The sequence below is a fragment of the Brachypodium distachyon genome, chromosome 2, assembly GCF_000005505.3.
Source record: "Brachypodium distachyon strain Bd21 chromosome 2, Brachypodium_distachyon_v3.0, whole genome shotgun sequence".
Taxonomy (NCBI): domain Eukaryota; kingdom Viridiplantae; phylum Streptophyta; class Magnoliopsida; order Poales; family Poaceae; genus Brachypodium; species Brachypodium distachyon.
In genome coordinates, this window is record NC_016132.3 from 15,567,818 (window position 1) to 15,635,805 (window position 67,988).

Sequence of the window (67,988 nt, forward strand, 5' to 3'; positions counted from 1 at the left end):
TGGTGTGCCACACCCGGCCGGCAGTGGGGGAAGCTAGCTAGCCAGCCATCCGTGTCGCTTTCAGAGATTCAGGTACACCGACACCGGCCTGGTAGAATCGCTAGGTCCTCCTGCACCTGCCTGCAAGTGGTCTGCTGCAAATCTGGCTCACGCTGGGCTCTTTGCCTCAAATGCAGATCTGCTGTTTTTTCGCTACAGGCAAAATGTATTAGTAGAAGCAATCGTATATATGAACAATCTGAAGAACATTCATGCTAGAGAAATTTTGAACTGAAGAATGTGTATTTTTCTTTCAGTCAGCCAGTCACCTCGCTAGCTGCTGCCTGAATTAAACTTGCACCGAGCCATTTCAATGCGGTCTCCACAGCCCCGCGGTCCGTGGACAGTGTTGTTGTTATTATCTCATCCTTTGACAAGCATCGCCCGTGGTTCTCTCAATGCCACGCAAGCAAGCAATGATTCGCAGGCTTTGTAATCCAACAGCCAAGGCATCTTGATGACTCGATTCCCGTCCGCCCAAGCAGCAGACGATGACATGGACGGAGTCACGAATTTTTTTTCTTTTTTTTTTGGATCGGGAACGAATCATGGGCAGCTGCTGGGAAGGGATCAGGGAACGCATGCCCAACAGTTTCTTCTCCATGTACTACACGTGTGGCTGCATGTGGCCCCTAGGGCCCTGTTTGGTACGGGAGTATTTTTGGGGTTTTTGAGTTTTAATGGTTTGGATGAAAACACTTGTTTCATCCAAAACACTTGTTTTTCTGAAAACACTGGGTTTTGTGGAAAACACTTGTTTGGTTAAAACACTAGTTGCATTTGGCACAAGGGACTAAAAAACTAGTTACACTTGTTTGAGTAAAAATCTGGTTTTCATTGTACAAACGTTGCAACAGATGACACAAATGTGACAGAACTGGTACCATTTTCATCTAAAAAAATATATAGAGCAGTAAGAAATAACAAGTAGCAATGCAAGGCCTTGTGTTCATAAAGAACAGTTAGGCATCACATAAAACAAGTGAGCTATAGTATCCGGCCAGAATGCAAAGGCAATAAAAATCAGATTTTACATAATCTTTTCTAGCGAAACAGCACTACGATACGAGAATAAAACAAGAACTTCTCCGGTTTTGATGATTTTGCTTCTCAAAAACAACGAACAATAGACTTGTCCCAATCTTTCTCTTATGCCCACCTTGTCGCCCTTGGAGTTAAGCCTTGCAAAGTTGTATAGGACCATAAGATTGTCAATATCAAGAATAGGTAACCTTACAGAGATATCGACATCATCTACAAGTTTAATATTAGTTCCATCTTTAAATTATCTATTACTATCTATTAAATTGGAATTGGTGGTGATGGTACGGTCGCCACCGTAGGTTAACTTCGTTAAAATTACAACCAATATGCCACTGCCCGTTATTTTCACGATTTCTCCTATTCCGTCTTACAACCGACGCCACCACACCCGCATGCCAACCTAACGGCGCCATGAGTTGCCTACACAGAAAATAAAAATAAATAGTTTGTGATTTTGTTGACCCGTAGCAATGCGTGGGCACACCTGCTAGTGCACTAATAAATACCAGTTTTGAAAACAGTAAAAACAACATGGAAAACATTTGAAAACAGCAGCTTGGTTTTTCTGCTCTAGATCTCAGACCGATCATCGGAATTGCGCAAATGATATATCATTGGAAAGGTAACGACATCATCTACAAGTTTCCTATTACTTACATCTTCAAATTCTGCACTATAAATACCAGTTTTGAAAACAGTAGGAAACTACATGGAAAACATTTGAAAACACCAGATTGGGTTTTCTGCTCTAGATCTCAGACCGATCATCGGAATTACGCAAATGATATATCGTTAGAAAGGTATCTACATCATCTACAAGTTTCCTATTACTTACATCTTCAAATTCTGCACTATAAATACCAGTTTTGAAAACAGTAGGAAACTACATGGAAAACATTTGAAAACACCAGATTGGGTTTTCTGCTCTAGATCTCAGACGGATCATCGGAATTACGCAAATGATATATCGTTAGAAAGGTATCTACATCATCTACAAATTTCCTATTACTTCCATCTTCAAATTCTGCACTAATAAATACCGGTTTTGAAAACAGTAGAAAACAACATGGATACCATTTCTTACCTCATGCTATCTTAGATATGCCTTCTAATCCATAGAAGAGCAGTGCCATCCTTATCAGCAACCAAATTGACAAACATTTCCCTATTATCAGCAATTTTGAACAACTTCAACGCCATCAGCTTCTCATCAGGAGTTATCTCTTGCAATGTTCTCAACTCAGCCATGCACCTTGTGATTGAGAACTCATTTCCATCCTCCTTGGTGGCTTCCTTCTCTTTTATGTCAACGAATCTATGCATCACACCCACTAAAGCATCTCCACTATTCTTTTTAGGACTCTTCTTGGGCTTATTTCCTTTCGCAACAATGGTATTCCTTGATGTATCAGTAGCAGCACGTGCATCACCAGCTTGTTCATGCTCAACTTGAGCTCTCCTTTCATCATGATCCACTTGAACCCTTCTTTGGACACCTTCCTCCATAATCTACAGTTCATCATCACTACGGTCCTCGGCTACCCCTCTCTCTGTCTCTTCTTCGTCTTCCATTGAAGGTTCTGATGTGGATGTAAAGTTGAGTTTTCCATCTGTTGTTTGCCCTGCAAAAATCCGAAGTAATAGGCGTATATTACATGTGTATCTGAAATTCAAGTGCTTGTGTCTTTCCTGGAAAAGTGAAGCCATCGTATTCCAGCTCTCACGTGACCATCCATTTTGACCTCTATGGTAACTATTATTGTGCTCATGCAGCAGCTCAACTAGATCCTTTTCAAGTTTCGCATTCCATGAAGCCCTTTGTCTCTCAACTGCACAATACATAGAACACTCTTTGTTATTGATAAGCAATTGATGCATCAAGTATACAAGAATGTAATGTACTAAATACCTGATGGAGAAGAACCCTTGGTGATTTTCTTGGACTGCATGATGTTATACTTAGGAGATCCTTTAGGATACAGGGAAATTCCTTTTGGATACTTCGGAGAACCTTTTGGAGGCATATCAGTTTTTGATTAACAACCCACAAAAAACATGATGAAAGGTGACAATACAGTTCACAAATACATGACAAGAGATGATGACATGGTTCACTAATACATCATGAAACACCACAACAAAGTACATTAATACATGACAAAAGAAAAGCTACTGATGTTCGAAATCATTCCACATCTGCCAAGCAATTTGGTCCCTCAAATTGCTTCCGGCTACGGTGTTATCTTGTATGTTGTTATCTTGGAGGTTGTCATAACCATTTGGTAGATCCACAAAGTTTGCTGGATTTATGTTATTAGGCTGGTTGTCAAGCCAAGCCTCATCTCCACCATTCATTTTGATTATGTTGTGCAAGATTGCAGTAGCTGTTGGAATTCTCACTTGATTCCTTATTCTATGGGAGGTACCAACATTGAGGATAGGGAATCTCCTCTTTAGAATACCCAGGAGCCTTTCCACATGGTTTCTCATCATAGCATGGCGATGATTGAACAACTCCTTGTGGTTCTGTGGCCGGCGGCGGCCACGCCCCCACTCTTTCAAATGATACCGGACGCCGCGGTAAGGTGCAAGATAAGAGAAGATTTATCTAATTCACAACATGAGAATTAGATAAGAGAATATTTTTTCATAAAATAGATGCACCTATACCTCGAAGTATGGGAAGAAGCGAGGGTCATTGGCAATTTTGGGATGAGGTCCATCAATGTATCGAGGCTTCACAAAGCGAGACGTGAGGATGGGAATGATGTCAAAGAACTCTTTGATGTACTCGTGAAAAGTCCACCCACTATGCTGAAACTGCACTTGCAGATCTTCAAATGATGCATTATGTGCAATCATGTAAAGAAAGAAAGCTAGCTTTTCTTCCACCTTAATCCTTGAATCTGACATCAGGCCTTCAGCTCTAAGATAGGATGCAAACCACCTAAAGATGTGTGGTTCCATTCTAAATGATGTCAAGCAATTCTTAATATGACCATTCAAGAGTTCTCTAACTCTTTTCTTGCCATATAGGATGGAGCTATGACGTTTATTTTTTTCAATGGGTACTCTACTGTCCATTAGATGCATGTACAACACTGGAAAAACTAAAAACATCATCTCATCATCTTCTTCAGCTTTCCTCTTCCTAACATGCTCTAGTCTCCCTTGATTCATTTTGGTGCTAAGGAAAAGAATCAAGAAAACAAATAAGAAAATTTACTCTAGGCCCTCAATTACAAGAACAGTGAACTAAAGGCATGTAGGAAATAAACAAAAGAAGTAGCAAGGCTGTTGCATACCAAATTTAGGTGTCAAAACAATATCCCAAGAAGGTGGTGGTTCATCCAACCCAACAAAGGTCCAAGGGGCAACTCCCTGTCAAATAAAATTGAAAGAGGATATAACATTTTTTGCTCACCACGTATATGACAGAATATATAGTTCATTAGAAATACAACATATATACTACTCTAGGTACTGGTGAGAAGGAGATTCAGAAATTAATCTGCTGCTCAGAAGGAGAAATAAGAAAAGAGACTCATTGGCGAGAAAGCCAGCTTGCATCCGGCTGGAGAAGTCGATGGCAGGGACGTCCTTTATACGGTGGTCTGAGAAGGAGAGAAAGAATAGGGTTATAAGACGATGTCGACGGCGGCAGCGGCGCAGAGTATGGTACGAGAAGACAGAGAGGAGAGAGGGGGAAGGCATACCGTGGGATCCTGCTACCCGGCGGTGCGGCTGGCGGCGAGGTTGCTACTGCTGCGGGGGAACCGGAGGTCGCGGGCGGAGACTGCTTGGAGGCGGACGACGGCGGCGAGGGTGCTGCCGCTGCGGGGAACCGGAGGTCCCGGACGGAGACGGCTGGGAGGCGGGAGACGGCGATGGGGAGCTGGCGGCGACGGCTGGGAGACGGGCGACGGCGACGCGGAGGCGAGCGAGAAACGCGAGTCCTATTCGCGTCTCGGTTCCAACCGAAGCCAGACGTTTTCTCCGTGTTTTCTAGGGTTTTTACCCATGTAGACCGGTCTACCAAACGGCCCAATAACGTTTTCTGCGGTTTTCGGGCTGTGCCGGAAAAAACCTGAAACACCTAAAAAAAACTCCCGTGCCAAAGAGGCCCTATGGAGTTTTGTCAGGCTCGGTAGATAGAACCAGTGTTTGCTAGTGTACCAAATGCACTATTTTCACATAAAATTCATACGACTTACGAGTGTTCCAAATGTTCACTTACTGCCGTAAGTTTGCTCGAATCCATTTTAGCCTGGCAAACTCTGCAAATTTTTAACTATTTAATTTTTGAGAATCAAGGAGCTTGTCTCATCAACTTCCTTGACTAATGTCGGGAGCAGTTGACCGTTTCAAATCTTTGGTCCGTTCGGGACTCGATCGGGTGGCAGTTTCAAAATGCTAATCCTTGTTATTTAAGTCGATTCTAGGTCTGCTAGTCAACACTATATCCTGGAATGTCGGTAATAAGACATGCTTAAAATAATAATGTTGAGCTTGACCTAGTGAACTGGTTTATTTTGTAGTACTCCAGTAGTTTGCAGGTTTGAGTTTGTTTATCAAGTGGGCGGGCTCAGAACTCAAGGTTAGACGTCTCTTATTTTACAACTAGACAAAATGTGAGCTCCTCTCCGTTGTCCTGTGCGGTGTGGATTCTCTAACTTAATTCATGTCTCTTTGTGAGACTGAAATGTGAGTCCCATGGTTGGCTGGCTCATTTGTCCGTCTCAGATAGGAGGTGAAGTCAGACAATACTTGCCGTGTCCCGTGCGCATGCATCGACGCTCTAAAATCCCAACATACCGTATTCAATTATTGTTTGCCGTCCCCGTCTATAAAAAAAAAGATACTAGTACTGTACTAGCCACTGGGCATTTGAAAAGTACATTTTCCATCTATATATTTTTTAGCTTCTAGAGAGTTTGGAGCACCATCTGTTTCAAAGTTTTCCTGACACGAGGATTGACGCAAGGAGCCCAAAATAACTACTCTTTATGTGCTATACGCCCAGACAGCACTCTCTTGATGAGCAGTAAAAGACCACTTTCCAGTTCGGTTACTTGTTCCTTAATGAAAAAGGTTCAGTTACTTTTGAGCTGTCCGTATGCAAACCAACCAAACCTTCTCTTCACTTGGACCCTACTCATCATCATCACAGATTCACAGATCGATCGACGAACTGCAACAAAAGGTAGATACACCGGCTATCCGGCTATTGATGTGTAGTGTAGTATGGAGCAAAGTTTATATCATAGATGCTCTAAGTTGGTGTTAATGGTGTGGTGAGTAGAATGCCACCATCTGTTTTCTGTTCCAATTACTGCCGCTAGGTTAGCTACACAAGCAAAGTGGAGTATTTCCCCCCCTTTTTCCCCTTTCTTAGATTCTACTCTTTCGAACAAAAAATTTGCAAGCTGTAGAGACTACTCTGGGATAGTAGTAGCATGCATTTTTTTTCAGTCATTTGCATCTTAAGCATCTTTACCTAGCTCCTACAATTATGTAGGAGAGGATAGTAGTAACTAATTTGGATTAGACCAGTCCAAAGTCCAAACTCCCAAACCCAGCAAAATTTCTGTAAAAAGTATGTAGCCAGACTGGCCAAGCAAGCAAACAAAAAAGGGGAGATCAGCAAAGAAAGCCTCTCCTCTGACGCAGCCACCCGGCCACACCTCACGCACATACAACAAGTCACACGCTAAACAAACGCCGCTCTTTTGACATGTCTCTTCCTCTGAATCCTCTCAGGAACAGTGACGAGTAAAAGAGGGAGGCCTTCCCCCACAAAAGCCCTCTCTCTCTTTTCATCCCTTGCCAGTTGCCACCCCCTTCCCCAATCTCACAATTCATTGCTTGGCTCATCTGCCTTCTTGCTCTAGATCTCTGCATTTGGTTTCACAAAGAATGGGTCACAAGTGACAAGAGCAGTCTGGAAGAAGAGTCTTTGGATTCATCCCAGTTTCTTGAGTTGGAACGAAGAGGAATTGCATGGAGCAGTCATGTCTTGAACAAGAGTTCCAGTAGCAGTACAAGTTCTTGTTCTCTAGCATTTGGAGGCCCCTAGTTGCTTATCCCTCCGCAGCTCACGAAGAACTGGAAGCAGCAATTAATACTTCTCGTGAGAAGAAGAAACTGGAGCGTCCGGTTCAAGATTTTCTGCATTTATTCCGAGTTTCTTATAAAAGGGAGAGGGAGAGGCTTTCAAGATTCAATACGAGCGGAGGGGATGCGCTGCATTTGAATCCCAGAGAATCGGGTTTGAATTTTGCGTCTCCTTCTTCTTCTTCCTCTCGTGGCCGGGCGGCGCGGGGGCATGAAGAACGGCGGCTCCTCCGCGGCGAGCGCCGCCGGCGGCGGCGGCCTGGCGATCGCGGAGCGGCAGAAGGCGGCGCCGTCGTGCGTGGCGGCGCTGTTCCAGATGCTGGCCAAGAGGAAGCTCTTCTCCTCGTCCTCCAAGAAGACCAAGCTGCTTCCCCCAGGTGAGAGAGATCGCAGAGAAGCTGCATTGCTCTGCTCAGAGTTGTTTCTTAGCCTTGTGTGTGCCTTTTTGCCGTTTCAGTGCGGCCACAGAAGTTCTCGCCGGGAAGACCGCCCGGCGGCGGCGAGAAGACGCCGGCGGCCAAGAAGAGACCTCTCCTGGTATGTATCGTACGGGGATTTCCTCTCCCCTTTAGTAGCATCTGTGGGGTTGTTTTGGGTCTGAGTTCTAGTAGAATTTTCCAAAATTTTATGCCTGACCAAAAACTATTTGCTTCCCCTCATGCCATCTGTACTAATTAATCCCAAGCCAAGATTTTCCTTCTGGGTTTGCGTTTTTTCCCCCTATTCTCCTCGCAATTGCTTGTTTCTGTTTAGAAGAGAAGATGTTTGTTGCTGCTCTTTTGCGATGAATGGAGGCTGGAGCCCCCAATTTTTCACTTAAATTATTAACTTTATATTTTGGATAACTTTTTTACGAGATTCCAAAGCAAAGTTTCCCCCAAGACTCTCAATGAGCTTTTTCCCCATCTATGTAGATTTAGTCTCCAGCATTTTGTCCTCCTTTTTCTTACTTCCTTTTCGACTTTTTGTCACTGATTTTTCCTATCTTTTTCTTTCTTTATGTTACTAAGTTGCTAGCTCATCCATGTTTCTTTTCCTTCAGCTTGATTCTGCAGACTATGCAAGGAGCAGAAGTGAAGGCCATGGCACCAGTAGCTTGCCATCACCTAGCGAAGATAGGAATCACAGTGAAATGTGCACCCCGGGTGTGGTAGCCCGGCTAATGGGTCTCAGCTCAATGCCGTCTATCAGCCATGAAAGGTCAGCCAGCACTAGCGACTCAGCCGAGGTTGGCGATCATGGGAATGGGTGCTCTCAAGGTTTGCCAGGTAACTCAGGGAGCATGGGCACCTCTCATCAGAAGCAACAGAAGCCAGGGCAGCTCAGGGATGAACGGCACAACAACGGCAGCCAGTTTGATAAAAATGCACAGGTATTGTGGTCAGGGAGACACCATCACAAGGTAGCTTCACCTCTTAAGAGCCCAAGGTCAATTTCAAGCAGGAACAAAGCTCGATTGATGGAAGCAGTAGCCAGGGTTCTGGAACCCGGTTTGCAGAATCGCCACCGGGCTCAGCGGCATGCACGCTTAGAGTATCCATGCAATGGCGCTGGTGTGGAGGGTACTGGTGTGGAGAGTGCTGATAAACCAATATCAGGTTCTCGTAACGTAGGAGCTACTTATACTTCTAGTCAGTTGTCTGAAGAGAATGTAAAGAAGATTGCTGCTGCTAGGAGGCCAAACCAGAATGTATCATTGCAGGTGCAACCTGAAGGAAAAAGTAAGACCTTGCCTGTTAGCAGCTTGAACAAGAAGGCTAGATGTAAGGAGAGTGATGCAATGATCTCCAATGCTTCTGCTGACACATATCATGATGTCCGGGAAATTCAGCCAAGAAACATATACCGAGGAAATGTTGCTTGTAGCCCTCTAAAGCAGAACAACCTGAAGCAGAACACATTGCCTATAATTTCCAGAACAGGAGATCCAGGGCATATGGTCCAAGGGCAGAAACCTAGAACTGGGGAGCAATATGTGGCAAACACTGCGAAGAATTTTGTTTCTTTAAACAAAAGCATGAACAGTGGTACATCTTCAAGGTCCAAAGGAAAAGAACTGGATAAAATCGGTGTGTCTTGCAGTAGTGCAGAGGACAAGAACTCGAGCACAAAAGGTCATCGAACCAGTGGTCTACGTAGTGATTGTTCTAACAAACAGAAGGTGAGGACCACATCACCAAAAGCTATGGAGAAAGATATGATAATTGCAAAAGGTGCAGGGTTAGTTAGCGAGAAGCCAAAGACTGCCAGTCCAAACTGTGTTAGGAGACAGGTAGAGTCGCACAATGCTCCCAGGTGTAACGGCTCGGACATTGTTTCGTTCACTTTCAGTTCACCAATGAAGGCTATCCCTACTTCTCTGCTTGGTGATAATACTAGAGGAAAAGGTAGTTCTGTTCTGGAATCTCCAAATGGTAGTTATCCTAAGAAAAACTCTCATAGGGACTGTCAAAATATTTCTTCACAAAGGGAATTAGCTTTCAGGGAAAAATTACAGAGCAAATCAAGTATGGAGGCTGTAGAATCAGTTTGCTTTAATCGCTATGAGTTGAAGAACATAGATATCCCTGATCACAGAGTAACCTCTTCATTGTTTGAAAAGAGGAGTGATTTGCCTGTCACAGAAAAATCTTTATTTGGTGAATTTCTCTGGGAGTTGGACGGTCTGATTTATGGCTTTGGAGAGCTTCCTAATCCTGTGGAGTCGCGTGAAACTCATAAGAAGCCTGAGGTTAGTAACTTTGAACTTCCCTGTCCTGAACCACGGTATATTGCTGAGATGATCTATAAATCATCATAACATCAAGAATTATTTTTATCTGACAAAAACTCCTTGGTCGCTACCATCTGCAGGCCAACAGAAAAGCTAGTAATCCATCTCGATCTGTTCCTGGAGGCAACAGACAACGAGGAATTCTTCAATCTACATATGCAGATGAGAACTTCACTTCTGGGAATCTAAATTACACTCGGCCAGGTAACAGAACTTCCAATTTTCTGCATTCACCGCTAGCTGCTTTCTGCCCTTTGTTTTTACAGTTTGGGTCAACCAACTGAAGTTAGCACAATAATGTTGTGAATGCATAATTTTAAGATGAGATACACAATTTTAACTTGCATACTGACCCTTTCGTGTCAACCATTGCAACAGAGGCTCAGATCAAAGAAAGACGATGCTCAGAGACTTCCCCGCCACCCTTTAGCGCACGGGATGCAGATACCAAGAGAAGTTCCAGGCATGATGAACCTAATTTTGGCCAGCCTGGTGTGCACCATCACCGACTTGAACCGGCAGTTGAGCACAGTAAGCCGTTGCATCCCGGGGAGGTTACATCGACTGTCGAGCTGCTACTGGCAAGCCTCTGCTCATCTGGCCTGCAAAAACCAAGAACAGCTGCCAAGACATTCCTTCTCCGGACATCTGAATCTGCTCTTGCCAAGAACAGCAGCTTCAAGGTGGCCGGAGGAGCGAACCCGCTGCGGGACCTTGCGTTCGACTTCGTCACGGAATGCCTGGACACGATGTGCGTCCAGCTTTGCGGCTGGGGCTACAGGTCGTTCTCGAAGCTCGCCATGGTCTGCACAGAGGAGGAGCGGCTGGCTGCGGAGGTCAGGAAGGAGGTGGTGAGGCACAGCCCCATGGCCGGTAAGGCCCTGGACGAACTGGCCACGGGCGATGTCGAGCGCACCTTTGAGACCGGCGTGGCAGATGAAGCATTCCGGATCGGCGCCCAGATCGAACGGGACTTGCTCCAGGAGCTGGTGGATGAGATTTGGTGGGACATGCTCAAACCGTTGCAATGTATGTAAACCCTGCCTGTTGACAGATTGACTTGACGGTAGAGTATATGGGCTGGTGGTGGGTGAGGTTCTATCCATGCCGTGATAAAATGCCTCCCCTGCCGCTGTCGTGGGCCGCCACTCCGAACGGCGTCGTGCGACAGAGATCGCAGGTGGCGGCTGTTTATGTTGCACGGGAGAGTGCAGAATCTCAAATCTCGTTGTGTCATTTGGTTTTGATTTTTTGGGTTGGAGAGGCGTTTCTGCCGTCGGACGCGCAGGCCGTGCTCGGCGAGGAGACGAGACTTGAGAGCATGGGGCGGCTGGCGACGCCGTTGGGAACAAACAAGGACGATCTTTGCAGACCGAAGAACAAGGTGTTGAGAGAGGGAACAGCGAGTATGCTGCCCAACCCGTGATCCCCGGACGGGGCGGGGCGGGCTACGGGATCGGAGGCCACCGCAGCGCCCATGCACTGCGGCCAGAGAGCACGCGTGCGGTTCCCAGTTCGGCTCGGTTGGGCTGGCTCCGTTGGCAACCTAGCACTCGCATTCTGGCATGTAGTAATCCGAGATTCTAACTGCATAGCCAACCAAACGTGACATGGATTCGTAATGACTTATTAATCATCATAGATGTACACACACATTCTGTGTGTCGAAGTACATTACAGGAACGGATTTCCAAAAGAATCGGGCAAGAACCAAAAAAAAACTAAACTCGCCTGTTAATTCGACGTCGAGCAATCTGCTGCATCTGTCTTGATGACTCTAGTGTTGTACGAGCCACATGCGCCGCATTTGTGATACAGCCAATGGAACCGGGATCGCCCTTTTCTTCCGCAGTCGTTGCAGAGTATATCCTGGATCAATCAGAGGCAGCACAACGGTGAATCCTTCGGTCAGTGGAAAGAATGAAGCCAGGATAGGGAGAATAGTGTACCTGGCACCGATCCCGGTATTCAGGAGGAAGTTCTTCTGCAGCAAGCAAGCCATCAAGCATGCCAAAGTACACCTACAGAGAAACGAGAGGGCAAGTCGTTTGTTTTTTAGTCTGTTTATAAGAGTCCAGATTTTCCATGAAACAGAGCACAAGGTTCAGTGGATTGCCCCATTAGAGCAAAACCAAACGTAATCATCATCTGCGCATGCAGAAACAGTCTTGGTATTAGGTGGTGTAACTTACTGTCATATCTCCCAAGGATTTGCTGCAGATTGGGCAGGTGTAGTGACTGCAAGTATATGCCTGGAATTGGCGATATTGTCAGAAAGAGAAGCATCAGAAACATGCTTCAGAATATATCGCGACTAGTCTATGGTCGTACCTGAAAGCAAGCTGAATGCATGAAATGGCCACAAGGAAGACCTCTAACTGCTGCACTTGATGTGAATAAGAAGTCGCAACAGATTGGACAATTCATCTCTAGCATCTTTTCGCGACATTTGTGTTCGATCAATTTCACACCGAGGCAACAATTGCAATTCATGCAATGGAAAAAGTCGGTACCCAATCCTTGCCCAACACGACACAAATTACAAAAAGGGCAGTGATATACACTCCTGTAAAGTTCACATAATTAGGCGTCTCCAAAACAACGCAAAGGTGGACAACACTAATCAAATTTTAGTTATAGTTAAGACAAGGCAATTAATTAACTAATGAAGCGCATAACTGATTCGTACACAACAAAGCAGAACCCACAACTGGAGGACTGAACTATTGATGGATACAACATGAACAAGACAGTAAAATCAGCATCCATATATTCAGCCCCAAGAGAGAGTACTGTTCAAAAGAAAAATGGCAAACAAGCCATCCAGGGCATTTAATCATATAGATAAATGTCTTCATTTTCTTCATGTATTCTTCCATTTTCTCTTGATTCTTGTTTTTTAACTTGGTTATATAATCCGGATATTTCGCATTGTCTGTTTGATTTTCAGTATTGATAGGAATGAGATCCGTAATATCTTGCAGATTGGAAGATAGAATGCAACATTCATACAGTTCAGAGATAACCTTCTTATCTGAACATGACCTACAAAGACAAGGATTATTCGAAGGAACTTAACAGAACTGTAAGGATTTCTGGTGCCAATGACTATGTATTTGCAGCTTGACAATTAAAGTTAAGCCATCACCATCAGTAGGGCATGCTTTCGGCTTTACGGGGTGACAAGGAACAAGAAAAGGAGATATGGTAGAGCTCTATGATTAGCAGACCCTGTAGGGGTTGTTAACTAGTTCCCAAAAAAGACAATAGATGCCTCATCCTGTCAACTAATATAATGTCCATTTGTTTATTTGTAATCTTATGTGTTATGTCGAATGTTGAGCTCAGTATTTGGTCTCATATATGAGGATAAAGATAAACATCACACAATGAAGGTAGCCTGCAAATCATGGAGTTAACATCCTTCCACGCACACACAAAAAGGAACAGTTGCTGGAAGGGAAACTAAATCTAGCAGCTAAGACAATTTTGCTGCAAGGCAAGCTAAAATCTAGGGAACACGCTCAGGCTTACCTTTCATCGTCAAAAAACTTGCATATACTGCAATGATACTTTGCCATGGATAACCCATTGCAAGAAGGAGTTTGGCAATTTGAACCAACTGGTTGAACTTTCAGGCATCGCATGCACATCATCTCCACCGTTGCTTTCCTACCAAAAATAGCAGCAGCACAGAGTAAGCAACGTCTCTAACAAATCTCTCAGAACTAATACATCAAACGACAGAAAAGATATGCCATAGTACACAGCTTATGTCTTTTGGTTCTTCTATGATTCTATCCTTAATGTGATTGCATATATTGCCACACAGCTGCTAACCCAATAAGGGAAGTTCCGTAAGGAGACTGGACCAGACTACCATGAGACAAAAGACCGCACAGCAATTTAGAGCTACAGACGGGAAATTAAGAAGAAAAAGGTTCACAGGGCTAATGTTGGACCATAACAGCTTTTCAACCAACTATGTCCATGTAAGTGCAACTTGCAGAAACACAAGCAAAAAATTATACTCCCTCCGTCCAACAAAAGATGTCTCAAGTTTGTCAAAATTTGGATGTATCTAGACATGACTTAGTGTATAGATGCATTCAAATTTAGTAAAAGTTGAGACATCCTTTGTTGGACGGAAGGAGTAAGAGGGACATGATGAGTAAGCGGCTAAGCACCTACAATAATCATGTCGTATTGCTGATTTACACACAAAAACAAATTATACACGAGGCTATCTAGCTCTCGTTATTCATTTAATATTAGATTTACATCATAACATAGCTATTTGATGTTTGTAATTTGGTGTAAAGAACTAAAAACATTGTACACTCTGCTATTGTAAGTAATACAGAAGCACCCCTCGGCAGAGAAGACATTGAAAATTTGAAATGAATGGTTGTTCTCAGTTTACCTTTCCATTGTATGATCACTAACTTTATCATGACAGAACCTGCATGTGAACAGCTTATTGCAGCATGCAGCGACAAGCTTGCAGTTTCTTTTGTAATGTTCACAACCAAATATTTGGTTCTCTCCATCGCGATATGAAGGAAAACATCCAGGTATAACAGTAGATCCATTGTGATCTTCTGATTTTGGTTGTGGTGATTTCTGCTGAGCAGCTATCCAGCGGCTGAAATTCACATAATTAGAAGATCAAATATACAATTAGCCATTCGAATTAATTTACTGAACTGTTTTTTGAGAACAGTAGGGAAAGCCCCTATAACTTCTTTGCTGCAACTTTTAAATGACAAACCTCGTCATGAGATTTTGAATTAGATATGCCTTCCTCCTAGGGTCAAGGGTAGAATTTTGAGAAACCTTTCGTATCTCAGCCTCGAGCTCACTTTGATTCATCCTGAAGATGTCCTTCCAACCAGGCTTAAACATCTGGTCACTATGGTCAAGGTTTTCCTGAAAATGATTTTCTATAGGGCAAAAACAAAAGAAAAAACTCAGTGAAACAGAAATCTGATCTAAATGTAACATGATATATATGAATCACGAGAAACTGGAAACGATGTGCAGAAATTATTTTCCCATTCATGATTAATGCACACCCCATTCTCAATATTTAGTTTACCCTAACTATTCCTAACCAGTCTACTCTCCTATAAGATATGCCCAACTACATTCTCCTTGATTGTTCTCTTTCCTCTCTCCCTGTATAGTGGCCTTGGCCTTTTTTTCCGTTCTCTCTCTTTTTGTTTTGAGCCCGTTGGGTCTCGCCTTTTGTTGCCTTTGTTTGTACTCGCACTTCCTTCTTAATGAAAATGACACGCCGCTCGGCGTGTTCGAGAAAAAAAAAAGATTAGTCACTGAAATAACTCAGAGCGATCAGGAAGTCGATACTGTCAGTTTTAGTTGTTGCAAAGAAATGCATTTATATACCTATTTCATCTTATTTGCGTAAATTGATTTTTTCTCTAATATTTCCCTTTGTCCATGTAAACTAGCATGCTACTTGTAACATGGTAGTCATCCGCTTCACTATTATTTATGGCAAAATAGGTAGCATGTGTTGTTTAAGTAGCAAAGCATCTACCTAGTGTATGAAGTTTATATTATGTGCACTGGAAGTTATTCCCGAAAATGCTCATTGGAAGTTTTTCTTCAAAAATGATCATTGGAACTTATATCCTCTTTCCCAATAATCCAATGTAAGTGGTAATTCTCATGCCTGTTTTTTCAGACACGGTACAAAGTATAACCAAATGGATCTCAATTGAAGTTCTTCCTGTGGATTAAACATCTGACTTCGAAAATAAATTACCAAGTGGGAGAAAATAATTGAATACATAACATGGCAAACAAAAATATGGTGGATGACGTAGTAGAGGAGAGACTTGAAAAAATAAATTGTGCAGACCTTCTGGAGATGATGAGGTCTCATTTGAGGGGCCAGATGAAGATGGTGATCTCGTCCACCATTCGTTTAGCCATTCATCAAACATTGTATTCTTAGTTGCTTGTTTCATGGTATCCAACATACTGTTCTGTTCCTCAAGACTGAGTGCTGAAGTAACCCAGGGCAACATTGACTGCAGAACCTCAGCTCCCGTAGATCCAATTATACGACCTACAATCTTATCCTGATCATCTACAGAAAAATGTTTATCAAACAGTGGCCACAACTCAAGTTCTTCTCTATGCACATGATTAGACAGGGTGACTCGGATTGACTTGCACATTCCTTGAAGCTTTGTCACAAGCTCATTGTGCTTCCTGGAACGATAAGTTTCATTATGTGAACAAATATGGTTTCCAGCTTCATTAGTTTCATCAATGGAATGACTAGAATCATCATGCAGTTGTGAAAGATCAAACAGAACAGTGGATATATCTTTAAATAATTCCTCCTCCTGTTTGTGATCGAGGGTGTAGGAGTGGCTGACATTATGTAGTGTTTCTTTCGATTCAAGAGCAGGGAATACAATTTCATCTTCAGCATTGCTGTGCGCTCTATAAAGTCCCCACAATAAACGAAATCTTCCTACAAATTGGCGAAGGCAGGATTTGTCTCCATCAATGAGTTTTCCAGATTCAACATCTAAAAACTCTAAATCTTTGCGAATTGCCTTATGAAATTTGAATATTGCATCAATTGGCCTAGAGATATTATCTGGACTGGAAAATGCTGCATCTGTCTCCCATGAAAAAAGACTCGAGTATAATGAAGGCGCAGAATAACTGTAACACAGAGAGCGAAAAGAGTTTGCAGAAGCCAATGAATCAGCACCAACATTAGTACTTTCTGCTCTTAACCCAGGAATGTGGCAAGGTCTGTTGTTACATGGAGCCTCTTCAATGTCAGTAGTTTGTGAACAGTGACTTCTTTTAATATCGGTACTAGATTCTGCATGATTTCCTCGCTTGACTGGCCTTGAACCATTTGCTGTTAGCTGAGGTGGTGAAAAAGCTCCATTGTTGCTGACTGAACATGGACAGAAGGATTGACGTTCGTTTAACTCATCTCCATCATATGAGCAGTTCAGTGCTCCTGATGTCAAGCATAAGAATTTTCCAGAGTTGGATGTATCCTTCAAACGGCCTTTGCACGCCCAACCAGAGAGAAGAGTGACCAGTGCAGTTTCAGAGGAAGGTGCTGTTCCATGTAACTGATTAGTATAATATAAAAATTTGGAGATGTTTCTAATAGGTAGTGTTATATAGAGGCATAGAACAGTGTCACTTATTAGTACAATATAAAAATTTGGAGATGTTTTTAAATAGCTAGTGTTATATAGAGGCATAGAACAGTAGTAAACTTGAAAATAAAAATGTACCTGCCGAGCACATATTCTGAAGAAATGACTGTGCATTTGCATCATCCAGCTTCGATACAAACCATGGTAGAACATGCTCCAATAACTTCAATGGCATAATGCAAAGGCTCTTGTATAAAAGTTCGCTTTGTTTCTCTGGTGAGAACTTTATCCTAGCTTGAGGAAGTACCTACATAATAAGGTGAACTAGAGATGAGACTCTGTCGGTCCTGCGGTCAAGCATATAGTACTGACAGGCAACAGTTCCAGCTTCTCAACTACTAAACGAAACTTTTGTTTGCTCTATTGAACTGACTTTTGTTTCCTCATTATTGAAGTGCTCCTCGATTTCCTCCATTATCTGATCAGCTTGTGAACATAATTCGGTGTAAAAATCCACCACAGTTGATCTGGCTCCTGCTGTTTGGATTTGTTCAATTAAACATCTAAATTTATTAAACCGTTGTTCTTGTTCAGCATGCTCCTTCTCAAAGGACACTTCACCATCAACTGCAGGAAATATAACTTGATCCTCGGCAATACTGCAGGTAGACAAAAAGAACAAAAATGCAACTGATCAAACTAAACATAGTAGATTTGGTCTCACCACTTGATAAAATAAAATCTATGACTTAGCTCTAGAAACATCCAGTCCTTTTGAGGAAAATTATACACTCCTAAACTGAACCAAACAAAGGGACATTTCTACGATGCCAGTAACATTGCTCATTCAGTGTGCTTTCCAGTATGTCGAGTCTTCACAGTTCCTCACGTGAATTTCCCCTAAAGCACTAGAAGACTTAATTTGATGTCCAGAGTCCAGACACATTATTAGATGGATCTGTATTCATACAATGATGATACACCACTTAATTATTCATATAAAAGTAATGTGTTCTCACGTTCTGTGTATGCAATGCATTATACCAGAAGAAGTATCAGTATGTTCAACATAATAGAAACAACGGAGTTCATCAATTGTCAGGATGCACTGTATAAGAAATGGGCTACTCGCCAAGATTTTGGAACAAAGATGCACATGAGTTGAGACGCAAAGCCACAGACCTGTGGAAGATGCACACATCTGCGATAAACTGAAGCCTCAGATTGAAGGCTGGTATGTTGGAGAAGTCACCAAACTGCTGGATCCTTCTTGTCTCATCTACTATATCACGCAGTTCTGTCCGGATAGCATTGTGCCAACACAATATCTCATCTATTGGATGTATGGCAAGCAAACTACGACTAGATTCTGCATACTTTCTCTTGCCAATTTTACAATGCGCATGTGAGCATCCGTGCTTGTCTGTTTGATAAGAGTTATTCTCACATCGACAACTGCCTTTTGAACAAGGATTATCGAAATCCTCCTCTGTTCTCACTGCTTTTCCTCCAAACCATCCAAATACAATCTGTACAAATTTTGAAACTAATATTAAGTAAAACAAAAAGAACAATATTGTTAGAAAAATATTTATGATAATAAGGACCTGTTGGAGAAGTTTCTCTTGAGGAACTATTTCATGTAAGCAATCAATAATATCTTGATGCTCATCAGGTGAAACGGAAGATGAAAGCCATGGAAGGAAATCAGCCATCATATTTATAGGGATGTTGCATAAGAATTGCCAGACTAGGCCAGCTTGCTCTTCATGTGAAAACTTTGTAATAAGTAATGGGAAAACCTGAAACATCCTCAGATGATTAGACACCAACATTGTCCGTATTATGCTGAAAGAAACTAATATTGTCAGAGGGGAAATTGTCATAGAGTACATATAAAAAGAATTATGCGCCATTTGTACAAGTCCAAGAGAAACTTCTATTGTTGTGAACGTTCATATTGACAGTTAGACTCACCATTGATTCCAAAGCACTTTCATTATCTTTTATGATTTAAGAGCACATGTCTCTAACTGCTCTGTACTAAGGTGTTGGACAATACGCATGTACCAGGAACATAGAATGCAAAAGTTATTTCTTGTATACAGGGCACGACAACTAGTGAGTGTGCCAACAAAGACATTCTAGAGATTTCTCGCAAAAAAAAAGACATTCTAGAGATACTCCAGTACTCTATAGGTGGTTTCTAGATTATTAAGTCTTATCTACGAACCAAAATCTGCATACACAAGCGTTTAGGTTTCAACGTTTCGTTATACCAGCATGGTCTGTACCCAGTGGTTGTGACCCTTATATTAGAGCATAACAGCAGACACAGAGCAGATTGCCAATCAGCAGGAAAACAGTGCTTAGAAACATGTGCCTACAAGAGCCTAACATTCTTGCATTATGTACGAAATGAAGATCCTCCATATCTGTCCTGTAGTTCACTATACCGTTCGTAAATACAGATCAGAGTAGACAAAAGGATTACTACAGATGTGATAAAAGCAGCTAAACGGTGACATGAGTGCACATTGCACAGAACTTCCTCGAAAAAGAAGTGCATATAACTAACCAGCGGTTGTATCTAGATTTGTATGTTATTGCTTCTTATCTTACAATAACATATTTCTATAATCTCAATTATTTCAATTCCAAGTTCCCAGCATATAATTTCACTAACTTCGATTAAAGCTTTCTACCTTGATTCGACAACTGAAACTTCCTAATCTGGAACCTCTCAATATGTCCAGTTAGTCTATTACAACATGCCAATAGATCTCATAGAGCCGCTTGATAGAGAAACAAAATTGCTTTCTGATTTCACATAAAAGAAACAGCGCACACAGAGTAATATAACATAACACAATGAACATGGTAACGGAAAAAAAAAACCTGTTCTTCTTCCTTGAACATATGTTGAGATATGATTGTTCGAATCGCTCCAGCACAGGACGCAAGTTCCCTACGGAGACCATCATTGTTATGTACATCGAGCTGAAATAGAGCGAATAGGTGGGCAAAGAGATCATTTTCCCTTTTGTGTTCAAGGGAATACGTCCCTGCTACATTCTTGACTCGAATATCGAGTGCTGGAAAGATAACCTGCAATCACCCAAGGCAAATATTATATCTAAATGCTTGTTACAGATCTACGTTGTGAATAACGATATGCTTAGAGTTGGTTTAGAACATACCACAAATATATCAAATAATGTTGGAAGTCTAATACTAGGCCATGATGCTCATGTTTTGAATAATCAACGTATCACAGGCACAACCCTTCCCATAAGGAAGGGCATTTATAAACACAGACCTTTTATTTTGCAAATAATAAATGCAAAGAGAATATTAGTGAGTAGTGCTGCACTACTCACTAAAAATCTCATACCAAGGGAAGTAAATGACAGCAAAGTTCATTTTCATTTACGGTGGGAGTAAGGTTCAAAAATTTTCCTCTCTGATGAGTTGCAACCTTGATTGGTTCCAGACTTACAGTTGACAGTGGGAATAAAATTACAACAAATGTACCCTACTCCATTGAGTAGGAAATTCACATAACCTACACTAGTACGATTAACACGGAAAAGATGCAATCCAGTAAATCATACACTCAGCCAAAGGTCTCTGTCAATTCAATTTAAGATCTGCCTAGGCCTTTGCAACAGTTTAAGATGCTGGACATATCCATTAGGTAAGCAATTCAAGTGCAGACATAAAAAGGATAATGTAGAATGCAGCGAGAAATTGAACATCGTAAGTGTGTCGCAGACTACCCACTTGATTATTCGAGACCACTATCACTATACAAGCGAACTGAATCCACTTTCAGATCGTGGCAGTGTTCCACCTCACTTCAAACCCGAATCCAACCCAAATCATCGTAACCTATTGCCTAATTCCACAGTCCTAAACCCCCTACAAGGAAATAGTTCCGCATTCCCACAAACCACGCCACAATTATCCGCCGCAAGTTCACTAAAACAATGCGAAGAAGAAGCTCTCGGGGTGCGCCATTAACCGTACCGCGTCCTCGGCGTCGCAGTGGTGCCTGTAGACGGAGAAGAGGAAGCGGCAGCGCCTCTCGAGGGCCGCCACGTCCCCGCCGCGCTCCGTCGCGAGCCGCACGGCCGCGGCGTGCAGCCTCTCCAGCTCGGCGCGGATCGCCTTGTGGAAGTAGACGAATATCAGCACGGGCGCCTCGGCCGCCGACCCCGCGCCGCCTGCCGCCGCCGCCGCGGAGGCGGCCGGCGGAGGAGGGGAGCGCGGAATTGCCGTGGCGATCGGCCCCTCCCCGGCCATCGGCGTCGCCATCCTGCCTCCGCGCCCGGTGGCTTGTCCGCCGCGGTCTGCTGCTCGGTGTACGGGCCTGGCTGCGCTTTTCGCTGGGTGGGTTTTCTCCTTTTGTTCGTGCTGTTTTTCTGGGAATTTTTATGTGTTTCGTGGCCAATGAGAGGTGGAACGGCACGAGTGCCCGTTGTGGGCTTTGTTGAGCGCGAGCGTCTGTACTCTGGACCCACTTTCCAGTGGGCGTACTGTTATTCTTGGCTAGGCGTCTTAGATCATGCATGCATAATCCACAGATGATTCCTTGATCTTTTTCGTGTCATGTAATGTCGAGATTAAATACAGTATACAGTACTCTTTTAACTTTTTTTGAAAGAAAGTACTCTTTTTACTTGACTCCACTACAAAGAGTCTAAAGATAACAATGTACCATTGAAATTAGGTATACTTAAGAGTTCCGGTTATTTTGTAGAACCTAATAACTCTTTATGAAAACGGGTGTGTTTGGTTCTAGATCCGCTCAGGCCGAGCGAAACGGGCGGGGACGGTGTGGTTCCACAAATTTGGACGAGCCATGCCGACCAGATTTTTAAGAAGAAAATCCCACGCGACGCTCCGCTCAAGTCTGTCTAGCAAACCAAATGCAGAAAAAGTAGGGGGAATCCCAGCCGGGACCGTGACCAAATGCATCCTCAAAAACTATTGGGCAAGAAAAAAAATACTAATTAATCATGGAATTGTACACGCTAGAACAATGTATATGTTCACACAGTAAGCAAATTAATTTAAAATGACAAGAGAATCTAATGATTAAAACACTAATTAATCAACTAATTGTTGGATATATGTTTCATCTATAATTACTACTACCTCCGTCCCATAATATGAGGCACGCACGCATCTCTAGATCGTCAATTTGATTAATTAAATATGTATATTTTTTAACAACAAATACACTATTAGATTCGTTATCGAAAGAACTTTCTAATGATATAATTTTTTATTTTTTTAAGTTATATTAAATTAGCTAAATTGACGATCTAAGAATGCGTGCGTGCCTCATATTATGGGACGGAGGGAGTAGATAAGTATATACAACCCAAAAGCTACAAAGGAACAATAATACCTTTATCTAGACCAATCCGCATCCAACGGGTGCAAGGAAGAGGTGGAGCCAAAGTTCGGACCACTCGTTCGAATATTTCACACGCGTCAATATCACCTATACACTGTTGAATGGAGTGAGAGACTGAGAGTGACATAGTGCTAACAAAGCTTAGGCCCTCCTCCAGCTACTCTCGATCTTTTTTGCGTACGTAGTAGTAAAACAGAGACCAGCTAGCTAGCTGGCTGTACATATTTGGCGTTGGTCTTACTTAAATACGTACACCAATCCAGACACAAGAGATTCGCTAATGTAATTTCTCTGAACGTCATAACGTTACGTACGGGTAGTGACAAAGTACTGACTGTCATCGTAATAAGAAGATCGATCAGCCGAGAAGCCGGCCGGCGCGTTGCGTGCCACCAGCAAATGCAAATCTAGCGCGTTCTCCATGCATGTTTCCTCGTCGGATCCCATGAACGGAAAGGCAGCGCGCGCGTGTCCCCCGGGGCCGGCCGTTTGCCTCCTCCACGTTCCGAAAGGGTGCTTTCAGCTTATAACAATGGTTGTTCCGGCGGCCAGATAATGGGAGAGAGTCAGAAAGATATGCTACTCGTCGTGCTCTCCGAATCTCCGATCGCAACCCAAGCGGCACTGGATGCGTTAATTTAACTCCTTGCGTGCGTCGCGATCGATCTCGTCAGAGAGAAGACACCATTTCTAGTGGTTATATTTAACTAGTCCGCGCCAGGCTCCATTTATAGCATCTGATTGGAGTATCTAATTGTAGCATACATGTGCAGTACGTGCATGCTGTCGATTCGATGCATGACCTGCGTGGCGTTAGTTAGGTCGTGAAGTGGACAGATGTGCGTGTATTCATGCACACGAACGAACAAATGTGCTGCTACTAATTAAGTGCAGTACGAACGAACGAAGATAACCTTTTTAGGTTGAGCTGCCTTAAATGCATGATGATTGCCAGGATTTAAGGGACTTTAACGTCGTCGTGTGTGACGTGTCGTACTGGTGTTGCGAGCGAGAGCCGAGAGCTGTTCGTTAGTCCAAACTATTTGTAGATACCGATACGACCATTGTTCACTGCTACTTCGCTGCTACACAAAGTTTTATGGTACCGGTCGAAAAACAACATCAGTAACGGTCGGAGCTGTCGTTACTAATTTCGTGTTACTGATGATGGGTATCGTTACTGATATACCATATCAGTGGTATCATCGGTAACGGTCGCGTTGCCACGTCAGTGTCGGTCGAGCGACGGACACTGATACATTTTCAGTATTTAAAAAAATAATTAAAACCACAGAAAATACACAGGAAATACACAGAATAATATATACAGCACAGCCCAGCACATCACAGCACAGAAAAATACACATAAAGCCGCATCACATCACAGCACAGCACAACAAATCACATCATTTAAAGCATACAAATGTATATAAAGCCAAATCATTTAAAACATATAAAGAATACAAATGTATCTCACTTCACGACATTGATTACAAAGTGTCAAAATTTCATAAAAGCATATAAAGAATACAAATGTATTTCATTTCAAGTTTGAAGCTATTGTTGTGGGTGAACCCTAGACACCACTTGTTCCACGCATTCGTAGAAGTCCCTATTAGGCTTGATGACCTCATTGTTGATGAGATGGGCGAACTCCCTTTGAATGTTATACACGACCCATTTAGGTCAGTGTCCCATTGTCATTCGGAGCCGCCAGTACTCTTCCATCGCCGCGACTGACCCCTTCCACTCAGGCTTGGACATGCTGGCATTCTCCATGAGAATGTGACAGTAGTAGCAGCCACAGAACACACTATCGAGCGGCTGTTGCTGGCAAGGGAACCTGTGGTTGTGGTGAGGCTCGTCTTTATAGCCTTTACCAGCTAGTTTTCCCTTGGTCGCCACTTTCCAAGCAGTGTTAATGAGTGATTTGATGGGTTTCCAGAACCGACCTCGAACACCCTTCTTCGAAAGTAGTGAATCGAAGTAGTACACCACGGACAAAGGCAAACAAATGAGTAGTGTCACCCAATGGTCTCTGTTTTAAAAAAAAAAAACTTTAGTATCTAAGGATGTATAAGAAAGACTGAATTAGAAAAAACAAACGGTTCCATATATAAAATTGAACTTACTCAAAATTAAGGAAGAAGAGGATAAAGTTGTGGTCCGCGTATTTCTCGAGACATGCCACCAAGTATTTAGATGCCAGGGTTCTTGAGGGATCCTTTTCTGACTCAAGACCGATGTCACCGTAGTTGAACATCGCGGAGTTTAGAATGGCTACTTTTTTGACCTCCATTCGCCGCAATTCTCTTATTTGGTAGGCAGACCACAGCCTTAAGAGGTTGATATCAAGCTTTTGGCGGTTGAAGAGGTGGAACAGTTCATTAAACTCCACACCAAAAGTGATAGGACGTTCCTGAATGTTCCCAGATTCTTGGTCAAAGAAGCCATAGTCTCGTGGGATTCGAACATTGATTTGTTGGGCATGCTGTTGAGAACCAGCTGATGTTTGCATGTAGAACTGATGAAGCTCTTGCATCTCTCTGGACACGGCACACAGGGAATCTTCGGTGACCATCGGTCTTCCAGGATAGTAAATAAGCACCCGGTCAAACTCCTTAGCCACGAAATATGATCCGTCTTCGAATCTCTTGCCTTGACGGGGGTTCTTTATGAGAATGTCAGGCATATTCTCCTCCCAGACTCCAGTTATGTCAGGCACATAGTGCATCTCATCTTGATTGACATTGCCGGACTCCTTGATGGTCTTGCCGCCGCGCCCCCTCTTTTTATGCCTCCTCTTATTGTCACATGCCTTCTCCTCCGCTGCCTTGTACTTGTCATCGATCTTGCGGCCACCCATGGACTCAGCGGCACCCAAGAGAGAGAAGGTAGGAGGGACGCTTCCAGCCTATGCCGACCCTGTGGTCTGGCTATCTTTGAGCTGTGGAGGTATCGACATTGCCCGCTCTTCATCTCCGCCGGCATCGACAGGAGGAAGTATCCAAGGGGAAAGGCCGAGCGGCGATTGAGAAGTACCTTTGTGGTCGGAGGGAGATGGAGTCATAGAGGGCCGGCGCTGATTGTAGAGAGATACCAAGCTCCTAGGCCACATAATGCGGTAGTTTGGACAACCGCTGAGGATATCCACTCCTTCCTCCGGAGGTAGCGGGATAGCATAATCACGATGCTCCTCGACGACGGAGTCCACCATCATAATCACTTGTGCGTCGTTCATAAGAATGCCGTGCACCAGTGGCGCTGATTGTCTGGGCTTCAGGCGCCAATGGCGCCTACAGGCTTCCCGGGCTTGTCTACGTGGATACGACACTTCACTGGTGCCTGCGCGTAACAAGAAGAAGGCATATGTGTGTAAGATTTTTATTCATGAAGGTAAGGAGTGAAAAAGAGTTTGAAAAGTATGCTTACAAGGATGTTGTCGCTCGGACCCGGATCGTTATCCTAGATGGCCTCGCTTGGGTCCGGTTGGCTAGCGGGGGGGTTGTCCATGCTAGGAACCGGGCTGTAACCTGGGGTGTAGGTGTCTTCGTCGTCCATACGTGTGTCGGAGACGGCGCTGCTCTTCAGCGGGGTGCTCTTTCGCGGGGGAAGAGGAGGAAGAGGAGGAAGGAGGTTCCTCAAACCTTCCACTCCTCCCCCGAGTATGGCGTCAAGGACGGGGTGGTCTTTGGCCAATGCCGACACCAAATGATGGACGGCTTGCACTGCATATTCTTGCGACACCTCTAGACACACCATAGATGCCTGCTCTCGCGCCTCCGTCTTAGCTTGTTCTATTATTTCAGCAGAAGCGGGGAGCTTTTTCTGGACCCTGCTTCGCTTCGGAGCAGGCAGGAAATAATCATCCCAGCAGGCCCCTTCGCCTTCCCCTAGAACACGGCCCGTGTGCTCCGCCTTTTGCAAGCCGACGATCACAGCCGACTCCCACCTCCTACTCTGCACGGAGTTGTTGGATGTTTCTGACCTCTTGCTCTCCTCCCATTTGTGGGCATTTTCTTGTTATCATATAAGACAGGACGTGAGTCTATATGGATCAGGTGTGTCATAATTAACGCCAAAAACAAATTAATGCACGTGAACCCTTATCATAAATTTTTTAACAGGCGGCTGAAGGGGCGCGTAGAGATAAACAAAACTTTTCCTACGCGAACTCCCAAGATCTAGCCGAGGTAGAAGGCCACGAGGATTACCACTAGACGCGCAGTTGCGGATTATCGATGCGGCGTCTTGATGCAGTGCAGTCCCTCGATCCGATCCAGCCGATCCAATCCCGCGATCGTCGAAGTGCTGAACGTACAGCACCTCTGCCGGTATCCACACGTGCGAGGAGGAGCTCCGGCGGCGGACTGCTAGGTCCGGTGCGACGGTTGAACTGAATCGGGCTAGGGTTCTCAACGCATGAGAGTGGAAAAACCGTGCCCCTTAGGCATCCCACGCCCCTGCTTATATATCGAGTGGAAGTAGGCTCCAAGCCTTGTGGCCCATCCACCCTGCGAGTCCAACTCGCATTGTCAGCCCAATTCCAGTTCGGGTCCAACCCGACCAAATACTTGCTCCCGCTCTTAAGTGTGTGACCCCACAGGCTCATGGTGACTTGGACACGATTGGAGTCCGACTCACAATCGATCAATCGGTAGCGGCTCCTAGCAGAACGTGCCGACTCCCAAGTACCATCGAGTCATGACGACGTACCTTCCAATGTGACATACGTCTTAGTCCCTTTTGCCTCACGATATACCTTGTCGAACTATAGGCGATTAATCGTCATCCCTTTAATAGTTCAACTCTCTTCTCGATCTGTGATATACGATTCATCCGACTAACTCTTAGTCGATCGACCCGGTTAACAGTTAACCAAGTCGCGCATGGCCATGCTTCCCGAATCATATCACTCGAGAGGGCCCAGAGAATATCTCTCCAGTCGGAGGGGCAAAATCCCATCTTGGTTATCCACATCACACAGCTTGATTCTCAGTCAACCCGAACTCTGCCTTTATAACTGCCCTGTTACGGAACAACGTTTGACAGAACCTAAGTTGGTGATCCACAACTCGGATTGTGCGATAACCTCAGGTCTAAGGATTACATTGATTGAGACATGCAAATGACGACCTACTCGTTGCATCTCAATATGGGTCAGTCCGACTCGCTAAACTCTTTAGCCGAGTCCGTGTAAACTGGAATGACATCACCATGCCCATGACAAGTGGAACCGAGTCATCAGCCAACTTTCACATTAGTCTAGGTTATGTGTCCAGCACAACCTCAATGACTAAGGACAATTTAGTATGAACAACATGAATACATAGTTCCACAATCAAATCACATATTCAATGATACATATCAGATGTTCAAACAAGGACAACTTAATAATATTTATGAATACATTGGGAATTACATCATACATGATTGCCTCTAGGGCATATTCCCAACAGCGGCTGCATTGGCTCAATGCCCGTCCACTCCTCTAGTGTCATGTGCTGACGTGCATATTCTCTAGCACGTTAGTCCTCCAGCATGTCATGCACTGGAGGCATCCTGCCTGCCGCCTCGAGAATTCGGTCCTGCTTGCGCCAGAACTTCTTCTTCCCCTCTTTCCCTACACTCCCTAGCCTGTGGTTCAAGGGCTTCCTCGCGCGCAACGCCCTCATACGTTCACTCTTCACAATGAAGGCAGGGTCAGGTGATTCCTTCTTGAATTTGTCCCATTCGGCCTCATCAGTTAACGACGGCCATTTCTTCTTGATGATCTCATACGGTTTGTCCATCCACTTTCTAGCCGTGGTTTTCCAATTAGCAAGTCCATTGTGCACTGCTACGTTGACGGACGCTAGGAATCACTCGCGCCACTTGTCAGTGACTTGGAACCTCCTTGCAATGTCCGTGATGCACGTGTTTCTAACGACTTCGTAGATGTCACTCCACTCGTCGGTGATCTTGCAATTTTTACGTGCAACGGCTCCACAAGTCATTGCGAAGGCGTTCTGTGCCCTCTCAGGCGACTCCGGGCGGCCTCTCTCAGAGTGCCGGGTGACCACGTAACAAAACTCCTTCAAGTTGTGGCTCCCCTTCGGCGTGTTCTTCCTTGGATTCTTAGCGGTAGTTTCAGTTGGCTGCGGGTTACTCTCTTCCACCCGTCGCTCGTTGTCGCGCTCTTCTGAACGAGAGCTACCCGAGCCAGAGCTGGCAATTTGCTCTCCCGATGAAGACTCTTCATCGACACGATCTACCTCCTCCCGATCAAGAACTGATTTCTGGCTACTCTTGCCCATTTCGTACCTATGCCATCAAAACCATCAAATATATATCGGCCGAAAATTTCGCATGACCTATGCTAAAAAACTAGCAATTTTTCTCTACTAGGAGCTCAAAACCTGCATAAAAAAAACCACCCGCATATGTACCCCCTCGGCACGATGGCCGATCCCTTCTCCAATGACCCGACATGATGGTCGGGCCCACAATTCATTACTCAATTCTCCAAAATAGCATATAAAACCGCTATATAAAAAACCTAAAATCATATATCATGTATAGCATATAAACAGCAGCATGTATATATAAAAAACTACAATGCATATACTCATGTGTGCTATGTATTATCTACTGATGTGTGCTATATATCATGTATACAATGCTAATCAAATTCAATACTATATCAAATTCACAATGGTAAATAAAATGTGCTCACTAGAAATTCACAATGGTAAATAAAATGTGCTCACTACAATGCTCTGTAACTCAATACTATATCAAATTCACAATGGTAAATAAAATGTATCCATGTTACAAATTAGCTATTACAATATGTGTGCCCATGTACATCTAATTTGATATAAATTATCTACTACTACAAACTACAATGCTAATCCTAAATTAACAGCAAGAAATCCTAAATCCTAACCCTAAATTAACAGCAACAAATCTTAACCCTAACCCTAAATTAACAGCAACAAATCCTAACACTAACCCTAACCCTAAATCAAGCTAAATCAGAGGAGAAGGAGGTAGAGGCGCGCACCTGTGGCTCGGGGAGGAGGGAGATGGCGACGCCGGGTGGCGGCGCTCGGGCTCGGGGACGAGGACGCGGGGTTGGGGAGGAGGACGACGCGGGGTGGCGGCGCTCGGGCGAGGACGACAGCGGGGTCGACGGCGGCGTCGCGGAGGAAGACGGCAGCGTTGCACGGCGTCGGGGCAGCGTCGGGCGGCGTCAGGATCGAGGGCTCGGGGACGGGGAGGAGGTTGATGGCGGCGGCGGCGGCGCGGAAATCCGGCAGGGCTTCGCCCGGGGGAGGAGGAGGGCCCACTACCGGTCTGCTAGGAAAGCGACGCGCAGGCGAGAAAAGTAACGGGCTAGGGTTTCAGCCGCTCCTTTTATATGCTGAAGTACATCAGTGGCGGTCGCATAACCACGCGACCGTTACTGATGATCACCTATACATCAGTAACGGGCATGCGGCTCAGCAACTGTTACTGATGTGGTCACATCAGTAACGGGCGGCAGAGCGTCCGACCGTTACTGATGTGCTCCTATACATCAGTAACGGTCACATAGTAGTTGACCGTTACTGATGTGCTACTATGCTTGTTGGGGCAGCTGTACCAATTTAAATTTAGAAAACCTGACCCTTTGAAATTATGTTTGAGGAATAAATTCATGCATTTCTCTAGTATTTGTGCTACATTAAACTCAAAAAATTCATCACATGCATACAAATTTCACTTAGTACAAAGTTTGCATTAAGATTCAGTACGAGTACATTTTACAATGTGACTACTAGTGCTTCTCCTTCCTTCGGTAAGTCATAACTTGACTCCTCGCAGAAATGCTTCTGAGGTAGGGTTTTTGTGGTATTTTCTCGCTCTCGCTCCCATCACTTCTTCTTTTCCCTCTCCTTTTCCTCGTTAACATCGTGCGTTCCGCTTCTTCGTCATCTGCGGCGGTCGTCGGATCATGGAAACCTTCGTAGTCTTCTTGTGAAGTAACTCCGTCCACTCCAACAATGCTTCTTTTCCCTCTTCTTACTACGACGTGGCCTTTATTTGCCGGGTCGTCTATGTAGAATACCTGGTTGCATTGTTTAGCAAAGCCCATGGTTCCTCTCTTGCTGGGATTTTTCTCACGTCAACTTGTTCACGAGGGATCTCAGGAGGTAGCACCATCATCGTGAACCGGTGACTTTCTTCTTTGTCACCTTTGGTCCATCTTACACGGAACATTGGGATCTTTGTGATCGAGTACTCCAATTCCCAGATCTTCTCGATAACGCCGAAGAACGCTTGATTTTGCTGTTGTCGTCGGTCGTGGTCTCAGAAGTTATGACTACACCACTATTTTGATACGTGCTTTTACGGTCCTGAGACGCAGTGTAGAAGTTATAACCGTTGATCGCATATGATTGCCAAGTAGAGACGTGGTAAGCAGGTTCCCGTGACAAACATGCAACCGTCTCTTCTGATACATTGGTCGTCTCCCTGCCGTACCAATAATTCTTCAGCCGCGATGCGAATGTTTTATTGTGCTCCTAGTGGATCCAGACTTCTCCTCTTTTAGGGTTTTCATTTCGCAGTTGTTTCATGTGCATTTCCTGATAAGCCCGGCAGCAATCGACAGTTTGTAACACAACCAAATGTGCTCTTTCAAAGTCAGCTTCCCTTCCTCTTTCATAGACATTAAGGTATGTATGTCTAAGGCCACATTCGCCATCGACCTTGCCCTTGTGCCGTGATTAGGGAACACCTATTGATGTCTGATCGGCCAACCAATCCGTGCAGAACTTGATGCACTCTTCTGCCCTAAATCCTTCCACGATGCTACCTTTCGGACGCGATCTTTTACGAACGTGGCGCTTCAGAACCCCGTTGTATCGTTCAGGGCCATACATGTTATGCAGGAAGGAGGGCCCTAGGGACAAGATTTCATCGCATATGTGGATCATTAGATGGACCGTGATATCGAAGAATGATGGAGGGAAGAACATCTCGAACTCGCACAGAATCTGTATCATACTATCCTTCAGTATCTGGCATCGTCTAACGGTGATTGACTTCTGCGAGATGCTGTCAAAGAAGTCAGAAAGCTTCATGATCGTCTCCCTTACGTGCAGCTCCATGATACCTCTGATTGCGGCTGGAAGTAACTGAATCAGTAGGACATGGTTGTCGTGAGACTTCATGCCAGATAGCTTGTAACTCTTCATGTCAACTAGATGCTTGATGCTCGACGAGTAGTTCGATGGGACTTTAATGCCCTGCAGGCATTGGCACATCCTATGCAACTCGTCTTTGTACAGGTTGTAACATGCAAGACGACACCGCGTGGTCACCATCACGAAACCATTCTTGTCGGCTGCCGACACTTGATCTTTGGCCCACAACTCTTTTCTGATAGACATGAGTTCCAGGTCCTTCCGTGCATTGGGTCCATCTTTTGTCTTCTTTGAAATGTTCATCAGCAACCCCAGCACGCTGTCGCATACGTTTTTATCCACGAGCATGACATCTATGCTGCGGCGGCCTTCTAAATGTGCCCAGTACTCCAGGTCCCAGAATACGGACCTCCTTTTACACACGATGCCTTCAGGTTCCTTATATTTCTTCACATCAATCTTTCTGGGGACAACCTCAAAATCGTTCACAATTTCGAGGATTTGCATACCAGACTTATCCTTCGGCGCTGTCCCGTGCTCCGTCTTCCCATTGAACCTTTCCTTGTCATCCCTCCAAGGGTCTTTAGCATCCAACCACTTTCGGTGGCCCATGTAAACAATTTTGGATGAAGCAGACAACTTCTCCGATGTCGTGTTTTCCCCGCACTTTGTACAGGCCTTGTAGCCATGTGTCACCTGGCATGAAGTATTTCCATTCGCGGGGTAGTCATGCACGCAGGTCAGAAGCGCTACTCTCATCGTGAAGTACTCCCTCCTGTTTGCGTTCCAAACCACTCTGCCAGGGTTCCAAAGCTGCTTCAGCTCATCCTTCACTAGCTGCAGATACACATTTAGGTCAGCTCCCGGCTGCTTTGGACCCTGTATGAGCATGCACATGTGGATGTACTTTCTTTTCATGCTTAACCATGGAGGAAGGTTGTAGACAAACAAGATCATTGACCATGTGCTATGCTTGTTGTTTATGTTTCCGAAAGGATTTATCCCGTCAGTGCTGAGACCGAGCCTCAGGTTTCTGGGCTCTGCCCCGAAATCAGGAAATGTAGTATCGAAGTTCCTCCACTGAGTCTCATCGGCAGGGTGTCTTAGGATCCTAGCTTCCTCCACACGGTAGTGCCCGTCAGGATCGAATGCAGCCTGCGTCGGATCGTGATAGACGAGATACCTCGCGTTCTTAACGTTCTGCATCCAACGCTCAACTCGGCCACCTGCCGTAAGATACCAGACAGCCTTTGCCGGCCTGCCCTTCATCACTTCTTCCCCATCATCTTCGCTAGCTCTGGCGTTTTTTGTCTTGTATCTCGATGCACCGCATATGTGGCAGCTCTCATGGTTCTCGTACTCTCCAATGTATACCATGCAGTCGTTTGGACATGAATGATGTTTCATGCAATCTAATCCAAGCGGGCATGTAATCTTCTTTGCCTCGTATGTGCTATTGGGCAACTTGTTTGGCTGTGGAAAAACCGAAGCAAGGTAACTCAACAAGTCCGTGAAGCCCTTGTCTGACCATCATGATGCTGCCTTCAGCTTCAAAAGTTCGAGCTTCACTTCGAGCACGTTGTTTTCTTCGCCAGCTCCATCATACAAGGGTGTGTTTGCGTCCTCCAACAATTTTTGAATTGAGCAGACTCTGCCTCATCTTCGGGGTCCTCCAGCTGGTCCCGTTGGTACGGGTCATCTAGCATTTTGGCAATCTTGCCACGTGGAGCTCATTCACCTTCCACATTAGCCTCCTCTTCGACCCTTGTTTCTTCCTCGGAATCATTCGCCAGATCATACCGCGGGACATCATCATCTTCGCTACCGCTACCGACATCAACCACATCCTCCCCGTGACAAGTCCAGCGAGAATAACCTTTCACAAAATCCGACGCCAGCACGTGCATCTGAACATCTTCAGGCTTTTCATCATGCATGTGTTTCCACATTTGCGACATGGACAACGCATCATCACAAGTCCTTTTCGTTCCATATCACCTTTCGCGACTTCAAAAAAGACCGTCCATTCGGTTATCCATCGAGCATTGATTCTTTCCTTGGCGTACATCCAAGAACGGTCTTTCGATCTACAACACAATACACAAGAAAACAAACAAAGCTAAATAGTTAGCCTAATTATTGACAAGGGGATTAAGGTGTTAATTAACCGGGGCTAACTAAAAATTTGAAACTAGAGACATTCGGAGAGAAATTGAATATCGGCGAGAAAGATCGGGAGGGAGAGAGAGCTCGCAAGGGAGAGGGAAGCTCCGGGCGACGAGGAGGAGGCCGCATTTTGGCCGACGACCGGAGCTCAAAAATTTGAAATTGGGAACTTCGAAGAGAAATTGGAGGCCGGCGAGGCAGATCGGGAGGGAGAGAGAGAGCTCGCAAGGGAGAGGGAAGCTTCGGCCTCGAAGAGCGGAGCTCGCCGGCCGCCGGAGTTCCAAAAACGGAGCTCGTCGGCCATGGCCGCCCGCCGGCCATGGAGACGGCGGCTGCCGGCGCGGGGGGGCGGGGGGGGGGGGGGGGGGGGGAGAGGAGGAAGGGAGAGGGAGGAGGCGCTACCTATGGGGGTCGCCGGCGGCTATGGCGCGTTCAAACAGGGCTTCGCCGTCGCCGGAGAAGAAGGGGCTGCAGCTGGTCCGTTACGACGCGCAGCGCGACCAGCTGCGGCTCTGTTCTTCGTATTTAAATCGCGACACTCATCAGTGGCGGTCGGGAATTGGGCGACCGTTACTGATGCGTGGTTCATCAGTGGCGGTCGTCTCTTAACCGACCGCCACTGATGTATCTCGCGAGGTATGATGGTTCATTAGTGGCGGTCGCCTCGCGCGACCGCCTCTGATGTATGGCTAGGCGGGGACGGGCAAACCCCGCTCTGTTCATCAGTAACGGTCACGGCCGCGACCGACACTGATGTTGTTCATCAGTAACGGTCGCGCCGGACCCGTTACTGATGTGCCGTTGCATACAGACCGTTTTGTAGTAGTGGTTGCAGCGATATTGGTCAAACCGATCGAAACTAAATTAACCGAAGTCATTTTCAGACGTAAAGAAATTGACAAGATTAAGACGAACGCGTACGTGTACACGACAACGATCAGTGACGGTGACACCAATCGAGTTCGCTAGATCGATCTAGGCTGAAGCTAAGGTAACTTAGTACGGAGTAGCAGTAATTTAAGCACGCTTTAGGCAGTTTTTAGCTGCTGTAGATTACTTCAGGCTGAACTGATCAACTGCATTTCACCATGCATGCATGCATGGTGCATGATGGCGATGGCAGGATCTTTGGATAACTTTCTCTAAAACTACAGTGCCATCACCACGTACGCCGGCAGACTGCTAAATTGCTAATCCGTTTCTCTTTGACTGGTTTGACCACCCAGTTCATCACGCATAGACATATGGAGTACCTAAACTCTGCACGGCGTGCCAAAAGATCGAGACAGACTAGCGTGTAAAACGCATCTAAACAAACAAAGTTGTGACACTTAATACCAGACAGAAAAAAATAACCTAAACAAACAAAGTTGTGACATTTGATACCAGATAGAATGAAAAGACTACCGCCGTAGGTTTCACCGGATCGTCTCCGACTAACATGGAACGCTAGCTAGATAGATCCTGGATTCAGATAACGTGTGGGTCGATCAGTGGGTGTGGCCGGCCGCTCGGTGGTGTAAGAGGCATCGATCCGACGGCTAGTCGGTAGTATACCTGCCGGGAGCATTTGAGAACCTGAACCTGATACGACCTGTTCGTCCCCGGGATCAATCCAAGGCGAGAAGCCCTGAATCACGCGGCTCAATCATGCCATGTACGTGCACTACTCCCTAGCAAAAGCTCCACAACGTAAACTGGGTGCTCGCCTGAAAAGTTTTATCGGAAAATTCGGATGCTATATTCGCTGCCGTGCCAATCGCCGTCGGCCCCGAGGAAACGGGTGCCGTGCCGCGCTGTGCGGACAGGAGGTGCTGGCGGGCACGCGCGGGCACGCACTAGGGGTTGGCGCGGCACGAGGCGCTCGTGCGCGTCCACGTTCGCGGCCCGGGCGCGCAGGTGACACTGACATTATCACGCAGCCGTCAGGGCCGGCGGCCAACCCGCAGCGCCACGCCAGCTCTGATGAATCAGGGATTATTCTTTTAGGAAAGAGAGTTTTTTTTAAGGGAGACAGTTTTGAGAATCTGGCGATACCGGGGATTCTTCCAGGGGCAAAAGCCCGTCTGTACGAGGTTTTGGCCCTGCAGCCTGCAAGGGTATAACTGGGCTGGAAAGATGGGCCTAGCTAAGAGCATCTTCAAGAGGTTACCTAAAATGCACCATTTCCTAAAATAACTACCTTCATTCCTTGAAAAGTTCCAAAATCTGCTTCAAGAAGTTCCCTGTCTTATTCTCAATCCCTAAAATTTTAGGAACTTCCTTAAATTCTATCTCCTCTTTCCCAAATGTAGGAACCAACGTCTCATTTCCTAAAACGAAATATGCTCACGCGGAAAATTAACCGTCGGTTTCACCTTGCTTCCGCTCAGCCAGAGCCACCGACGCCAACCCGTCGCCGCTGCTTTCCGCCCGCCGCCGGTCCCCGCTGGCCACCCGAACCTCCTCGCGCCCTCCCCGGCCCCATGCGCCCCTCCTTGACTTGATTCCTGACCGAAATCGAGACCGCCGCCGCTGGAATCAAGGCCGGCGCGCCGCCGGCCGCCATGGCCTCGACCGTGACCACCGTGGCCACGCCCATCGCGCTGCCATCGTCCATGGCCTCGCTCGTGGCCGTCGCATCGCCGGAGGAGCTGCAACAGCATCGGTGGAGAAGGGGAGCGGCCGCGACTGGGGTGGGCGAAGGAGGGGAGGGGCACGACTGGGAGCGGGGTGGAGCAGGGAAGCGGCGGCGGCTGCTGCTAGGGGACGGCGGCGGTCGGATTCGGCCCGATCTAGGAGCAGGAGCGAGATTTGGAGGAAGCACAGAGGAGAACGAAGAAGAAGGGTCTGTGTCGCTGACAGGTGGGTCCGAGTTGTCATTGTGATATATGAAAGGAAATAGGGAATGAAGTATAGGGAACCTGTTGGAGAAGATGATTTTTTTTTTATCAATCTCTTCTCTCTCCTATTCCTAGAACCAGTTTTAGGAAACCAAATATAGGAAAGCTTGGATATGCTCTAAGACGGACGGTAGTCACACGTGCGCGTATGCTATGCAAAGCTCCTCTTTGCACTTAGCAGCTACATCCCCTAAAAACAAAAGTTAGCAGCTACATCCCCTAAAAAAAAGTTAGCAGCTACATGGATGGGCCTTAATTCTGTCATCAAAACTTTCGTCAACGCACAGACGCGCGCACAATTTTTTGTAGCATGGCTCGGCTTCGAGATTATGCTCTCAGGTCTCGAGTTGTACTCAGCACAACGATGACACGAGAAAAGGCTACTACATGCATGCATCCACAGATTGACCGGTCTAAATATGAACTTCAAATTAGCGTGACAGCATAATTCGTTGCCCCACAGATTGACCGGTCTAAATATGAACTTCAAATTAGCGTGACAGCATAATTCGTTGCCCCTTCCGAGGAATCCGAGCATTGTAAAGGTCTCAGATGGGTGAGACAAAGACAAATCATATGTCCTGCTGTCTGGTTCGGAAGCAGTCCATGAATCACTTCAACCCCGTGCTGAACAATGAACTTGCTCTACAAGCATTCCTATTTTTAACGATAAAAAGGGTGAACTCTCTGCAAGTTTTTTCCTTGTTCTTCTTAACTTTGGACGTACGTACGAATACTGTACTTGACAAGATCGCGGATTTATTCCTTTCATCCACTCGCGCCGTAGCAAATCAAACAAGCAAAGTCGTCGTGACATCTCAACCCCTTTCAGCAGTTAATCAATTCTTCTTCTTTTTTTCTGTCATAAACAGAGCAGTTTATAAATCACACTGGAAGGAGTCATCGGAATCACTTTGACCTAACAAAAAGTACAAAAATGCAGGAATAGAAAAAAAGGAATCTGGGGAATGAACGAGGAAACGTGTGTATTTGCAATTTTGCTTGAGAAAACGTGGAGTAGTACTAATCCACGGGCTCCGGCCCACCAGACAGACACACAGTAGACACACGGATGAGGTCATCGGCTGGTTCCGTGCGTTGCGACCAGCACAACGCAATCCCGACTCGCCGCGTCCGCACCCGCCACGGCGCCACCAGTCCCCGGATCCTCTTCGCCAACCTTCTCTCCGTCCCGAAACCGAGCATAGGTCAAACTGTCAAAGTCTCGCGCGCGCGGCCGCCACCAAAAACAAGACGATCGAGCAGAGCTATGGAGCCGCTGCTCGTCTTCCGCTTCCTCCTCCTCCTCCTCCTCGTGGCCGTGGCCAGCGGCGCGCCGGCACCCGACGGCGACTTGTACTACAACGCGAGCATGTGCCATAAGCCCTTCACCTGCGGCCCCAACGTGGACATCCACTACCCGTTCCACCTCGCCAACGAGTCCTCCAAGGTGCTCGACGGCGCCGTGCCCAGCTCCTCCTACTGCGGCTACCCGGGCATGGCCATCCTCTGCTCCGCCAACAACACCGCCACCCTGCATCTCGGCAACGTCAGCTTATACACCGTGCAGGGCATCGACTACGCCAACAAGACCATCACCCTCGCCGACGCCGACACGCTCCTTCTTCCCTCCGCCACGTGCCCCAGGGTCAATCGCAACGTCACCATCCCTAAATCCCCGGCCAGCATGCTCGAGTTCTCCGCCGCGGACACCGGCTACCTCTCCTTCTTCTTCGGCTGCGCCGACCCGCGGCCGCCGCCCGGCATCGTGCCGATCAACTGCACTACCGGCTTCTTCGACGACGGATCATTACCATCCTACCTCGCCCCGACGGCTGACGCGCCCGAGGGGGACTGGTTCGTGCGGGCGTCGTGCAAGGAGGTGTACGTGGCGCCCGTGCTGAAGCGCCTGCTGCTGAGCCCGGAGGTGTACGGAAGGCTCGGGAGCGACGGCGGGTACGGGGAGCTGCTCCGGCAAGGGTTCCGGCTCACCTGGGACCCCAGCGCCGGGCCGTGCGTCGAGTGCGAGAGATCCAGGGGCCAGTGCAGCTACGACCAGGGAGGCGGGTTCCTCGGCTGCTTGTGCTCCGACGGCCGCGTGCGCACGCCGGACTGCGGTAAGTAAGAACTTGCAGTCATTTTTTTCTTTTCTTTTTCGAAAAGGGGTGGAAGCCCCGGCATCTGCATACTCCGTATTTACTTTCAGGACGGCAATTGATTTCACTTGTGTTTAGTTAGTGCCATTCACTAGCTGGTTTGGCTACGATCCGCCTGCATTAGTTGAACTCGCCGCATCCCGGAGATTCTGAATTTCTTCTTTTGCTCGCCGTCAAGGAAGGAGGAAACAACCGAACCTGTTAACCTTTTTTTAGGGGACCGAACCTGTTAACTAGCTCCCGTCGATCGCCCCGACAACACGTCCTTGTTTTTCCAGAATTCTACTCGGCCCAGCTGTCCCATCTTGACCTGATCACTCACACAACGGACCCAGACCAATTGATTAAACGGCAAATCTTAACCAGAGAGCTGAACACACTCTGCTCTTGTACATCTCATTCTTCGCATACCTTCGTTCCAAACCAAGGTGGGAGGCATGATCTATTCTGGTCAACGATGTATCCGTCCCGAATGGTCTGGTCGTGCGTGCGAATCCAGGAAGCATTTGACATGGTTCGAATGAATCTGAGTATTCGATTTTACGGTTGTTTACAGAAGTCTGCCTCGTCTTGAATTAGTCTATTTGCTTGTCCTGAGAGACTTTTCTTCTTGGTCGATGTTGACACTTTGTCCACAAGCATAATTGTTTGACTAGGAGATTAGGATATGCAAAACCCATGTTCTTAAGGTGATGACATAGGGCAAAACTGACTACTAGTAGTAATTTGGTCAAAGAAACCAGTCCCACTTCTGCCAAAAAGAGACAAGACGAAGAACAGATCAGTTCCACAATCTCCATGTTCTTGAGATTTGGGTTGTGTCTGATTAGAGTTGGAGTTGATTTTTTTCATTGCTACGATTTTGAGAATTTCTGACGGAATGAATTTTTAACAGTTCTTTCTTGATTTTGCAGGAGCGAAGAAAGGGGACACAAAGGTAATAGCGATAGGTAAATACTTTACCCCATTTGAACACTCTTGAGTCCTCCTGACTACTTTTCAACACCAGCAACCAGTTTTTACTGAAACATGTCAGTAAGATACGAGCTGCAAATTTTCTTTTAGATGATCAGAGGCTCGCCCCCGTTCCCAACCTTTCATTGAGACCCATTTTGGGGCCAAAATCGTACCACTGTAGCAGAACAAGTTTTGTCGCAAAAGACCAAAAGCTATTCCTCTATAAAACCTATCTTTCTAGCAAAAGCAGCTAAGAGTTTCATTACAACCGACGCCGGCAAATTCAGCGAGCCTCGCAGGCATCGAGGAAGATCTTGGGAGCATCGCCAGCTTCTTCTTCTTCATGGGGGACAGCTGCGGAGAGGAGTCGCCAGCATCCAGTGGGGAAACCAGGCTCAGCAGGGGCGCGCGGCGAGCTTCCACGCGTGGGGGGGACAGCTGGAGCGTGTCGGAGATCTTCATCTTGGCATAGTCCCCCAGGAGCGTGTCGTCAGGCCTTGACGCCAGCGAACAGACTCTACCTCCAGTACAACTGAAAGCAGCTAGCGCCAGCCCAAGAGAGGGGGTGCCTTCAGCACCGAGCGGAGGAGGGAACAGAAATCCTCGACCTGTTCCAAAACCTCCAGCTTGAAGATAAGCTTCCATTTCTGGAGAGTTCGGAGGATGAGCCACCACAATTGGTTAGAGCTAATCCAAACAGCATTATCGAAAATAAAACTATTTCTAAATTTCCAGATACACCAAAGAGCAACAGCACATATAGAATTTAACGCCCCATGCTTTTTGTGTGAAAGCCATAATCTGGCAATGGATTCCAGGTCAGCCCCTAGCTGTTTATTGAAATGGAGAGAGACACTATGCCAAATAATTTTAGCAACAACACAGTCGAAAAAGAGATGTTGAACAGTTTCATTTTCAGAACAGAAAACACAGTTCTTTGGTTTCTCTATGTGTCTTTTCTTCAGGTTATCCCTGGTCATGATCTTATTATGAGAGACCAGTCACAGAAAAACCTGAACTCTAGGTGGGACAGGGATTGACCAAAGAGAGGGGATGAAAATCTGTTTAACACCTCTAAAATTATTTATGCCGTAGAGAGAACTAGAGAAATATTGCCCTGAAACAGTGTATTGCCAGATAAGTTAGTGTGTATCCTCTCTAAGCACAATGCTGCAAGCAACCTGTTCTAAGGCATACCATGACTCCATCATGGTTTGGGAAAACGTTCTTCTAACAGTGAGTTTCAGATTTTGACCATCCCAAACATCAGCAATGGTGGCATTGCATTCGTTGCAGATAATGTAAAGAGGCCAAAACTGTACTGCAAGTGAAGAGGTACCAAACCAAGTATCTTCCCAGAAGTTGATCTTGGTTCCATCTCCAACTATCCATCTATAGCCAAACCTAGCAGCTTTGGTGGCCCACATCACCCCTTTCCAGAAGTGTGAAACACCAGTAGTTTTGCTACAAAAGATATTGGGAGAAACCCCATATTTGTTATCAACTATTGTTTTCCAGATCTTCCCCTCACTAGAAATGTATCGTTTGACCCAGAAAGCTAAGAGGGAAAGGTTAAGGTTCTGGAGATTGGGAACACCCAGCCCACCAAACTCCTTTTTCATACTAACTAGTGACCAGTTGGCCAGGTGGAGCTTCCTGTGTCTCTCAAAATCATTCCAGAGGCAGTGGGCCATCTGGGTGTTTATCAGGTGCAGGGCCCACTTAGGGAATTTAAAAAAGGATAGGAAGTAAATGGTATACTAGCCAGACAGGATTTGATCAACACCAGTCTGCCTGCATAGGAGAGAAGCTTCCCTCTCCAGCCCGCAATCCTTTTAATGATCTTATCCACTAGAGGTTGTAAATCCTGTTTTTTGAGCTTGTCATAGTGTAAGGGGATCCCTAGATATTTGATGGGGAAAGCACCTTCAGTGCAACCAAAGGAGGTGAGGAAAGGGGATGTCTATGATGCATCCAGGCCAATGGAAATTAGTTCACTCTTAGAGCAGTTTATTTTCATCCCAGAGACTTGTTGGAAGCAGGTAAGGACCCATTTCAAGTTAGTGGCTTTCTCAATGTTGTTAGAGGAGAAAAGGATGGTGTCATCAGCATATTGCAAACTAATGACACCCCAAGGGCAGATGTTCTCACCAAGTCCACTGATCAGGCTGTGGGAAGCAGCTCTACACAGGAGTTTTGTGAGTACATCAACTAGCAGGTTGAAATGCAAAGGGGACAAAGGGTCCCCCTGCCTCAGCCCCTTACTAGTGGTCTAGAAGTTACCTTCAACATTGTTAATTTTAACACCTACCGAGCCTTGATGAGTGATTTGGTGAATCCAGGTTCTCCATTTTGGGCCAAAGCCACGAAGAGCTAGGAGATCTCCTAAGAATTTCAGGTTCGCTTTATCAAAAGCTTTTTCATAATCTAGTTTAAGAATTAGACCACTCTCTCCTGAGCTGTGAACAGAGTGGAACACCTCATGTGCAGTAACTACACTTTCTAGGATGTATCTGCCCTAAACGAAAGCAGATTGGTTGCCGGAAATGAGAGAGTTCATGATCAGAGCAAGCCTATTAGTAAGTACCTTAGTAAAAATCTTAAAACTGCAGTTAAGCAGACTGATTGGTCTAAATTTCTTCATGGAAGAAGCATCAGGTTCCTTAGGGATTAAGGTGAGGATGGCAAAGTTCAGTCTAAAGATGTCTAAAGTTCCATTATAGAAATCTTCAAACAGTGCCATTAAGTCAGCCTTAATTATGTCCCAAAAGTGTTGATAAACATAAAGGAGATCCCATCAGGTCCTGGTGCTCCATCAATGTAGGAGTCAAATACAGCTTTCTTGACCTCCTGTTCACTGAAAGGAGCCTGTAAAACAGAGTTGTCAACCTCAGTGACCTTTTCTCCTTCAGAGAAAAAATCCTGGGCAAGAGAGAAGTTAGTTCTGTCCTCTGGACAGAAAAACTGTTTATAGAAACTAGTAGCTATTCCTATCATATCTTTAGTGTTTGTTACTGTCCCTTGTGGACCATCTAAAGCATGGATGAGGGTTTTCCTCCTCCTTTGGTTGGCTACTGCATGAAAGTAGGAAGTATTCCTACCTCCCTCCTTAATGTTTCTATCTCTAGATCTTTGTCTGGCCTTTGTTTTTTCCATCAGACAGATTTTTTGCATTTCTAAAAAACGACTTTCATCCTAGCTTTTTCTTGATGAGAGAGGGGATTAGTCTCAGATTTAATATCTAACGGATCATATTCCTCCATCATATACGAGCTGCGAATTTCTCAGGATTTATGTGAAGTATTCATTGTCACTGTCCTCCTGCAACTACAAGCATTAGTCGATGTACATATTGTCCATATCCTGGCCAATTTCAAGTGTTCAACACGCCTGACCAAATTCATCACCATTTGCTTACAAACTCCAGGACTCCCCGTAGCTGCCGCGGTTCTGCTGTTGCTTCTCCTGGTGGTGTCGTTCTTGTACGTCCGCAAGAGAAGGCAGTACAAGACGACCTCGTCCTCAAGGCTCCTCAAGCACACAGCCTCCGGCGGGACGCCACGCTCCAGGTGCAGCAGCAACGACCTGGAGTCCGGCGGCAGCGTCCACAACCTGCCGACGCACCTCTTCGCCTACGAGGAGCTGGAGGAGGCCACCGACGGCTTCAGCGCCGCCCTGGAGCTCGGCGACGGCGGCTTCGGCACCGTCTACAAAGGTACAGTGCATGATACATATATAGCGTGCACATCAGCCCCAATTAGCCAAAAGCTTTCGAATTTCAAGTCTGACTTGATTCAATTCAATCGATCATCAGGGCAATTACGGGACGGGCGCGTGGTGGCGGTGAAGCGTTTGCACAACAAGAGCAGGAGCTGCCGGCACGTGGGGCAGTTCGTGAACGAGGCGGCGATCCTTTCCCGGATGCGGCACCCGAACCTGGTCACCTTCTACGGCTGCACGTCGAGCCGCAGCCGGGAGCTGCTGCTGGTGTACGAGCACGTGCCCAACGGCACCGTGGCGGACCATCTGCACGGCCCCCGCGCCCCAGAGCGCGCCCTGCCATGGCCGGTCCGGCTGCGCATCGCCGTGGAGGCAGCGTCCGCGCTGGATTACCTCCACGCCGTGGACCCGCCCGTGGTGCACCGGGACGTGAAGACAAGCAACATCCTCCTGGACACGGAGTTCCACATCAAGGTGGCCGACTTCGGCCTCTCCCGGGAGCTCCTGGACGGGGGCGGCAATGCCGCGCACGTCGTGGCCACGGCGCCGCAGGGCACCCCAGGGTACGTGGACCCGGAGTACCACCGGTGCTACCGGCTGACCGACCGCAGCGACGTGTACAGCTTCGGCGTCGTGCTGGCGGAGCTCGTGTCGTCCAAGCCCGCCGTGGATGTCGGCCGGGACCGGGGGGACATCAACCTGGCCGCCATGGCCGTGGACAGGGTCCAGAGGGGGCTGGTGGGCGAGCTGGTGGACATGGGGATCGGGTATGTCGAGGATGGGGAGACGAGGAGGATGGTGACGATGGTTGCTGAGCTCGCGTTCCGGTGCCTGCAGCAGGACGGCGAGATGCGGCCGCCCGTCAGGGAGGTGCTCGACGTGCTCAGGGGGATGCAGCGGGAGGGCGGGAAGGTCGAAGACGGCGGCGTGCCCCGCTCCCCTGACACCGTGCACGCTCCTTGGGACAGCAGGAGCACCACTCCCAGCGTCAGCCAGTGATTTTGTTCGTCAGGTTGCTGTAAAGTATGTTTCGCTCGGAGGCTTGCGCCTGTTCGATCGAACAGCGGAGGACTGTACATAGTGACAACCTTTTTGTTTCTTCTTCTCCTTTTTTTTCTTTTTTGAAACCGTACGGTCGAGGACATACGCTACTTGTATTCAAGATTAAGGAAGCGGATTTGCCAGTTCTCGGTCGCCTGAGAAATGGTATTTCTCAGTCGATGTTGTAGGCTGTTGGATCGCGTGTTAAGATTCGTGCTGGAGTTAGGTGGTTGGCGGCCAGCGTGATCTGGTTGTATGTCGCGAGTTCGAATTTTGGACGTCGTTTTTCCTCTTTCTTTTTCTTCCATTTTTCTTTTTTTCCTGTGTCCTGATTTTTGTTTGTAGGGGTTGGATATTCCGTATATCATAATAGCACATATATCTGTGAATTTGCAAGTTTTTTATATCAATGCCTAGCCTAAGGTATTAGTGTTCGTATCACTTACACCTTTTTTAGTACTCACTACGTCCAGAAAAAGATGTCTGAAATTTGTTTTAATTTGAATGTATCTAAACACTAAAAATATGTCTACATACATCCATATTTTGAAAAATTTGAGACATCCATTTTAGGACTGCAGGAGTAGTAAAATTGAGGGTCTATCCCATGAGCAATTCGCATGTAAACAATGTAAAATCTTTTTTATTTGAAAAACTTCTTTTTTTTGTTAAAGTATCCTTCTATTTCACCTCCAAGTTTTAGAATCGCGCATAAATTTTCACCTGCAACTTTTAAATCGCGCATAAATTTTCATCTGCAATTTTTTAGAATCGCGCATAACATATCACCTGCAATTTTTAGAATTGTGCATAAAGGTTCACCTGCAATTTTTAGAACCGCACATAATATTTCACCTGCGATTTTTAGAATTCCGCATAAAGTTTCACCCGCATTTAGAATCACACATAAAATTTCACCTGCAACTTTTAGAATCGTGCATAAAATTTAAGCTGCAATTTATTGTGATCTCAAACTGCAAAACACAAAACACACACATGCATGTACCGATGGTACATGTGGTTGCCGTGAGCGGTGATTAATTACCACGAGACTTAAACTTTCCTAGCGATGGATCACATGTACACTAGGCTAATTATAGTGAATTTGGTCGGTCCACTGAGAAAAGGCTTTTCTCAGTTGACTGAGATCTAGACGGACCCGGAGGAAAACACAATACAGAAAAAAAGGTTACTTACAAAAAGGTTGTCTGTAACCTTTTTGTTTCTTCTGAGAGAGAGAGTAGTGTGATCGTTGTACGTCTGCAATTTGAGAAGGCCTGGTAACCACAGGAGCCTACGTACATCTGCGACTACCATTTCGGATTGGAGGCCTGGGTCCCGGGACTTTTGCGCGCGGCCCAGGTGTAGAAGACTTCGTTCCTTGTTATAAAGAAGAAGAAAATCGAAGATTGTAGTTATCAGCTGCGGTGGGTCACACCATTCCATTTGCAAGGATACGCACAAATCGTAGTCACAAATCACCGATTTTATTACTGTAAAAGATGAAGCCACACACACACGTGCAGTTCATATGTGATAACTCTGCATATATAATAGTAACTCGCACCAGACCACAAAGTACGGCCCGGCCGGCAGGTTAAATTATTTATTTCCGCTCAACGGACCTCACGCACACATACATATAGCTCAGTGCTTCAGTGGCTAGCTCAGCTCAGCGCGCTGCGGAGCTTAGCAGCTGGGGAGGCGCACCTTGCATGCGGCGAAGAGCTTCTTGCCGTTGGGTGAGTTGACGTAGCGCTTCAGGTTGGGGTCCTTCTTGTACTTGCAGAGGCAGCTGGCCGGGTGCGCCTTCACCCTCCCGCAGCACGCCGCGGTGGGCGCCGCGTTCCCGATGATCGCCGGCGCGCACGGGCTCAGCTGCGTCGGGCTGCACGTCGCCGCCTCGCCCGGCACAGCCATCATCATCACCGCCGCCACGAGCAGAATGATGCAGACGAGAGTCCTTGTTGCCTTCGCCGCCGCCATGCTTGAGTACTGGGTTCGGATGGAAGTGAATTAGAGCTAGTGATCACTGTCAAGCAGTGAGAGTTTTATCTCCGTCTGTTTGTTGTGTGTGTTCCGGAGAATGGAGAGCGATCGACGGTGCGAATTTATAGGCCATATGAATGTGCGATCGATTGTTAAGTTTGTCCGTAGTAGGTGAGGCGCCGCTAGCTGTGCAGATTAACGTGCAATGCGGGAGCATCAAGCAAAAGCAGGCATGCGTAGCGTCGTCTGTGCGTGCACGCACAGTTCCACTGTCGACGATCTATCGATCCAGGTGCACGGCGCGTGGCGCATCGAACGGTACGGTCCAGGGTGACGTGTTGCAACTTTTTCAGTGTGCGTTTGTGAACGCGCGGCGGCAGTGCTCTTTGTCTTTTCAAGATCGATCTCAGTGGGTTAGTAGAACGTACTATTGGGAGAACCCATCATGAATTCCGCCGAACTGACGGTGAGCGGGTTAGGGAATTAGAGCATCGGTGATATGTCTGCACCACGGGGTTACACGTACGTACTTAGCCAAAGGTTGCTCGATCGCGCATGCGCACCCGGCCGGCCGGCCGGCACGAGCAAAGCTAGATGACAGTCCTCGCTGATTAGAGCAACACGGTAAGCGATCGATTATCAGGAGATCTCAATTCATTTATTAATAAGAAGAAAAAATCTGTCCAGTTCATTAGTGAAAAAGACATGGGAAAACTGTTACGTTTACATTCCTACACGTTACGGAACACGTAGGCGGCCTCTTGCCGAGCTAATATTGGAAAATCGGTTGAAAAACGATCCGAAAACGTGTACCGATGGTCATGATGCGAAAATGTACGCCAAGGGTCACGATATCACAGCTGGAAACAAAAACGGCTTTGCTATTGAGAAGTCGCCTGAGTTTTAGTTCGAAATCAGTCGACACGCTTGGCCGCACGCTTGAGATTGGAGTATGGAGATGACACTCAGATCTTAATCCAACGGGCATGATACGTCAACTGAGATTTAAGGTCAATTGTTTAAAAATCGGGCGACCGGGAAATAGCCAAAAGTGTGGCTATATCTAAGTTGTTTGATTTTTAAGCAAAAGGCTTAAATATAAGTTGAAAAATCAGAGTCGTTGGATAAGCATGTAGATCTCATTTTACCCTTTCTTTTTCCTCATCCGTTTCGAATCTTAAAAGACAAATCATATCCAACGCTGAACCAACAACTTATATCTAATTAAAAATCAAGCAACTCGGATATAACAAAACCGAATTAAAAAACGTGAGCACTGGAAAACAGTCAGAACGTTGATTCTTATACGGACCCCTCAGGTCACGATATCATCATATCGGTGGGCTATAGGCCTCGAAAACAATCAAAACGTTGATCATCATGGTCATTTGTCACGTCTACGTACTCTGGCAAGTCTTCCACCACCGGCCTGCTTCATGGCTCGATCGAAGTGGGGAAGTGTCAGAGCAGCAGCAAGCAAGCGCGGCTGCACGATCATATCATTGATGCCCCTGAACTGAACATGCTGATTGCGCCGTACGTTCGATCTGATCATTTATTCACTCCATTACTAGTCCGTCAAACGATCGATGGACATACCCATGAACAAGCTTTGCCAAATGATTTCCGGTGCGTCATGAAAAAGTTTGACGAATTCGTGTTACATTTCAAAGAGAATCCTGACACGATTATTACTGCGTTTTATTCAGATACATCCGGTAGCTCCGCCGTCACCAAACGGCACATGGCGATCCATCGAAGCACCGAAACACAACACCCAACAGTCCCACACATGCAGATCGATCGAGGTGCCGCCATTTAGCAGGATGGCACGGGCACCTTGCAGGCGGCCATGACCTTCTTCCCGTTGGGGGAGCTGACGTAGCGCTGCAGGTTGGGGTCCTTGGCGTACTGGCACAGGCAGGGCTGCTGCGCCTTCATCCTGCTGCAGCACGCCGCCGTCGGCGCCGCGTTCCCGATGATGGCGCCCGCGCACGGGCTCAGCTGCAGTGCGTTGCACGTCGTCGCCGCTTCCGCCCCCGGTGCCGCGGCGCACATCACCAGGAGGATCACCGCCGCCCAGGCGGCCAGCAGCGTCACGAGCAGCTGAGCCGGCTTCATGGTGAACTCGGTCGTCCCTGAAACTTTGTGGACGAAGAAAATTCAGATTTTTTGGCTGTGTAGCTGCTCTTGGTTTGGTGGCCTCGGGATCGGCTGGTGTGAAGTGGTCGGAGTGAGACCCGTGGTATTTATAGGATTCTGATCAAGCGATTGACAGTGTTGTGAGAGCACAAGTGCAGAACTGCAGACAGGCTAGTGCAGTACAAGTAGTGTGGAACGCAGATCGCGCCACTAGGGAAGAGACATCCATCCATGACGATGATGGCCAAAAATGGTCGACGCACTTACGAGCTGCTCGATGGAAAACCGAAAGGGGGCATCAGTGGGAGGCATATTGGCTAATTTAGTGGCACCGACGGCGACTCAACTAGCTCTGGTCTCTGGAACTCATGTTAGGTGGACTGCAATTAACTAGTACGGTTTTTGTTAAGCCTTGCCCGGGCTCATGTCGACTAATTAAATCTGGGTTTCTGCCCATCTCAGCCTAGCTAACGCTTGTTAAAAACACATCAAATTTCAAAAAGGTTGAGTCACTTTGGTACGTACTCCGTTTTTAATTCGTTTGCAAAGCCATGGGAACATGAAACATCTGGTACAGAGTTACTCACTCCGTTCCTAAATACTCGTCGTGGTTTTAGTGCAAATTTGCAATAAAACCACGACAAGTATTTAGAAACGGAGGGAGTACATGCCTAGCTCGGTATCTTCAGAACATTTGTCCTGATAAACTATTTGTACTCATGGTTTTGACAGGGGTAGTGCCCACCGTATTATTATTCCTCGCCGACAGAAACACTCGTCGGCATGTTGCCTGAAGAAAATTGAAAGGGCTACAGATGAAAGTGCCACTCACTCCATTGCACCAACCTTTCTGTAGTGGTAGTGGCGATGTCACTTCCTGTTAATATAGTCAATATAGGTATCCACGCATCAGGTGTTCATATTCAGGGTACCCCAGCCAAGCAGTGGTGTGATAATCCTCTTCTTGTCGAACCATATGTCCCTAGCTCAAGAGTAGAGATTGGTACTTGTGCTGTCGGTCAAGTCTAAAATCTGAATCCACTGAAGTCCATTGTTTGTCTCATAAGACTAGCACTGCATTTTAGCTTCTTACAAAAAACTTTCAAATATTCGAGACTTCACTCGTGTGAAACTAAGAATGTTGCACTTCTATGAGAGGTTTTCAGGAGGAACTGAAAACCAATGGCTCTTACTTTCCTGGTAGATTTGTACGGAATAGTTGGTGTTTTTTTTAAGTGAACTACAACAGGCATAAGCCAGCCTGCACATTAAAAAAAAGCATTTATAAGGACCGAACGTTCACCTTTCGGTCTCCTGAAACGAATTTTAGTCTCGGCAGTGGCAACTTTTACTAACGTAACAACTTTAATCATGTGACGATGACAAATTTTGTCCGCGACATCGACACTCTTGATTACGTGGCTGTGACTACTTTAGCTTGTCGTGGCAAGGCTAGTGAGTCAACGTTCGCTCCGTGTGCGTTAAAAAAACACAGCATTGCTATCAGCCCTCTGGGTCAAAGTCGGTAGTACTGGACGGGAGTCACATTCGGGAGTACCGAAACACAACAGAGGGACATGTGAAGATGGACAGGATTTTCCTTTGAGCACATATTGACATACCAATGCATCATTTCCTCGGCGTCTCATGACTTTCGGAGGAATAATAGCCGACCTCCGCCGCTGCCACAAACGCCGGCCGGCGGCGGAGAAGAGCAGCGGTGCATGTGTCCACTAAACGAAAAAACAAACGAGCGTACAGTACTATAGTTCATCACATCATTACTACTGCATTTTATTCATATTCACCACAAGCTCAAAGACATCATCAGTAGACAGACAGACACAGATGATGCAAAGCTGGAGCACGTACGGCTGCGTACAGCAACGACACCACACCACACGGCAACCATAACGCCAAATAAACGTAGGTTGATCGATCTAGCAGGACGGCACGGGCACCTTGCAGGCGGCCATGACTTTCTTCCCGTTGGGCGAGTTGACGTAGCGCTGCAGATTTGGGTCCTTGGCGTAGTCGCAGAGGCAGGGCTCCTGCGCCTTCATCCTGCTGCAGCACCCCGCCGTCGGCTCCGCGTTCCCGATGATGGCGCCCGCGCACGGGCTCAGCTGCAGCGCGTTGCAAGTCGTCGCCGCCTCCGCCCCCGGCGCCGCCGCCATGGCCATCATCATCAGCACCACTGCGAGGAGCGCCACGAGCATCTGAGCACCCGGCTTCATTTTCGGTCGATCGTCTATGGAACTTGGAGACTGCAGCTCTGTTTGTGTGTGTGTCCAGAGTGAGACGCCCGTGGTGGTATTTATAGGCTGCGGCAGTGTTGTGTTTGCATGATTGCATCAATGGTGGTGACTAGTGAGTGCAAGTGCAGGCATGGCCACATGGCCATTGCTAGTGCAGTACAAGTGTGCAACGCAGATTGCTTGGATTAATTCAGTATTGTGGTTAAATTACTTGTCAGCAGCATACTGCGTGTATGTGTGTGTGCGCTACTAGCTAGGGAAGAAAGAAGAAGAAGAAGACAGGATGATGATGATGATGATGGAGAGCAAAAAATGGTCCACGCACTAGTGCTAAATGGAGAGCTGAAGGCGACTCAACTAGCAAGCATAACAGAGCTGCAAGCACTAAGCTCTGCAACGCTGCAACTGCAAGTGTCACTCGTCTCATACCCGAGCAGAAAGCAGGTTGGGTGGACTGCCCAATGACCATGCCCATGAAGACGGTGATAAGGTTTGTTAAGCTGGGCTCGTGCCCACTGCTTTGAGTTCCTTATCAAACCAGGGTTAATTAGTCATATTGGTTAAAGCACAGCAAAAGGTTGAGCCACTTTGGTTACTTTGCAAAGCCAGGGGAACAGAAAACATCTGGTGAATATCAGTGAATGCGAATGTGTAAGAGAAGGTGTGAGATCGAGATAGGCAATCAGAGGGGGGGTGAATGATTGCGCGGAAGCAAATTAAAACTTTTCCCGAAAGTTCAAACCCTAAATCACCTTTCTGTCCGTGATAGTAAAACAGCCGTAACTTTTGATTGGATGAACCAAAAAATACGTATGAGTATGGAAAAGAAAGGTATTAAAATTATCTAACCAACGCAACAAGAATCAGCTCAATCGGACTTACCAATCAAAAGATATGATCAAAATAGTAACAGCTGACAGAAAGTTACGAGGATTAATCTAAAACCAATTTCGAGGAATAACAAGAAAGATGAATTAATTGCAATCTTCTCTTGATCTCGTGATAAATCTGCAGAAAAGTATTATGAACTTGTGATAAACCTGCACCAAAGTATTAGAAAGATCTAGCACGAAGATTTCACGAAGATCCGAGAAGAACAGAGATGACACCGCCAACGAATCTCTTTATTGCAACGATGTCGATCGATTACAAAAAATGCAACCATGCATCCAAGAACTCTCCAAGAATTGATCTAGATCCAAAGCTTTGAGTTCCCTCACGTCCTTGCTAAAACCCTAGCTAGGATGCCTTCTATTTATAAGGGAAAATTCGCAACCCTAAACCGAATCCGAATCCAACACGGACTCCTCTGTCCCGGTCAGTATTTTGCCCGTGGGGCCCGCATACGACCTCGAATTGAGATGACTCCAAAATCAAAGTTGTTCGTCTCGACGACACGCACAACTTTCATGTGGATCACTTTTCCATCCGACGCCATCTTAATGACGCTACTGTTTAATCTTTAAACAGCTCTCATCCAGCCACGGCTGGACCTACATATCTTCACCTCGATGTCACTTCATGCCATCAACTCTTCTTGTGATGTCTTCAAAACTCGACCATCACGTATCGAATATCTCCAATACCGTACATCTCCGGTATAAACAACATACGACAAACCGGTGCCCTCCCGGATCATCGTAGCCTTCACTTCCATTGTTCCTTCGCACGAACGTCCCGCATGACCTTGATCCTCGACCTCAGCTTCCCAAGCTTCGTCTCTCGATCCCGTCATCGACCACGTTCTTCTAGCTCCGGCAACACCTGAAAGCGAACACACAAATAACCAGTACGAGCACAAGTCCACGACTTGACTCAGGGTAAGTTTCACACAACTCACGCCATGTTTTCACATAAGAAACTAATGGATCAGCACACCACTAGCAAAGCACTAAGTCCAAACAAGATACATGTCATCACTTAAATATCCATATTATCCAAAGTATCCACATCAATGTTTCATCTAAAACACTTGCCAATGTTACACATCACATATGATTTCACAGAAGGGAAAGAGATCGTCAAAGGAAGGTTAAGGCTTTGACGAAGCTAAACCTAACCTGCATGTCGCTCAGTATATATTCAGAACATCTGGTCAGACAAATCAATTTTATAATCAGAGTTTTGACGGGATAATAGTAGTACCCTGGGTATTCGTTCTCACGGACACGGCATGCTGCAAGAAACAAAACCAAAAGGTTGACAGATAAGAAGTGAGCCATTCCATTGAGCCAACCTTTCTGTAGTGGCAATAGCACTTAATCTGGGCATCATATATGGCTATCCAAAGCCAAGCAATGTTCTGTGACAGACTGACAGATCCTCCTCCGGTCGAACCAGTAAAAGGCCCAATGTTGATAACTCAAGAATACAGTCTGAAATCTGAATTAGCAAAGTCCAATGTTTGTGTCAGAAGACTAGCACGTACGTACTGCCATTCTTTACTTTTCTTATTACCCATAGGCCAAGTAAAGTAGAAATGCTTTGACAGCTATGCAAATGTACGTCAATAATTAGACAAATCGTCGTGACTATACGACAATGTGGCTTCGAGACTCCAGCAAGTAGCAAGGGATCTCCTATGTTCAGAGGAAACCTCTGTCGGAAGCAAATGTTTGCCCCAGAATTCGTTCATTCCCCTGTACCCCCAGCACAAAGCTATCCTTTGCCTCCCAGCCTAGGCTCCTTTGTTCTTCCAACAAAGTGCTTATAAAAGATCAAGAACTTTTACAACATGCCCAACATTAACCACAGACCTGCAAAATTCCACCACCACCACCACAACAACAGCAATTCAGAAGCTAGCCATGGTTCCTCATGTCCCGAGCGACTCCGAGTCCGACGACGACCGACAACCGCCACCGACAACGCCGAGGCCGAGGCCGGGGCCGACGACGGTGCTGAGGCTGCCCCGCAGGCAGAGATCGCTCCACAGGCTCCTCGGCGGCCAGAAAGGTGCTGCATTAATCGGAGTACCTACATTTCGCTCTGAAGTCTGAACCCCCCCGGCTTCAGTCGCCCGTGTGATCTCTGAACCATATATGTGTGCAGTGGCGGACGTGGTGCTGTGGAGGGATAGGAACCGGTCGGCGGCGATCCTGGCCGGGGCGACGGCGGCGTGGTTCCTCTTCGACGTGGCCGAGTACAACGCCGTGACGCTGCTCTGCCACGCCGCGCTCCTCGGGATGCTCCTCCTCTTCGCCTGCTCCATCATCGCGCCCCTCTTCGACAGGTTAGCACTTCCCACAGATCAAATCGATCACCAACATTTGCTTGCATTGCAATGTATAGCCCGATCGATAGAGCTGATAATTGACAACTTATTAACTGTGGTTCTTGATCTTTTTCTTCATTATTCAGGGCAGGGCCGCGTGTCCCGGAGGTGATCGTGTCGGAGCAGGCCTTCAGGGAGGCGGCGCTGGCCGTGCACCGGAAGCTGGAGCGCTCCGTGGCCGTGCTCTACGACATCGCCTGCGGGAAGGACCTCAAGAAGTTCCTCACGGTACATACGGTCTTCGGTCCCTGCAAATTATTTTGCTACTCAATTAACGAACTGCCAGTAAAGTCCCATTTTTCTGCTGTTCTGGATGCAAATTGAAGGTGATCGGGTCTCTGTGGGTGTTGGCGATCATCGGGGACAACTGCAGCTTCACGACTCTGGTGTACGTGGGTAAGTATCACCACGAAAAGTGTTGATAAAACAGAGATTGAAGACATGAGGATTGAGGAGTTTGTACTAACAATTTTGCCGTCTCATTTTCTTTACCAGTGTTTTTGTGTGCTCTGACCTTCCCGGCGTTGTACGAGAGGTACGAGACGGAAGTGGACCATCTGGTGGCCAGGGGCGGCGAGGACCTCAAGAAGTTCTACCGGAGGGTGGACTCCGGTCTGCTCAACAAGATACCGAGAGGCCCTGTCAAGAGAAGAGTTTACTAGGAGGTGTCTCGGCGCAATGCAATGCAATGGATGCAGATGGGAAATGGACTCGGGTGTCATGTTTCTGTTTACAACTTACAAGTCGTGAGGAGAGATGTTACATTGCCTGTTAAACTGTTTGATGTACAGGTGATGGAAGTTAATGAGAATTGAGTGTTGCTCTTGGCTGCTCTATTTGTTTTCATAATTCATGTCTCTTTCAAGAAAATTACCAGAAACAATTATTTTTGGGAGTTGGTTAGAAAAAACTACCACTTACAAATTATTGCATGAAGGGCCACTTTCGAAGTGATACGTTGCTTGCGGTCTAAATAGTCATGTCATGGGGATTAATCATTTTTCTGGCGAGGTGCTCACACCAGTCAGTCCACTTTCGCAGTGATGACCGTTTGCAACACAACCATTTTAACTGCCCGACTGGTTCGAGCCGGACTAGGCCCTCTCTTCCCCGCGTCTCTTCTCTCCTGCAATGACGACGGCAACCTATGGCGCCTCTCATCTTCAACTCTGACGATGCAAAGCAGCGGCGGCGGCAGATTCATGTGACTGGAAAATAGCTATTTCTAAAGAACCATAAAAAATAAGGAGTGTACTAGGCAGCGGCGTGCCCCACCTAACGATCGCCAGCGGCGCCTGCCCACGCGAACGCCCCGCTAGCCTATGTACGCCTCGCGCCTCCCCACCAGCTTACGGACCACGTACTGCCGTGGGCCAGCTCCCACGACGTCCCAGGCACGGCAAGGAAGCACAAGGCACAAGCAACAACATTTGATTTCGAAATTTGCAAACCCGATGCTAGGACTCCCGTTGCTTTTGGCTGTACTGCGCTTGGCCTTTTTCTTAATGAAAGTGAGCATCTAGTGTTTATTTTGATACCTTATAGTATAACGAAATTCAGGAAGGTGCTAAAAAATGCAGTGTCACTTTCACATATCACAAGTCAAACTTGTCTATTACTCCCTTCGATCGTAAATTGTTGTCGAAATATTACATGTATCTAGACGCTTTTTAAAAATAGATACATCCATATTTGGGCAAACTTAAGACAAGAATTTAGAATCGGAGGGAGTACCTGTGTCTATTCGCGTCAGTTTATCTAAGCTTGCCTGCCAGTTTGGTTGTGTCATTTGTAGATTTAACAATAACTATATTTGGCAGTGTATCCAGTCATATTTACCGCCCACACCTACTTGTAAAGTTAATTGTGCCTGTTTGCCACATAAACTATGCCAACTTGCAATTTTTTCCACTCCTATTTACCGGGTTATCCACACCTGCTTGCCAGATTAATTGTGCTTACTTGCCAAGTAACTCTATCTACTTGCCAGGTTAATTAAACCTATCTACCGGATTATCCACATCTACTTGCCAGATTAAATGAGCCTAATTGCCAGGTTAACCGTGTTTACTTGCCAGGTTAAGTACATACACTTGCCAGGTTAATTATGACTACTTGCCAATTTGTCCATGCCTATTTACCGGGTTATCCACAACTATTTACCAGATTAATTGTGCCTACTTCACAGGTTAACTCTATCTACTTGTCAGGTTAACTATGCCTACTTATCGGGTTATCCAAACCTACTTGCCAGATTAAATGAGCGTAATTGCCAGTTAACTATGTCTACTTGCCAGGTTAAGTGCATATACTTGTCAGATTAACTATGCCTACTTGTGAATTTGTCCACGCCTACTTACCAGGTTATCCACACTTACTTGTCAGATTAATTGTGCATAACCGTCAGGTGTGCCTACTTGTCAGGTTAACTCTATCTACTTGTCATGTTAATTATTCCTACTTACCGGGTTATTAACGCCTACTTGCCAGATTAAATGTGCCTAATTATCGGGTTAACTGTGTCTACTTGTCAGGTTAACTATGCCTACTTGCCAATTTGTCCACACCTACTTACCGCGTTATGCACACCTATTTGCTAGATTAATTGTGCATAACTATCAGGTTAATTGTGCCACTTGCCAGGTTAACTATATCTACTTGTCAGGTTAACCACACCTACTTGCCGTCTTATCCACACCTACCTATCAGGTTACATGTGACTACTTGTCAGACTAACTGCGTTCACTTGCCTAGTTAATTATGTATAATTGCCAGGTTAACTAGGCCTAATTGACAGGTGGCCTATGACTACTTTGCAGGTTACAAACACTTAACGTCTCATTGAAAACTACTTGCTAGATTAATTGTGCCTACTTGCCAGATTAACTGTGCGTACTTGCCAGGTTAACTGTGCGTACTTGCCAGGTTAACTATGTGTATTTGCCAAGTTAAATGTGTCTACTAGTAGAGAGCTAATAGTGCACGGCATGGAACTACTTGCCAGGTTAACTGTGTTCACTTGCCAGGTTAATTTTATCTACTTGCCATTTTAACTACTGCTACTTGACAGGTTAATTGTGTGCAATTGTCATGTTAAGTGCATTACTTGACAGGCTATTAAAGCTGACTTAATGTCTTCTCGACAACTACTTGCCACGTTAAATGTCTCTACCACATGGGAGACCGTAGCACACGGTATGGCAAGTAGGACCAAATAACATGGCAACTACTACCAAACAACATGACAATTAGGACTAAATAACGTGACAACTAGGAACAAACGACATGCCAATCGGTGAAGCGATCCTCCCCCTTACTAGGGTTTGATCTCTGTGCTTACTGTGCTAGTCCCTGGATCGACTCACTAGCGCACACAGTTTCATGATGAAATATACAGAAACAAAGGTCAAAAGTACTTTATTACATCGCATCATCCAGAATTTAAATAGTACTTACAACCTCGCATGACCCCTTGGGCCAGCATAATCAATTACTGTTTCAATATCATAAAACATGTTTCAAAACTGCAGCGGAAAAGGATAGAACAAAAGGGCCACACTACTCCAAAGTAAGAGCATGTTGGAATGTAAGCACATGACCCACAACATAACGACGAACCTCACTCATCATCGGATCCACCTGCATTGTTAATTGCAGCCACTACGTGGTCAATACATTTGAATGTATTGGCAAGTTCACCAGAGTTATAAAGGACCTACCAAGTACATGCATAATTTGGCCAGGTGGAGTTTGGCTGTTTGCATAAAAGCATCATAGTTCAATCCTATCATTTTTAATCAAGTAGTTTTTTAATTCTATTGGACACGGGGTAGAAACACCCATGCTCCTATTAACCTAGGCACATTGAGTAGAAACATCAATGTTCTACCCAGTTCAAACCATTCATTTTATTAGGAAATTGGAGTGAGTGAGACCTTCCTTACAACCCCAAATATCTAGTTGCTCATAATTGTCCGTAACCGGGGACACAGCTAAGTACTTAGTTTGACACTCCCGAGAGGTGGTACACTTATCCACAAGAAATCGACGTGTTAATCCCTTGCTGTCCTCAGGGTAGAGTAGCAACGGCATTGACTACAGGAATTTTCAGAACATAATCCCCCAGACCACCTGAGGGACACGCCCCCACCTACACTGCTACATACCGATGTCACCTCGGATCCGGATTCATATTTCTTACATCCATCCTGGCAGAGCCCATAATACCATGTGATTGTACTGGAAGCTACTAAACAGGAAACTAGTCCAGTCTCTGGTTACCCCGGGTGGCATCCCACATTGTGACGCAGGCGCTCCCCGAATCGCATGGGGAGACGACCATGGATGCCCCCGAATTGCATGGAGAGACGACTCAGCGAGCCCCATAGAAATGGACCTAACGTCACGACATCTGAAAACTCAAAGCAGCCCACCTAGGACGGTTCATTGAATTACTTGTTTTGCCATACACTAGGAAAATCATATTGTAATTCAATAGTATCACATTGTAATAATATCACCCTCGTATATTCTCATAGCATAGCATTTTACTACTATGATGGCAATTGGTGGTAAGGTCATGACAAAGGGTATCCTATACTACTAGGACAGATCATAGCTAGCATATATTCAGTAATAATCCTAACAATGCAACTAATAAAATCTAGTGCATAATTAAATAATGGGATGATGGTTAAAGTGAACTTGCCTTGATAGTAGTTGGTATTCAAACACTCTTCACAATCACACAGTTCGCTCTCCGAGTAAACTAAACAATACAAACAATGCATACATAAACACACCATACAAACAAAAGAATATGTATGTCATGATGCAATGCAAAACATGTGACATGAGTGGGTTGATTTTATTCGGGTGATCTACTGGTCCAAAGCCTTGAGAATTAAGCACATGTAATTAGGGTTTTAAACAATTAGCAAAAGCTACGGTTTAAACCCTAATATGTGGTTTTATTGGCATCAGCCAAATAAATTAATTCAAAATATTTATTTCAATTAAAAAGGACTCCTGAATAATTAGTTATGAATTAAATGGTATAAAACCCTATTCTGTAATTTGAATGTGATTTAAATATTCCAATTTGAAATTGGACAGTGAAAAAAGATTCTGCATTTCCTAAGGATTCCAAAAAGGTGTGGATCATTAAATTTGGCCAAACAGATTAAAAGATATGATCATTTGAAGTTACATGGGCTTTTCTGCAAAAGTGCCATTTATTAATTCCAGGGGATTAAAATTAGATTTTCATTTTATAACTCGGGTGCCACATGGCGTGTTCTTATTTGTCGGTACCGGTTCGGTTTATAAAGAAATAAAATGTTCTAATCCCGACCATTGATCAAGATCCAACGGCCTAGATCGAAGGTGGAGCTCATCGTGAGTTCTAGGGTTTCGGCGGCGGCGCGGGCTCGGGTGGGCGACGCGGGGATGGCCGGGGACGGTGCGGCGCGGCGTGGCACGGCGAGGTCGGGGACGCGGTCGGCATGGTGCGGAGCGGTCGGAGGCAACGCCTAGGTCGGCGCGAAGACGGCGGCACGGGCGGCGGACTCCGGCGAAGCTCGGGGCGGCGACGGGGGCGGCGCTACGGGGCATCAAAAGGCGAACGGTTCGCGTCAAACGAAGCGCACGGACAAGACGGTGAAGAAATTTGTAACCGCGGGCGGAATAGCTCACCGGCGAGGTCGGGGCGGCGCGGTGAACGGCGGCGGCGGCGGAGCTCTTCGGCGAGGAATTAGGGCAGCCTGGCGGCGTGATAGCGAGGGGAGTCAGAGGGGAAAAGAAGAGGAGGTCGCGGGGTTTAAATGGACGCGCTCGGGGCTGCGAGATATGGATGGAGCGCGGAGTTTCCGGCGGTGAGCGCGCGGCGGCGAAGAAGGCAGGCGGCTTGGGGATCGCGGGCGCCTTCCTTACGAGGAAGACGACCCTGACAGGCGGGCCCCGCCTGTCAGCGGCTCGGTGCGGGTGCGCGCGTGAACCGGGCCGGTCGGTTCGGCTCGGGCGCGCGGAACTGGGCCGGTTCGGCCCAATTTGGCCGGGCCGGTCTGGTTTTCCCTTTTTTTTTAGCCCTTTTCTTTTTCTGTTTTTCTCAATTTTTTGATATCTTTTGATTTTGAACTCCAAATTCGTCCAAATAAATTCCAGAAAATTTGTAAAATCATGTTCTACCATGACACAACTTTTGGGAGTAGTTTCCCCTCAAAATAAAATATATAAAAATACATTTGCCCTATAAATGCCTTTAGGGATATATATCTATTTAAATAAAATACTTTTTCAACTCCAAATAATTATCCAAAAATTATGGGATAGTTTATATATGCATTAATCAATTTTTTATAAATAAACCCTATTGGTTTGAAAATCCAAAGCTCAAATGGGTGTAAACCCTAGGGTTTAATTTGAAATAAAATCTTTAAAGCCTTTTGAGATTCAAATTTTGAATTCAAATATGCAAATGTGGCATGATGCTCATGGATGCAATGCACATGAGAGAATTTGAAATTTTGGGATGTTACAATCGGGTAATACAATAACCAAACAAACATGGAAATCGGTGATAAAGAACATGGAAATCCGATTGTATATTGTTAATTACCTAAATTCTTCCACAATTGTCATGAATTTCTGGCACGATGGTAAACATTTTTGTAATCAGGCACGATGGTAAACTGATGAGTCACACTACAGCCTTACAAGATTCGTACCACATGCAACGAAAAATAACTAAGTTCAAATAGTCGAAAGAGTACAGAACTCAGTAATGAACACAAATGATCCGTACGATGATATACATGTACATGCACAGAAATATGGAGTAGATGCGTGGAAACATTCTCTTGCAAACTTATAACTTGTACTGAATACTACGGAGCACTTGGGCTGCTGCTGGCCAGGCATGGTGCTGCTGTGCGGAGGCAATCCTATCTTGGCGACGGCCGCTGCCTTCTTGGGCAGCTCGCCAGCGACCGCGTACCGCCGGCCCCGTGCGTCGCCTGGTACACCTCGTTCGCGACCCTCGCGTCGCATGAGCAGGACTGTAGGAGCAGGAGAACCCCCGCGTGGGCGTGGCCAACACCTCCTCCCTTTCTCCCCACTTCTCCTCGTCGTTGCTGCCACTAGGACACAGCAGCGCCTCTAGCGGCCCTGGCATCCACGCGCCGCCTGCCGTCGCAACTCGCCTCCAGCCGCCGCCCCCGACCGTCGCAGCAACGTGCCTGATCCGCCGTCTCCACTTGCCTCCAGCCACCACACGCCTGATCCGCCGCCGCGCACCTGGTTTCGCACCGCGAGGCAGTAAATCAAGCGAGGGGGATCAGGGAGGATTGAGGTTGGGGGATCGGAGATCCAGGGATGAAATTGTGAGAGAGCCGGTTCGGGGAGCGAGGATCGGGGAAGGGAGCTCCAGATTTCTTTTCGCTAATCTTAAAGCCCGCAGCCGCGTAAGACTAAGTGGGGCACGTGCCTCACTTAGAATGTCCGAAAAAATAATCACTTTCAAAAGTTTACTCTAAGAATGCCACGATTTCTTTTAATCGCACAAGTCTATGTTGTCTTTTATTTGCTTACGAATTTGTATGGAATGTTGTTTTGTATTTCTACAAGAAAATAAACTTAGTCTTAAAAAATATAATTTGTAAGCGCTAAACTTGACATACTCTCCTAGTCTCCTTTCTTTTTTCTCTCTGGCCGCCATGTGAACACTTCGAAGGAACCAAATCGTCTCTTCGCCCAAAATCCAGTCTCGTACCCTGGCTACGCAATCCCCGCCAAACCCTAGCTCGTAGAATAGGGGAACTGGAGTTGGCTCTGCGGATTCCAGCGTTGGGGCGAGATGGATTTGGGTCTGTGGATCGTCAAGGTCAAAGAGGGGCAGCACCTCGCCGAGCACGAGCTCCAGTCCCTCTGCGAATACGTACGATCCTGTACCCCCTCCGATGGCGGATTCCCCCCTTCGCTTCTCCCCTACGGTTTTACCACTGCCCAGTGCTGAGCTGGTGGTGTTGAATTTGCGGGGAAGAGAGGGTGGGAATGGTTGCATTTGCTGATTCTCGTGTAGTGTTGGGTTGTGCAGCTGTGATTGATGCTTGTGTCCCGTGTGATGGAACCATTTCAGGTGAAGGAGATTCTCATCGAGGAGTCGAACGTGCAGCCCGTTAACAGCCCCGTCACGGTGTGCGGCGACATCCACGGCCAGTTCCATGACCTGATGAAGCTCTTCGCCACCGGGGGCCATGTCCCCGACACGAATTACATATTTATGGTCTCTGGCTCTGCTGGTGGTTTGGTGTCTTGTGCTGGGGTGGCCATCCTGATTCCTGAACCGAGTTTGTGTTGACCTGCAGGGTGACTTTGTGGATCGCGGGTTCAACAGCCTTGAGGTCTTCACCATCCTTTTGCTTCTAAAAGCGAGGTATTGCATTGAAGGCCTGCTTGTTTAAGCTAGTGTCAAAATAATCTCTAGCATCTTAGAAAGTAATTGCTGATGCAATGTCAGCTTTCTATTATTCCTACAGAAACATCCAATGACCGATACACATATATTAATTAAATTTGTTCTGTGTTGTTTTTGTTTTGCTCCTTTTTCTGAACAGTACCTTGATAGAGAGGTTGCTTTAACTCACGGTTGTCGGTAATTCAGTATGCTGTAGTCAGTGATTCAGTGCACGGGAGTCCATATGCAACGCTTTTTTTCCCGATGTAAGGGCACATGTACCACTTTTAGAAGGGTAGAATTGTTGTCTTTACAGCTGTTAGCTATCTACTGAACTTGGCATTGAGGTGGCTAATCTTGATACTCTTCAAGTGGAGAAGAATCGTTGAGTCATACTTTAGTAATTTCCCAGTAAACATAATACATATTGGTGAAACAATTGTTAGTACCAAATATTTCTGTTCAATCCAGTTTGTTTTGCTTTTTTTTTCTCTCTTGGAGACTCATTGTCAATTACCTAGGCACCACAACTGATTTCTTATGGTATTCATTGTTCTTCATGAATGTTATTAGGTATCCTGCCCACATAACCCTTCTGCGTGGGAATCATGAAAGCAGACAGTTGACACAGGTATAGTCCTATCTTATCATGAAAATGCTATCTTTTTTTATTTCAGTCCATAGTTTGTCTCACAGCTTCTTCTCTGACAAGAACTAGAATCAGACTTACATATTTGCTTTAACGCTTTATACAGGCTAACCTATACTGTTTCACCTAAACCTGTTATGCAGTATTGTAATATTTGTTTTCTTAGGTATATGGTTTTTATGATGAGTGTCAGAGGAAGTATGGGAATGCCAACGCATGGCGGTATTGCACTGATGTTTTTGATTACCTTACTCTTTCGGCAATCATTAATGGCACGGTAAGTTACTTACAGTAGAGAAGCAAAGTGGCTAGTTCATATGATGCCAAATCATACTTAGTGACATGCTGCATATTTAGGTCCTCTGTGTTCATGGTGGCCTTTCGCCTGATATACGCACAGTTGACCAGGTTAGTGATTCTCTTCACTTTTTGTTTATATTCCTGGCTCGATGTTTTCATTTACACTGTGCTGGTGAACTACTATAATATATCACATTTTCCTTTGTCAACTTATGTCATATACTTCATTTGTTCAATTGGTTCAAGCATTTAATGTCCCTTTGAATAGATTTCTGCATTGTTTGAAGGATCTACTAATTAGTAGTACCATCAGAAAATACATGGCTTTTAATATATTGTAGTTCTCCATCAGTTGTCTTCATGTCGACTGTCTTCCTTTAGAGTCTTTGGTGGTAAAAAAAAACTTGCCACCCACTTGTAGCTCTCCATCAGTTGTTTCATGGAACGCTTCACTAGTAGGTCAACTATCTGATTATGTGCCTGTGCTTTCCCTGTTATATGACTATATGAGACTGGAGCTTATAATGCAGTGCCCAACAAAATAGTGAACACACGATTCTGCAAATCTCATGAAGAATTTATGATATCTTTGTTGTGTCCAGATGCGGATAATTGATCGCAATTGTGAAATTCCTCATGAAGGACCTTTCTGTGATCTGATGTGGAGTGACCCAGAAGAGATAGAGACCTGGGGTGTTAGTCCCCGTGGAGCAGGCTGGCTTTTTGGATCCCGGGTGACAACAGAGGTATGACATTGATTGCTCCTTTTCGCTCCAGGTTGTGTCCACTACGAGCTTCTTACTAATGGCATATTGTTCCAATGCAGTTCAACCATGTTAACAATCTTGAGTTAGTTTGCCGGGCTCATCAATTGGTCCAGGAAGGACTGAAGTACATGTTCCAAGACAAGGGTCTTGTAACAGTGAGCTCTCAGTTTACATGTGTCAATTTGCCCCAGAACTTGCATCTAGTTCCAGATGCTCATTATTTATTTATTGTTTCCAGGTGTGGTCTGCACCTAACTATTGTTACAGATGTGGCAATGTTGCTTCTATACTAAGCTTTGGCGAAAATATGGTAGGTCACTGCTATCTTTCTTGGATAAAGAGAACGTAGTACTAAAAAGTTACAATGATATTCACTCGATTCCCTTCTGTCGCAGTAGATTATATGTTACTCTGTGTACCATGAATTTGGAGTTAGGTCAAAAGAATGAACATGGATTGGTTATGCCATCTTTTAGGCACTGCCTATGTCAATTTTTTTGGTTTCTCATAATTTTATTTGACCTTAATCCATGTGCAGGAAAGAGAGGTCAAGTTCTTCACAGAAACAGACGAGAACAACCAAATGCGAGGGCCTAGGACTGCAGTCCCGTATTTTCTTTGACCTCCTTTGTACATCATTTTTGTGGTATTTATTTGCAAGGGCTTAAGATCATCAGATAGGTGTTCGTTGTTGTAGCTTGAGCTCATAGTGCAATCTGACTATCTGATGCATTTGATTTCACCGGTTATTTTAAACCGCTGTAAAATAGATTATTGTGAGAAAATATCTGCTTCAGGCCCCTGTTTTCTTGCCTGCCTGTCCCAAAAGTTAAGTGCATATCTGCTGGACTTTACTGAACGACTCTAATTTTCTTTTGAACATTACCGATAGAATGGGAGGAAATATTGGCGGCACATTCGTTAATTAACATATGTATTCTGGAGCATATGAACATGTGGAGGTAGAGGACATGGAACTAGAAGAAAGAAAAGCCAACAAGAACAGCTTATGCTCTCTCCTTGCTCACCTGTCCATGTCGTGGTCGGGCACCGATCTCCTCGCCCATTGCATTGCAGACTCCCTTCTGAAATTCATGCGACAAAAATGCAGTCTTCGAGAACATCATGTCCTGGTTTCAGCTGTCTCATTTTTCAAAACCAATCTAGACCTCTCCTCCTAATTTCATTGGCCCAGAAAGGACCAGAAAATTTCATGTATACACTGTCTGATGTATTTATTTATTTTGGTTGTCCCGGCGACACACTGTCATCTGACTCAACAAGAAAAATCCTTGTGCTGGAGACAAACCCCAGCCGCCGGCCAACACCGCTGCCTTGGAACGAGGCTGTCCGAGGGACCAGGTTGATAAGCTGAGCTCAGCAGCCTTGTGCCGTAGCGAGCTCCTCTGGACTTTGCCAGGCAGCAGAGGCTTGGAATTGCCACGGCTCACTTTGTCACGACATACCAAATGCAAAACACATATTTAACCTGGCGAGCTCGCAAGCTCCAAGAGTGTTTTCGTGGCAAAATGGAGCATGATTCAGGCGGCGGTTGGTCGGAGTCTGTGGGAGACGGCTTGAGCATCTTCGTCCAGAGCATCGACGTGAGGCGACCGGTGGCTGGGAAGGGCAGGAGACGAGCTGCTGCACAGAGGGTAAGCTTAATTCTGAATGATCAATTATTAGACTAGCTAGTGTTTCTGTTGTGTTGACATGGCCATGCCTTTGCATGGTAGATACAGAATCTGTCCTCTGGAATGGAGGAAGTTGCGATATCCGGCAAGGACAGGCTGCACCGGCGTCCGGAGAAGGAGAACTTGCGCGCCGTCCTTGCGGAGCCCGAGGTAGCGAAGAAGGCAGACATCGTGGCCGAGAAGCTGGAGCGGCAGGTCGAGGGCAAGTCAAGGCAAGAGCTGCTGGGAACGCGCGCCAGAAGTAGCAGAAGAAGGAAGGGGGGCGTCGTCTTCGTCGCCGACGTCGACGCGCCCGGTGCCGGCATCGCTCAGCCACGGGAGAGCGGTACCGGCATGACGTACGCCGAGGTGATGCAGGAGCTGGACCGCGTCAAGCGGGAGCTCGCGGAGCTGCAGCGCGAGGTGAAGGCCGCGAGGGAGGCCAAGCTGGCCCATGCCGAACGTGACCTGGCATCGGCATCAACGTCGTCCACGGAGACGATGATGAGTTCCGGCTCGTTCGTCATCGCCGCCGCCAAGGAGGCGCACGTCGATGTGGCCAAGGAGACGGAGGAGCTGGAAGAGCCCTCGAGGTGGACGGTGTTGCAGACCATGGGGCTCCGGAGAGACATGACGATGACCAGGAGCCGCACGAGCGTGTCGAGCGAGCTCGAAGCTTGGCTCAGCGCGGCGAGCTCCGACGAGGAGCTCCGGCACCATGACGGCGATGACAAATTGGAAGTCGACGTGGTACCGACAAGGAGACACGAGGTGCGTGATGATAGTTCGCCATGGACGCTGCAGGCGGCGGCGGAAGCCGAGCTGGACATGGCGCGTACGGAGCTGGAGTCCTTCAAAGGAGAAGAGAGCCTCGTCCTCCGATCCACTGAGCGCGCGAACAGGGAGACGGCGCGGGTCGCCGAGGAGATCGGCCGGATCGAAGAGCAGGAGAAAAAGGCCGGCGCGCAGGTGCAGCAACTCAACGCTCGGCTTGTCGAGGCCAGGTCCCGGTTGGCGGTCGTCAGGGCCGCAGACAAGATGGCCGATGAGATGCTCTCCGATCTGAAGGCCGAGCTGCAGAAGCTGGACGAGGAGACCGAGGCGGCGGCGAAGGAGAAGGCGCTGACGGAGGAGGAGAACCGGTGCGCCATAGACAATGCGGAGAGCGTCGAGTCCGAGATCGCTGCGGCAGAGCAGAGGATCAAGGTGGCTGTCAGGGAGCTCGAGGCGGTGAGGGTGTCAGAGGCCATGGAGACCGGGAAGCTCAAGGCTGTCGTCGAAAGCGTAATGCTGTCGAGGTTGTCTGGGGCGTCGTTGAGTTCTGGGAACGTCACGATCCCAAGGTTCGAGTACGAGTACCTGACAAGCCGTGTCGAGGTGGTCCGAGTGGTCGCGGACAAGAAGGTGGCGGCGGCGGAGGCATGGGTGGAGGCACGGCAGGCCGGCGAGAAGGAGATGATAATGCGGGCCGAGGCAATTGAGAGGGAGCTCGGAGAAGCTGAGAGTTTCGCCGAGGCTGTGGACGAGGAGAACACAGCGGAGGTGCAGCAGATCAGGCCACGTCGTGGCCCGCACTCGTCGAAGAGGCCCATGAGAGAGAACGGCACGCCGGTGGTGACGCCAAGGAGGAAGAGGGCGATGCCGGTGTCACCCGTGCCTCGGAACCTTCGTACATCATCATCGAAGACGATTCACGTCAAGGACAAGAAGATCAGGGTACTAATTCCGAACTATCTGAAGCTTATCAGTGGGAAATGTACAGGTCGAAATTGAGATGCACTGCAGCGGAAGAAGCAACTCAAAACAAATGATGTCATTTCTATATGCATGT

General features: G+C 46.5%; 11 protein-coding genes across 11 annotated transcripts in view; 5 read left to right on the forward strand and 6 right to left on the reverse strand.

The window, feature by feature from the left end:
* Positions 1-1,016: 1,016 nt before the first annotated feature.
* Positions 1,017-3,107, reverse strand: LOC100822528. Its single transcript, XM_014898534.2, has 3 exons — positions 2,993-3,107; positions 2,168-2,912; positions 1,017-1,220 (listed from the first exon to the last, which is right to left on the reverse strand). The coding sequence occupies exons 1-2, from the start codon at positions 3,105-3,107 to the stop codon at positions 2,593-2,595; spliced, it is 435 nt and encodes a 144-aa protein (XP_014754020.1). The 3' UTR covers positions 1,017-1,220; positions 2,168-2,592.
* A 3,625-nt stretch (positions 3,108-6,732) lies between these two features.
* LOC100822840 lies at positions 6,733-11,206 on the forward strand. The gene is made up of 5 exons (XM_014899221.2): positions 6,733-7,574; positions 7,655-7,734; positions 8,240-9,928; positions 10,051-10,174; positions 10,349-11,206. The coding sequence occupies exons 1-5, from the start codon at positions 7,409-7,411 to the stop codon at positions 11,005-11,007; spliced, it is 2,718 nt and encodes a 905-aa protein (XP_014754707.1). The 5' UTR covers positions 6,733-7,408; the 3' UTR covers positions 11,008-11,206.
* Positions 11,207-11,576: 370 nt separating this feature from the next.
* LOC100837379 (zinc finger protein BRUTUS) lies at positions 11,577-21,539 on the reverse strand. The gene is made up of 14 exons (XM_003567899.4): positions 21,163-21,539; positions 20,032-20,241; positions 18,741-18,935; positions 18,316-18,662; positions 17,567-17,792; positions 17,272-17,440; positions 15,855-17,090; positions 14,742-14,913; positions 14,394-14,615; positions 13,505-13,642; positions 12,302-12,536; positions 12,163-12,222; positions 11,920-11,991; positions 11,577-11,839 (listed from the first exon to the last, which is right to left on the reverse strand). The coding sequence occupies exons 1-14, from the start codon at positions 21,448-21,450 to the stop codon at positions 11,705-11,707; spliced, it is 3,705 nt and encodes a 1,234-aa protein (XP_003567947.1). The 5' UTR covers positions 21,451-21,539; the 3' UTR covers positions 11,577-11,704.
* Positions 21,540-38,049: 16,510 nt separating this feature from the next.
* LOC100823149 (LEAF RUST 10 DISEASE-RESISTANCE LOCUS RECEPTOR-LIKE PROTEIN KINASE-like 1.2) lies at positions 38,050-45,118 on the forward strand. Its single transcript, XM_003565908.3, has 4 exons — positions 38,050-38,896; positions 39,850-39,885; positions 43,320-43,607; positions 43,707-45,118. The coding sequence occupies exons 1-4, from the start codon at positions 38,050-38,052 to the stop codon at positions 44,609-44,611; spliced, it is 2,076 nt and encodes a 691-aa protein (XP_003565956.1). The 3' UTR covers positions 44,612-45,118.
* A 1,003-nt stretch (positions 45,119-46,121) lies between these two features.
* LOC100837679 (non-specific lipid-transfer protein 2) lies at positions 46,122-46,752 on the reverse strand. Its single transcript, XM_003567900.4, has one exon. The coding sequence runs from the start codon at positions 46,637-46,639 to the stop codon at positions 46,343-46,345; it is 297 nt and encodes a 98-aa protein (XP_003567948.1). The 5' UTR covers positions 46,640-46,752; the 3' UTR covers positions 46,122-46,342.
* A 1,492-nt stretch (positions 46,753-48,244) lies between these two features.
* LOC100838287 (non-specific lipid-transfer protein 2) lies at positions 48,245-48,902 on the reverse strand. Its single transcript, XM_003567902.4, has one exon. It carries the CDS (start codon positions 48,761-48,763, stop codon positions 48,461-48,463), a length of 303 nt encoding a protein of 100 aa, XP_003567950.1. The 5' UTR covers positions 48,764-48,902; the 3' UTR covers positions 48,245-48,460.
* Positions 48,903-50,548: 1,646 nt separating this feature from the next.
* LOC100838585 (non-specific lipid-transfer protein 2) lies at positions 50,549-51,085 on the reverse strand. The gene has a single exon (XM_003567903.3). The coding sequence runs from the start codon at positions 51,019-51,021 to the stop codon at positions 50,725-50,727; it is 297 nt and encodes a 98-aa protein (XP_003567951.1). The 5' UTR covers positions 51,022-51,085; the 3' UTR covers positions 50,549-50,724.
* A 2,624-nt stretch (positions 51,086-53,709) lies between these two features.
* LOC100823454 (reticulon-like protein B9) lies at positions 53,710-55,165 on the forward strand. The gene is made up of 5 exons (XM_003565909.4): positions 53,710-53,997; positions 54,094-54,274; positions 54,403-54,544; positions 54,643-54,712; positions 54,812-55,165. The coding sequence occupies exons 1-5, from the start codon at positions 53,850-53,852 to the stop codon at positions 54,976-54,978; spliced, it is 708 nt and encodes a 235-aa protein (XP_003565957.1). The 5' UTR covers positions 53,710-53,849; the 3' UTR covers positions 54,979-55,165.
* Positions 55,166-61,993: 6,828 nt separating this feature from the next.
* On the forward strand, positions 61,994-65,338 carry LOC100838896 (phytochrome-associated serine/threonine-protein phosphatase). The gene is made up of 10 exons (XM_003567904.3): positions 61,994-62,249; positions 62,451-62,597; positions 62,680-62,747; positions 63,342-63,399; positions 63,584-63,694; positions 63,775-63,825; positions 64,320-64,463; positions 64,544-64,639; positions 64,723-64,794; positions 65,023-65,338. Exons 1-10 carry the CDS (start codon positions 62,169-62,171, stop codon positions 65,104-65,106), a joined length of 912 nt encoding a protein of 303 aa, XP_003567952.1. The 5' UTR covers positions 61,994-62,168; the 3' UTR covers positions 65,107-65,338.
* A 582-nt stretch (positions 65,339-65,920) lies between these two features.
* Positions 65,921-67,988, forward strand: part of LOC100823752 (protein PLASTID MOVEMENT IMPAIRED 15) — a 2,202-nt gene continuing 134 nt past the window's right edge. The window contains exons 1-2 of the mRNA XM_024458754.1: positions 65,921-66,139; positions 66,221-67,988. The exon at positions 66,221-67,988 is cut by the window's right edge and continues 134 nt beyond it. Coding sequence (XP_024314522.1) covers positions 65,954-66,139; positions 66,221-67,930 — 1,896 coding nt within the window. The 5' untranslated portion in view covers positions 65,921-65,953 and the 3' untranslated portion in view covers positions 67,931-67,988. The remainder of the gene's footprint in view (positions 66,140-66,220) is intronic.
* The window catches only part of LOC100839508, a 2,827-nt gene continuing 2,794 nt past the window's right edge, over positions 67,956-67,988 (reverse strand). The window contains exon 5 of the mRNA XM_003567906.4: positions 67,956-67,988. This exon is cut by the window's right edge and continues 289 nt beyond it. The gene's annotated coding sequence lies outside the window, so the exon portion shown is untranslated.

What these genes read in the sequence shown, in the direction of transcription:
- LOC100822528 (XM_014898534.2), bottom strand. Translation starts at nt 3,107, where the DNA reads ATGCCTCCAAAAGGTTCTCCGAAGTATCCAAAAGGAATTTCCCTGTAT. An exon ending in CAAGGGTTCTTCTCCATCAG is followed by an intron (nt 2,913 to 2,992) that starts GTATTTAGTACA and finishes TGTATTGTGCAG; the next exon opens with TTGAGAGACAAAGGGCTTCA.
- LOC100822840 (XM_014899221.2), top strand. Translation starts at nt 7,409, where the DNA reads ATGAAGAACGGCGGCTCCTCCGCGGCGAGCGCCGCCGGCGGCGGCGGC. An exon ending in CCAAGAAGAGACCTCTCCTG is followed by an intron (nt 7,735 to 8,239) that starts GTATGTATCGTA and finishes CTTTTCCTTCAG; the next exon opens with CTTGATTCTGCAGACTATGC. An exon ending in AAACTCATAAGAAGCCTGAG is followed by an intron (nt 9,929 to 10,050) that starts GTTAGTAACTTT and finishes TACCATCTGCAG; the next exon opens with GCCAACAGAAAAGCTAGTAA.
- LOC100837379 (XM_003567899.4), bottom strand. Translation starts at nt 21,450, where the DNA reads ATGGCGACGCCGATGGCCGGGGAGGGGCCGATCGCCACGGCAATTCCG. An exon ending in TCAATAATGAGGAAACAAAA is followed by an intron (nt 17,441 to 17,566) that starts GTCAGTTCAATA and finishes CTTATTATGTAG; the next exon opens with GTACTTCCTCAAGCTAGGAT. An exon ending in AATCCTTGGGAGATATGACA is followed by an intron (nt 11,992 to 12,162) that starts GTAAGTTACACC and finishes GTTTCTCTGTAG; the next exon opens with GTGTACTTTGGCATGCTTGA.
- LOC100823149 (XM_003565908.3), top strand. Translation starts at nt 38,050, where the DNA reads ATGGAGCCGCTGCTCGTCTTCCGCTTCCTCCTCCTCCTCCTCCTCGTG. An exon ending in CGTGCGCACGCCGGACTGCG is followed by an intron (nt 38,897 to 39,849) that starts GTAAGTAAGAAC and finishes TTGATTTTGCAG; the next exon opens with GAGCGAAGAAAGGGGACACA. An exon ending in CACAAAGGTAATAGCGATAG is followed by an intron (nt 39,886 to 43,319) that starts GTAAATACTTTA and finishes TACAAACTCCAG; the next exon opens with GACTCCCCGTAGCTGCCGCG.
- LOC100837679 (XM_003567900.4), bottom strand. Translation starts at nt 46,639, where the DNA reads ATGGCGGCGGCGAAGGCAACAAGGACTCTCGTCTGCATCATTCTGCTC.
- LOC100838287 (XM_003567902.4), bottom strand. Translation starts at nt 48,763, where the DNA reads ATGAAGCCGGCTCAGCTGCTCGTGACGCTGCTGGCCGCCTGGGCGGCG.
- LOC100838585 (XM_003567903.3), bottom strand. Translation starts at nt 51,021, where the DNA reads ATGAAGCCGGGTGCTCAGATGCTCGTGGCGCTCCTCGCAGTGGTGCTG.
- LOC100823454 (XM_003565909.4), top strand. Translation starts at nt 53,850, where the DNA reads ATGGTTCCTCATGTCCCGAGCGACTCCGAGTCCGACGACGACCGACAA. An exon ending in GCTCCTCGGCGGCCAGAAAG is followed by an intron (nt 53,998 to 54,093) that starts GTGCTGCATTAA and finishes ATATGTGTGCAG; the next exon opens with TGGCGGACGTGGTGCTGTGG. An exon ending in CACGACTCTGGTGTACGTGG is followed by an intron (nt 54,713 to 54,811) that starts GTAAGTATCACC and finishes TTTCTTTACCAG; the next exon opens with TGTTTTTGTGTGCTCTGACC.
- LOC100838896 (XM_003567904.3), top strand. Translation starts at nt 62,169, where the DNA reads ATGGATTTGGGTCTGTGGATCGTCAAGGTCAAAGAGGGGCAGCACCTC. An exon ending in CTTTTGCTTCTAAAAGCGAG is followed by an intron (nt 62,748 to 63,341) that starts GTATTGCATTGA and finishes GAATGTTATTAG; the next exon opens with GTATCCTGCCCACATAACCC. An exon ending in CGGCAATCATTAATGGCACG is followed by an intron (nt 63,695 to 63,774) that starts GTAAGTTACTTA and finishes CTGCATATTTAG; the next exon opens with GTCCTCTGTGTTCATGGTGG.